Source organism: Papio anubis, chromosome 2, assembly GCF_008728515.1.
Source record: "Papio anubis isolate 15944 chromosome 2, Panubis1.0, whole genome shotgun sequence".
In the NCBI taxonomy this organism is placed as follows: domain Eukaryota; kingdom Metazoa; phylum Chordata; class Mammalia; order Primates; family Cercopithecidae; genus Papio; species Papio anubis.
Genome location: NC_044977.1, coordinates 11669140 through 11741228, shown reverse-complemented (window position 1 = coordinate 11741228; position 72089 = coordinate 11669140). Strand labels below are relative to the sequence as shown.

General features: G+C 37.5%; 1 pseudogene; it reads right to left on the bottom strand.

Annotated features, from left to right (window-relative positions):
- Positions 1 to 18641: 18641 nt before the first annotated feature.
- LOC101001591 lies at positions 18642 to 56993 on the bottom strand (annotated as a pseudogene).
- Positions 56994 to 72089: the final 15096 nt, after the last annotated feature.

Genomic DNA, 72089 nt, shown 5'->3' with positions numbered 1-72089 from the left:
TCCGTCTCGGCCTCCCAAAGTGCTGGGATTACAGGTGTGAGCCACCATGCCCGGCCGATAAAGACTAAGTTATAATCAAAGTTGAAGTCAGGAATGACAAACATTTTAGTCAGGAAAACCCTGGGACTGAGTCAGAGAAATAGGAGGAATGGGAGCTTGAAGGCTGATGACAATGAAGTTTATTCCATTTGATTCTAATTCCCAGCTCACTTGGTTGTTCAGTTTGCCTTGTTTGGCCATTGGCAAAAAAAGCAAATATTATAAAAAGGAAAGACCAGGAGCTAGTCCCAAGATACATCTTTTGACTGAACCTCCTCATTGCTTTCAAGGCTATTCTGGCCCAACCAGAAACAGTACCTGAGAACTTTTTCTATGTGCTTTTTCTTTGAGATGTATTCTCACACAGGCTGGAATGCAGTGGCTCGATTTTGGCTCACAGCAACCTCCGCCTCCCAGGTTGAAGCAATTCTCTTGCCTCAGCCTCCCTTGTAGCTGGGATCACAGGCATGCGTCACCACACCAGGCTAAGTTTTGTATTTTTAGTAGAGATGGGGTTTTGCCATGTTGGCCAAGGTGGTCTTGAACTCCTGACCTCAGGTGATCCTGCCTTTTTGGCTTCCCAAAGTGCCCAGCCTTTTTCTATGTACTTTTGATGAGGTCAGGATCAGCTAGCTATCATCTTGATGTCTGAGAGAATTACACACTTCAGGAGAAATTTTTCATCATGTACATTTTTGACTTTTGATACAGACAGAAACTCATCACAGACCATAGAATCAACATAAATTGTTTGCTTGCTTAAAAAAAATGTGGTTTACTAAAGGATTGAAGAGAAAGGGTTAAAAGCTGTTTTCATTGTCTTGGGTGAGATAACCTATAGTTAGGAGTTCCCTAATTAGATAGTGCAGTAGAATCTGAGCAGAAAGGATTTAGATGAGTCATTGAATAATTTTTAGGATGGAATTACAAGTTAACTAAGGTCATAGCATGTGTGGTATAATTTTTTCGTTGTTTAGATGAAATACCTAAAATTCTTAAACTCAGGAATTTTATAAAACTTATAAATTAACATCTTGCAATCAGGAAAGCTGAATTTTGGTATCATAAAATATGAAGCCAAATTTCACTCAGCATGCATTTTACATGCCGCTATGATGTCATGTAATGAATCAGTGGTTCAGTACAACATACGAGATTATAAAAGTGTTTTTCTCTAAATGAAGAGCAACATCTGTGCCAGTAAAACGATTTATTATGCTCATTTTATAGACAGTGTTACTAAGCATACGACTGATAAGACTACAGTTATTCTAGCTTCAGATTCAAAAATGCCAAGAGCATGTTGGATGAATGTATTTCACCGTAAATTCTATTTCCACATTTAATTAGAAAATGTTATCTAGAAGGCCACTCTCCAAGTTTTCTCTGATACTTTTTAAAGTGAATATATGTCATGTATAAATAAAGGTATAATGAGGAGAAAAGAGAGGTAAGCTCATTGGTAAGCAGGAAGAAATCTTGAAATGTCTAAACTCAAAAGAAAAAAAAAATACACACAATTTTACAAGGCCATGGTGGTCTATCTAAGGCAGAAATGGAGGCTTAAAATTCAGATATATAGTTCCCCCAAAAAACTAAATATAAAGAAGTTATCAAAGGAGAGGCTACTTGACCATCTTGCCTTTTCCTGCGTCCCAGTGATGATTTTGTGTTTTATTTAAATTGCTTCAAGGCCGTCTCGAATGAGGCTCCAGTATTTCTGTTAGAAATCTCTTAGTTTTAGTACAGATCATGAGAGTGTCCACCAATTATTTATTCTCGTGGCATTTAGGGGGAAAGTTTTTGTACATTTTCAAATTCCTCTCTTTTCTTATTTATAAACACTGAACAGAGAAAATAAACAATTAAATGTAAAAAAAAAGTAGCAAATTCAGTGGCTAATGCCTTTTGGTTTTTCTTTTGCTTTTGTGAACTCTCTGATCTCAGTCCAGCAATTATAATTGCAAGGGGATCTCATAGCTATGTTTACAACTGAGTCTAGTTAATCTCTTCTCTATAGACCCCAAGAAACCTGTGCAGTTCTGGTTTTGTATTTACAATTTGTTAGTACATTCTCCTATGAGACTAAAGTAATAATAGCTCAGGAATATTTTCTGCTTCATGAGGTGATGTTTCTCAAAGTTACTGGTTGCATAAGGTAGTATAAATATTTATAATTTTCTCCATTCCAGCGAGCAACTCTATAGATCCCAAAGTATGTAATATGAATATGTAAATTAAGTTATATAAATTAATCATTAGTGTAGCATCAAAAGGAAAAGTAATTAATTTTTTTCATGAAGCATTTTTTTGAGCAACTGATATATGCCAGGCACTCATTGTTGTAGGCACGGGAGATAAAGTAGTAAACAAAGTAGATAAAAAATATAATGTACTCATGAAGCTTACAATCATTGTTACCTGTAGTTTGGGGTGCACACATTCACAGTGGGACTTGTTCAACCTTACCTGCCTCAATATACATACACTGGAGTGCGGACACTTTTCCTTGCTTTCAAGACATCTTGAATTCTCCTATTCACTGCACTTATCAAATTGGACTCAAATTGTTGTCCTCCACACTAGACTATTAGACTTATGTATTAAAAATCACTTGTATTCATCTCTGTGTTCCCAGTGCTTAGGGTAGCACCTGGAAGAGAGTGGAGGGTTCCTGGAACAGAGTAGAGGAGGGTTCCATAATTTTTTAATTGAAGGCACAATTCCACTTGTTTCAACTGCTCATGATCATTGTTCAATTATGTAACCTTCTAAAATAACTAAAATTCCATTTCCTCCTCAAGAAACTTTATCATCCTCAATCGTTGCTGCCAGCCTCGCTTAATATTCCTTCTTTTAACTTAGGGAAAATTCTTGTTGTGAAATTAATAGGAGATTTAATCTCTGTGATTTTCCAGAGAATCATATTGATATATATTGAGACAGCCAGGTGGGAGGGATCCCTGGAGAAAATCCAAACAGCCTGCCCACTGAAGTAGAGACTCAGGAAGTTCACGGGGTTTGCAGCAGGGCAGAGCCTGGCCCCTCCTCTTCCTGTGCGGAAGTTGGGATTCAAGCTGCAAGTGACAAGCATCTAGCAGGGACTCTGGCCTAGTGAGAGTCCTTGTTTTCCCCTTTTCTTCCTTTTCATCCAATAAAACCCTGCTTCACTCACCCTTCACGGGTCTGCAAGCCTAAATTTTAGTGGTGTGGGATGGACAAGGACCCCACCTTCAGCTGAACTAAGAAAAAGTTCTGCAACAATACCATTACCCAGAAACACATACTTATGAGCTATTAGGGGCAACTAATCTTTATGTAAACCAGATGTTTATTTGAATACCAAAACAGTTCAAATCTACCTTATTATATGTTTGATGTTGAAAATATAAGAAAATTAGGCCGGGTGCGGTGGCTCACGCCTGTAATCCCAGCACTTTGGGAGGCTGAGGCGGGCGGATCACGAGGTCAGGAGATCGAGACCATCCTGGCTAACACGGTGAAACCCCGTCTCTACTAAAAATGCAAAAAATTAGCCAGGCGTGGTGGCGGGCGCCTGTAGTCCCAGCTACTCGGGAGGCTGAGGCAGGAGAATGGTGTGAACCTGGGAGGCGGAGCTTGCAGTGAGCCGAGATCGCGCCACTGCACTCCAGCCTGGGCGACTAAGCGAGACTCTGTCTCAAAAAAAAAAAAAAAAAAAAAGAAAATATAAGAAAATTAAATATGCTAAATAAAACTCAGGTAACATCAACTTGAAATGGCTTTTGTAGTGTTTACCTGTTATTGTCAAATAGGAAAATCAATAAGTGATAGTATTTTTTTTGCTACGGTTCACATTTTCATGGGAAAAGGGCCTCTAGTGCTCTTATAATTTTACACTAGCCAGAAAAGATAAAAAACAAATTAGTAAAATACCCTCAGACATTAAGGTAAAGAATATAAAACTGAACAAACAGGATAATCTTCCAAACATTAAGACTGAGAAGAATAAAGCTCATTTGAACTTCCTTTTAAAGAGCCTCTGCTATCTTCAGATCAAACCAGATAATTACATTCTGACCATGACTCAGGGATCAACAAATGGAAGCATAGAATTAATTGTAGGTATCATTGACTGGACCAGCACTAAGCCAAAATTTGAAGTGTATTTTTTGTTAGTAATCTCCTTTCTTCTTCTATTAAGCCCTTATTTTTATTCTTTTTTTTTTTTATTGACATCCACCTCATCCCAACATCTTGTGTTCTTTAATTGATCTTTATGCCTTTAATGTTTTCTACCTTTAACTCTCTTATTGTCTCATTTTAAAGACATTAGCAAACAAACGCACATCAGAAGCAGACTTCCTAAAGAGTGAAAGAGTAAGAAACCACATTCTATGAAAATAATGGGGATGACTAGTCCCAACAAGAGGGAGGACTTGAAAACTGCCTACAAATAAACAAGTTTTCACATAGAAGAAAAGTCAGTGTGTTCAAGAGGTCCCTATAAGACTGAACCAGAACCACAGTCAACAGTGGAGGAGAAAAACCTACAGCTGATTATATCATATGTTCACACCAGGTGTGACTTTAGACTAAACATCTGATTATTTCTTGGGATTTTATTTTTGAACATTTGAATCAAAAGTACTATGCTGAAGATACCACTATAACCTTACCTTTGACTCTTAGAGTTATTGTCTGGGTCTTTGCAAAGGGACTTTGGGTAATTTTAAATTAAAATCTCATTTTCCCTATTTGTAAATTGGTGTGATAATAGTGGCTATATTATAAGATTGTTTTGAGGAGTAAATGAGACATATATACATTTCATTGCACAGAGTCAGTTATAGAGTGCTTACTCTGTAAGTATTTTATTTATGATGAAGGAGTTCAGGAAATGCCACCTCAAACTATGACCCTTTGGTTTGCTGATTACTTTGAACTGAGGATGACACTTGGGGAGCAGTGGATGCAGGCAGAGGCTTTCTCTCAGTCCCCACATCTGCCTAAGGAGGTGTCAGATACAGTGAGTTCCTCTTCAAAGGTGTAATTTCTGACTTCCTTGTTCTTTGTTCTCAAGATCAACTTTCTGTCCCTTCTCCTAAGCTACCTGCTCTGTGGACAACTTCTCCCGTCAGTCCCAATCTGTAACTCACATCTCTTCCTTAATTGAAAAGAGTCCTCTTTACTCCTGGTTACCCACTCTGTAAACTGACCCTCCCGCCAAAACAGCTCTGCCTGCCGAAACTACCCTTCCCACCTTTGCCATGCCCTGACATGCCCAAACATGCTTTGTACCATAACAGACAGCCTCTCTCTTCTCACTTAGTTAACCATATTCAGTTTTAAACAGTAGCCAATTTGGTCAGTTTAGGTTGTGCAGTCCAACTCCAGCCAATGGGGATGGAACACAGAAGCAGGGATTAACCACGTTAGGGATAAAAACTCCTTCCCTCCTTTGTTCGGTGTGCTCTCACAGTGTCCAGAAGTGCAAACAGCACCCTTCTGCAGAAGTAAATTTGCCTTGCTGAGAAATCCTTCATCTGAGTGCTTGTTTTCCTTGCAACTCTGAGCTCTTGTTTCTAACAATGTAGGGACTTGTCCAGGATTGCCTTTCTCCTCTGGGGAGAGGTTCCCAACCATCTCTCGTGAAGAGATGTGTCCCACTGCCTTGCTGCGGTGGTCTCAGGGATGAAGGATTGAGACCTCCCCCAACATGATGAATAAACTCAGACTCTCAGCAACATGGGTGAAAAGGATCCTCACATACTGCAGTGACCAGGTAACTCTGTGCGCAGACCAATGTAAGGAAAGTTGCCGGGGTGACAAAGTATTTCCTTAGTGGTCGGGACATCTTGAAGGTTGAATGTGCATGAATGAGATGCACAATTATACATGAAGCAAGTGCAGAGTCTGGGTCTGCAGTTCCGTGGTCACCTCATATGGCTTATGGCAGATTCCTGCTGTGGGGCTTATACCAACATGCCAATGGTAAGAGGGACCTGAATTCCTGTGAGGGAAGTGCCCAGAGAATGATGAAGTGAAAGGAAAGGAGTGCAAGAGAACTCCAGTGGAGGGGGTTAAATCTCTAGAGAAGGGAAGGCAAGAAATCTCTAACACTAGGGATTGAGCCTCACACCAAACCTCCAGAGTGGGAAGCACCCCAACTAAGACAGGAAATAAAAGAGATAAAACTAGTGATAATAGTAACATTCCCTCTGATATTCCCTTAGGTCTCATGTTAAAATATTGGAGGGATAATGAAAGGACTAAACATAAGAAAAAACAACAAATGATAAAATATTGTTGTTTCATTTGGACCGAAGAGCCCATCCTCAATGCTCAGTTTTCTGGCCAACGTTTGGGTCAAATGAGGATTGGATTTGTCAACTTCTAATAGAGTATGTCAATGACAAGAGTCCCTTCTCCCAGGAGGAAATACATTATGCCCTGTGTTGGTGCCAGGGACGTGTCCTTCTTTACCCCCTAAAAGCTAAAGGAAGTAAGCCAGAAGCTAGCTCCTCTGAGGAAAGTAAGACCTCTACCCCCAAACAACCCACCAATGTATGGACCCACTAGACCACCTACCTCCACCAAATTCCCCACCCCAAGTGGAAACACAGGACCCTCCTCACTCAATTCCTCCTCCATAAAACCCCAAGTCAATGCCTGCCCCAATGCCCCCTGCCTTCCCTAACCACACACCTGTGTCTATATCTTCTCCAGGAAGGCTCCAGTGTGAGATAGAACAGTGTAAAAAGGATATTCGGAACTTCCCTTTCCCCTCCACCTCTAAGAAATCAGCCCCAACTCTCTTCCCATTAAGGGAAGTGCCCCTTGGAGGAGGAGGCATCAGCTTTGTAAATGCTCCCTTAACTATCTCAGATGTTTAAAATTTAAAAAAGGAACTCAAGCCATTGTTAGATGACACTTGTGGGGTAGCAGATCAAATTGATCAATTCTTAGGATCACAGCTGTATACTTGGGCCAAGTTAATGTCTATCCTGGGCATCCTCTTTTCAGGGGAAGAAAGAAGCGTGATCCGTAGGGCTGCTATGATAGTCTGGGAACGTGAACATCCTCCTGGCCAATACATTCCTGCAGCAGACCAAAAATTCCCAGCCCAAGACCCTCAATGGGACAATAACAATGCAGATCACTGAGAGAATATGAGAGATCTCAGGGAAATTGAGTGTTCGATATACAACGAAGAAAGGATGAAGGACCTATGGAATTCCTAGATAGACTGAAAGAGCAAATGAGAAAATATGCAGGCCTAGATTTAGAAGACCCTCTTCAGCAGGGAATGCTGAAGTTACATTTTGTTACAAGCAGTTGGCCAGATACTGTTAAGAGATTACAAAAGGTAGACAATTGGAAAGACTGGATTTCAAAGAGCTTTTAAGAGAAACTCAAAAAGTATATATGAGAAGAGATGAAAAAAGCAGAAACAAAAAGCAAAAATGATGTTATCCACCTTCTAATAGGTGGTTCCAAAAGATAAGGTCCACCGATACTACTCTCTGTTACCTAGGGACCCACACACCCCTAAACAAAGCCTATGGGGGGCAAAACTTACAAAGCGTTTAAGTCCTCACATGCTAGACCATATAAAGGACATAGAGAGATGAGACCAGGGAACAACCACAGAACAGGTAGTGAGGGAGCACAAAATAAAGGCTTCAAATTTGAAGGAGTAGGTCATTTTAAGACAGAATGTCTCAAATGAGAGAAGGATAAAGAAGTCATTCCACTTATGGCTTTTGAAGGAGAATAGGGAGGTCAGGAGCTCTGCTCTTTTGATCTTGAATTCCACCAAGAGCCCTTGATACATTTAGAGATGGGACCCAAACATGAAGTTATAACCTTTTAAATAGATTTAGGAGCAGCTCACTCCTCTGTTTCTCTTTACCTAATGTCCCTTGCTCCTCAGAAGAACTTTTTGTCTTGGGGGTAAAGGGAGAAGGGTTTAAAGGAAGATTCTTAGAAGACACAGAGGTTAAATACAAAAATTGATCAATCCACGTTCAATTTCTGTGAATCCCTGAGGCAGGAACTAACCTATTAGGAAGAGATTTAATGCTAAAACTAGATATAGGCTTACATGTCGGTCCAAATGGATTTCTTACCTCATTAAATCTAGTTACCACTGCAGATGAAAAATATATTCGTCCTGATGTATGGGTGAAAGAAGGAAATTGAGGAAGACTTCAAGTCGCTCCAGTACTTATAAAGTTAAAAACCCCAAGGGAAATAGAAGAAAGCAATATCCCATTCCTCTACAGGGCAGAATAGGCTAAAACCTGTAGTCAAAGATCTCATTCAAGATAAGCTTCTTGAACCCTGTATGTCTCCTTATAACACTCCAATATTGCCTGTAAAGAAATCAGATAGGTCATAGCAACTAGTGCACGACCTCAGAGCTGTTAACCAAAAATAGTCCAGACTACCCACCCTCTTGTTCCCAACCCTTATACCATCCTTAGCAAAATACCATATGACCATCAATGGTTTACAGTGATAGACTTAAAGATGCCTTCTGGGCATGCCCCTTGGCTGAGGACAGCAGGGACATATTTTCTTTTGAATGGGAAGATCCTCATTCTGGACGAAAGCAACAATACCAATGGGCAGTCTTGCCCCCAAGTGTTTGCAGATTCACCTAACCTCTGTGGTCAAATCCTAGAACAAGTTCTAGAACAAATTTGTACCCTGAAACACATATGCTTGCTCCAATACGTGGAAGACTTGCTTATATCTGGTGAGGCTATAGAACAGATGGCTACTTTCTCCACACACCTTCTTAACTATTTACAAGAGAAGGGATTATGAGTTTCAAAAGGAAAGCTCCAATTTGTGGAACCAGAGGTTGAATATTTAGGACACTTAATAAGTAAAGACAAGCAAAGGATAGTGCTCGAATGGATCAAAGAAATCATGTCTTTCCCTTTGCCTAAAACCAAGCAAGAGCTCAGAAAATTTGGGGGATTAGTTGGATATTGCCAACTATGGATTCATTCATATGCCCCAGAGACAAAACCCTTATACCTGAAGGTCACCTAGAAAAAGCCTGATCCTCGCCTATGGGCTTCTGATGAAACCCACCAGGCTGAGGAGTTAAAACACCTACTCATCACTGCTCCCGTCTTAGCCCTGCCTTCCCTAGAAAAACCACTTCACCTTAGGGGTGCTTCTCAAGAGCATGGGGGCCACAGACAAACTGCAGCCTTTCTATCAAAAGTTTTAGACCCAGTAACCTGTGGGTGGCTTGAATATATACAATCTATCATGGCTACCACCTTGTTAACTGAAGAAAGCAGGAAGTTAATCTTTGGGGGAAACTTGGTGGTGAGCACACCCCATCAGGTTAGGACAATCTTAAATCAAAAGGCAGGAAGATGGCTCAAGCCGAATCAAGGATTTTAAAGTATGAAACTATCTTATTAGAAAGAGATGACTTAACATTAACCACTGATAATTCACTTAACCCAGCACATTTCCTGACAGGGAACCCAAATCTAAAAGGACTGGAGCATAAACGTTTAGATTTAATTGATTATCACACAAAAGTCAGGCCCGATTTAAGAAAGAGCCATTTCGAAACAGGTCATCTATTCATAGATGGCTCCTCCCGGGTAATTGGGGGAAAAAGGCATCGTGGGTATTCAGTGGTCTATGGGGAAGCTCTTGCAGAAGTAGACACAGGAAGATTGCCCAATAATTGGTCGGCCCAAACATGTGAATTGTTTGTGTTAAATCAGGCTTTAAAACATTTACAAAACCAAGAAGAGACTATAAATACTGATTATAAGTATACCATCAGGGTAGCCCATACCTTCGGGAAAATTTGGACTGAACGAGGTCTCATTAATAGCAAAAACCAAGACTTTGTCCACAAATAATTAATCACCCAGGTATTAGATAATCTTCAGTTGCCAGAAGAAATAACTATTGTCTATGTTCCGGGACACAAGAAAAATCTTTCTTTCAAAAGCTGAGGGAATAACCAAATAGCCAAACCAGCCACCATTTTCTCTGAAATGCCTGTTTTTCAACTCACTGTTGCCATTCTCCCCCAACTGCCATTCCCATCTTCTCACCTGCTGAAAAGGAGAAATTAATAAGAAGAGGAGTCAAGGAAAACTCAGAAGGGAAATTGGTGTTACCAGATCGAAGAGAAATGCTATCCAAATATCTCATGAGGGCGGTTTTATCTCAGCTGCATCAAGGAACCTATTGGGAACCTCAAGCTATGTGTGATGCAGTTCTTAAAGTCTATGGATCTATAGGAATTTATACTATAGCAACTATAGCAGAGCAAGTTACAGATAGTTGTTTAACATCCAAAAAACTAATAAGCAAACCCTAAGAAAGTCACCCCTCAGAGGAAGAAACCCAGGATTAAGGCCATTCCAAAACATCCAAATAGATTACACCGAAATGCCCCCAGTAGGTCGCCTAAAGTATCTACTAGTAATAGTGGATCACCTTACTCACTGGGTAGAAGCTATTCTCTTTTCAAATGCAGTCACCAGTAATGTAGTTAAGGCATTCATCGAAAATATTATACCTAGATTTGAATTAATAGAAAATAATGATTCAGATAATGGAACCCACTTCACTGCACCTATCATTAAAAAGCTAGCCCAAGTATTAGAAGTAAGGTAGGATACCATGCCCTCTGGCACCCACCTTCATCAGGAAGAGTAGAAAGAATGAACCAAACCCTAAAACACCACCTAAGCAAATTAATTTTACAGACTTGACTATCATGAACCTAATGCCTTCCTACTGTCTTATTGAGGGTCTGAACTGCCCCTCGGAATGATATTGGCTTATCTTCTTATGAAATGCTATATGGGTTTCCATATTTACACTCCACTGCTGACATTCTTATGATTGAAACTAAAGAACAATTTCTCAGGAGCTGTATACTTGGTCTGTCTGCCAGTTTCTCTTCCCTCAGAACTAAAGGCCTTTTAGAACAGACACCACCCTTGGAGTTTCCAGCACATCAGCGTCAGCCTGGGGAATCACATTCTCATCAAAAGCTGGAAAGAAGGAAAACTTGAACCAGCTTGGGAAGTACCCTATCTAGTGCTTCTAACTGCAGAAACCACGGTCTGCATGGCCAAAAGGGGATAGACACAACACACGCGGGTGAAAGGAGAGGCTTCTCCAGCCAGAGAAAAATAGGCCGTCACCCCAGGGCCCATCCCCACCAAATTAACTCTAAAAAGGGCTTAATAATCACTTGTTTATTTTCTCTTTCTTTCCCATAGAAGGTCACCTCGTCATCAATGTGACTTAAAGTAACCATCCCTTAACTCTTCAGTTCAGTGCTTGTTCAATCATCTGATGTGAAGGTGAACGATCTCAAAGGCAGTTATCAAATGTAGATAAATATCTATGTCCATACCACAGTGAGTCAACCAAGTATAAGTATGGAGCCTTAAAAAGTCCCTGTGGTGACTGGACAGATGTTTGGTGGACCACCCAACATGGAGGGTGGACAACCAGGCCCCCTTCTTCAAATAAGTTGCGAGGACTGAAACAGAAACTCCAACTTACTCATGGTCCCATCCCATCAAACTGTAAGTCATTTCAGTGTAACCCCTTATTGCTAATTATAGATAGTCCCTGAACAATGGCCCAAGAATCCTCCATATTCGAATGGTATGGGTTCAGAGCACATGATACAGGGCAGGACCCCATAGGAATCTTCTCTTTGAGGTTGGCTAGACTATCGGTTAAAAACAATAAAGAAATCCAGACCCAGAGTCAGGGGAAACATATGGGACCCAACACTCTCCCCAAACAATGGAAGGCCCGTTGTTCTCCTCTCATCTCCAGAATGACCCAACTAAGGTAATGGTTGTGGAGGTAAAAGATTTAAGGCAGACTATAGCTTTAGAGATGGGGTACAAAGATGCAAGTGCCTGGCTGGAATGGATTAAATATTCCATCTGCACTCTAAAGAAAAGTGAGTGTTACGCTTGTCTCCACAGCAGGCCAGAGGCCCAGATTGTCCCCTTTCCACTCGGATGGTCCTCCAGCCAAACAGGCATGAACTGTGTGGTAGGTCTCACCCACAGCCTGGGGTAATGAATTATGCTGAGCTCTCTCTCCGCTATTCCCTGAAGACCAGCACCCTGCGGGTCAGCCCCCAAGGGCCATCCAGCTTCTGTCTCCTGACCAATTTTACTCGTGTCTTTCAGAACAAAGGGAAAACTTACCATTTCTTGGAGATCTAAAGGGATGCAGTGAACTTAAGCCATTCTGAGAGCTGACCAATCAGTCTGCCCTGATCCATTCCCAGGCAGATGTATGGTGGTATTGTGGCGGACCATTAGTGGACACACTGCCAAGTAACTGGAGTGGCACTTATACTCTCATCCAATTGGCCATTTCTTTCACCCTAGCATTTCATCAACCAAAAAGGTTAAAGAGAAAGCATCATGAAACAAGAGATGCCTCTCATGGGTCCTTTGACCCTCATGTTTACATAGATGCCACTGGAGTCCCGAGAAGAGTGCCAGATGAATTTAAGGCCCAAAATCAGATAGTTGTAGGATTTGAGTTCATACTATTCTGGTGGTTAACTGTAAATAAAAATGTAGATTGGATAAATTACATCCATTGAAATTAACAATGATTTGTTAACTATACTAGAGATGCTATAAAGGGATAACTAAACAATTAGGACCCACCAGTCAAATGACTTGAGAAAACAGAATAGCATTAGACATGATACTAGCAGAGAAAGATGGAGTTTGTGTCATGATTGGAACTCAGTCTTGTACTTTTTTACCTAGTAATACTGCTTCTGACGGAACTATAACAAAAGCATTGCAAGGTCTTACTGCTTTATCCAATGAACTAGCTAAAACTTCAGGAATAAACAATCCCTTCACTAATTTAATGGAAAAATGGTTCGGCAAATGGAAAGGACTTATGTCCTCAATCCTTACTTATCATTGTAATAGGTGTGCTTATCCTTATATGATGTTGTTTCATCCCGAAGCCTAGTACAAAGGCTATTGAAACAGCTCTTGCTAAAACCTTTTTCAACCCCCCTGGCCTTATGCACATAAACTCCTACTTTTAGAAAACCAAGCAGAACAACAGAGTCAAGATATGCTGAAAAGGTTTGAAGAGGAAGAATTATAAAAATCAAAAGAGGGGAATTGTCAGATACAATAAGTTCCTCTTCAAAGGTGTAATTTCTGACTTCCTTGTTCTTTGTTCTCAAGATCAACTTCCTTGTCCCTTCTCCTAAGCTACCTGCTCTATAAACAACTTCTCCTGCCAGTCCCAATCTGTAACTCAAACCTCTTCCTTATTTGAAAAGAGTCCTCTTTACTCCTGGCTACCCACTCTGTAAACTGACCCTCCCACTGAAACAGCTCCTCCCGCCGAAACTACCCTTCCTGCCTTTGCCACACCCTGACATGCCCAAACATGCCTTATACCATAATGGACAGCCTCTGCCTTCCCATCTAATTAGCCATATTCAATTTTAAACAGTAGCCAATTGGGTCAGTTTAGATTGTGCAGTCTGACTCCAGCCAGTGGGGACAGGACACAGAAGCAGGTATTAACCACATTAGGGATAAAAAACCTTTCCCTCCTTTGTTCGGTGTGCTCTCACAGTGGGCAGAAGTGTGAGCAGCACCCTTTTGCAGAAGTAATTTTGCCTTGCTGAGAAATCCTTCATCTGAGTGCTCATTTTCCTTGCGACTCTGAGCTCTTGTTTCTAACAGAGGGATCCTAAAAAAGGAAGTCAAATGTCCTGAATCTTCTCCCCAGGAACCTTACCAACCAGCAAAGATTAACTCAGATCATAGGAGAGGAGACTGAAGGTGGACACCACCTCCAGACAGACCTATTTTTTGAGAGCTGCTCAGAGACAACTTTTCTTATGTGAGAGACTTTTATCTGCATAACAAGACAAACTTTATTCACCATGGATGTTCTCCCCTCACCCTCCCATAACTTGTGTCACCATCACCCTCCAGAAGTCCTAATCCCCTATTTAGTTCTGTAGCCCAGGATGCTATATAAGCTTCCTTCATCTGGTCCTCCTGTGGGTCTCATATTTTGTGAGACTCTCCTGCATACATATGGAGTAAATATGGTTTTTTTTCTTTTAATTTATACCAATTTAATACATAGTTAGTCCAAAGAACTTAGAAGGGTGAAAGGAAGACATTTTTTTGCTCCCTACAATGATTATTATTACATAGTTTCTAAGGAAAAATCCTTTTATATACATCTAACAGCTACATCTGACAACTGAGATTCCTTAAGGCACCACATTACACAATGCCTATTAAGCTAACCCTTCAAATGTACTGATCCAGGAGACGAGAGCTTACAAGCTTACAAAGCTCTCACAAAGCTTACAAAGATTTCAGTTAAAATCTTTGTTTTCTGGATCTTAGTCTGGAAGTTTCAAGACATCTTTGCACATGATATAAATTGTTTAACATCTCATCCTGACTAAACCCAGAAACCTATATGCATACAATTCACTATTTTAAAGTCTTTTATTAAAATCAAATGTTAATTTAAATATTGAAACTATTACACATATGGAATTTAAAAAAATTTAAATAACATTTAAAAAAATGTTATTTTTTCATTAATTATATTATGTGTGTATCCACAACAGAAATTAGAAAATTGAAAATTACAATTAATTAAATATATGTGAGTATGCGAAAGTTTACACATAAGAGTGGTGAAAATATAGAAAAGATTTCTAATGTAGTATGTATACAAGAAAACCAAAATTGAAGTAGTAAGTTGTCCCAGTAGGTACTGGTTCCTTTAAATAAGGTCATAGTATTGAAGAAAGACTTTCACTGAAACGTGAGCTACTGGACACGTACTCTCAGGTGGGTTTTTGCCTTATCTTGGATGGGTCACCATCATCAGTAGGCAACTCAGTTAAAGGAAGAAACACAATATTCCAAAAAAGTTGTATATTTGGAAAGGGCTCTTTCATATGAACACATATTTTGTTCTATAATTTCTCTAAAACTGATTTAGGTTTTAATAACATATGGTAAACTAAAAATATTGAGGACAACAAAAACATATTGAGAACATGTAATGTGAACCGTTTCTCTTAAATGTGGTATCCATCTTTCAAACAGACCTAATTTAGAATTAGAATTTTATAAATGAAAATAACATAATAAACAAAATTGAGTTTGTATTTAGCCAAAATCTTCATGGCACAGATGGAACTTGGGCAACTCTTTGAGAAAATGTTTATAATTAGTATCCCTGACTCTGTGTGGGAATTGTTAATTTTTCTGAATGTTTTAGATATTTAATTTTAAATTATCTGATAGACCTATGGCATTATTTTTTAAAAATACGTAGTTTCAAATAGCTAGAGGGGAATATTGAATGTTCCCAAGACAAAGAAATAACTGTCTGAGACGATGGATGTACTAATTACCCTGATCTGATCACTACACATGATATGTATCAAAACATCACTATGTACCCCATAAATATGTACAAATATTATTTGTCAGTGAAAAATAAAATTAAATTAAAAAATAAAATAAAACTTAACTCTCAAGTTTTAAATTAATAGCTTTTCTATTGTTAAATAAATACCATTCTTAATTGCTGGTTACAGAATGCATTAATCAATACTTGCTGCAGTAACAATTCCAAAATTGCAGTGGATTACAATAATAAACATTTATTTATTGCTCATGGCACATGATGGTTATGGGCCAAGTATAGCTCTACTTAATATGCTTTCTCATTCCTGAGCCCAGTTTAACATACCAACCTCTGTACTGGACATGCTAGTCCTTCTGCAGAGGGTAAAAAATTCGAGAGGATGAACCAACTGTGTATTTAAGCTACTTGATTGGACATATATCCGATCTGCTCACTTATATTGGCCAAAGCTAAGCGAGAATAAAGAAAATTGATTAAGCAGGAAAATTAGGTGAGTGGGAAGAGTGAACAAAATTTATACTCTTATTAAGCATGTATTCACTTCCTTCCTGCGCGCGCACACACACACACACACACACACACACACACTAATACTCCAGGATGTCTACTTCAAATGTGGATACAGCTTCCCAAGTAATTAAGAAGACAAGTTACCTGGATCCATACTACCAATAAATGCAACCAACATACAATGAGGGCACAAAGACAGAACAATGGTAATAAATCCATCCATTCACAAAGCGGGAGAATGGCAATGCCACTGGATAAATAATATAAGAACTTTTAATCCTGACAATGGCACATGTTCTTTCATTAGGCCATATTTTCACTCTGAGCATTCTTCTCTAGTTCATTGTTTTTTATAGCTATTGGATCCACTCTGAAAATGACTTATTTTTCATTTTCTGTCTTGACCACAGCTGATCCAGTCGTTGGAAAATAGACCTTCATTGGAAAAAAAAATAAGCATCTTTACCAGTCCGCTTTCTTTCTTATAAACTAGGGTGCCCAAAGATCATTTTACAATTCTACTAGTAAGTTCGTTTTCACCAAGGTTAATGGTACATTTCACAATACGAATCTCTTTAAAAAACTAAAAAAAAAAAAAAAAAAATCATTTTGATTCCTTCAAAGTCTGTGTGCCAATAGCCATAATTATTATTTTTGAGAATTGCCTCACTCTCAAGGCATAATTAAACATACTTTGAATTTATCCAGTTCCTAACTTTTGAATTATCTGGGACCGGGTCCGGAACTACTTTATGCAACTGACTTTCACTTGGGGCCACCTTAAAACAATCACAGTTTTTGGCAAAATACCTTTCTCCTGAGCCTACGTCATATTTAGGATGAGTCTTAATCACCTTTAATAGCCCAAAGCATTTCTTTTTAAAACATTTTTCTGTGATGCTAGATGAGAAATAGTCTCTATTTTTAAATTATACTACTCTCAGAATGTCTAGACTTGTTATTTTCTCTTACACACCTATTGTAAATAAGGTGATTCTTTTCTCAGTTCATCAAATGCAGAAAGCATCCAATCAGTGCTAGTAACATTCTGTCTCCATTTTTTTCCCCAAAATTGAAAGTGCATTAAGTTATTTTTTGTGTTTCAAACTATAGTCAGGAGTTATACAGCACTGCATGAAAATGGTTGCCATTTTTCTTTTAGGCTCTGAATATAATTCACAGCCCAACACCAGTTTGTTTGTTTTGTTTATTCAGTAGCAAAAGTCCAGCGGTGAGTACCAATGATATTCTATGGTTTCTGTTGTGGTAATAAAAAACCTCCAATATCTTAACAGCTTATAAGAACAAACATTTATTTCTTGCTCTTCTTATACGTTATTTCTGGCTGACTGCACTCAGCTCCCCATGTCTTATCCATCAAAAACCCGTGCTGGAGCAACAGCTTCTATTTGCTTCAACTTGTTTTCATAGAAGAGGGTAGAAGCTAAAGAGGCTGATTCTAAACTGTGAAGTTATTTCTAAAGATTATCTTTGGAAGTGTGTAATAATATGTATTATTCACTCACATTTCATTGGTCAAAGCAATTTATGTGGCCAAGCCTGACAGTGGGTAGGGGAAGTTTACCCAAAGGCAAGAAGGGGTGTGAATATTTGGGATCAGGAGTACAATTTTATTTCATTGTGTTAACCTCCTGCATGATAAGAAATGTTTTTGTAGACCTCCAGACAGGAATACAAAAGTGGCACAACCAGATCTATAGTATCTGGATTGAAACATTTTTTACTGATAATTGTCAACAGAGTATATTAGGTAGTTTAAGCATGACAAAGACCTCCGTGCTTTTTTTTTTTTTTTTTTTTTTTTCCACTTTGCTAAGATTGAGAATAGGAAGACATCTTTCTTTATAAGTAATTTCGCTGCCTTCCAAAAACCTTGGTGATTAAAAGAGTATGACTAGAGAATATTTTTTCTTTCTCAAAAGTTAAAACATATTAAGGAAAAAAGGGAAAAAAACAAGCAGTGAAGCAGCCTAATCGTAGTCTTTTCAGAACAACAACAAAAAAGGAGATAGAGAATAAAATATTCTAATAATAACTCCAAATGATCTGTTAAACGGACCAAAATAATTACTGCTACTGTATCAATAGCCATATGCGTGTTATAATGTGCAATACTTTGTAACATGAAAATCTGTTCTCTTGGATGACTTAAAGATAATTTTCTGAGATTTTGCTAATACCTACAGGAAGAAAATACAATACACTTGAACTTGCTTCCCAGGGATATTGAGAAAGCTAAAAAAATCTACAATTCTTTTTGTTCCTTCCAATTCCTAGTTAGTAGCATTTTCTTTTTTTTTTTTTTTTTGAGACGGAGTCTCGCTCTGTCGCCCAGGCTGGAGTGCAGTGGCCGGATCTCAGCTCACTGCAAGCTCCGCCTCTTGGGTTCCCGCCATTCTCCTGCCTCAGCCTCCCGAGTAGCTGGGACTACAGGCGCCGCCACCACGCCCGGCTAGTTTTTTGTATTTTTTAGCAGAGACGGGGTTTCACCGTGTTAGCCAGGATGGTCTCGATCTCCTGACCTCGTGATCCGCCCGTCTCGGCCTCCCATTTTCATTTCATTAGAAGAATGGCATTTTTCCTTCTTGATTTGGGAGTAGTTAACGATCAATACTTCCTATGTAAACATCATCTTTATTCTGAAAGTAGATTAAGAAGCTAAATGAAATGTATGCATACAATAAATTCAGTGATATTAAATGCCTTTTCCCAGGAAAATGAATAAATGTGCTGCCTGCTTAATAATATTTTGATTGAAAAACATTCTGATCAACAGTTATCTCTTTTGAGCTAGATGGACTGATTTTATGTTAGTAATTAAGATACTTAATACACTTTATACTTCTTTATGGTTTCTATACTATGTTCTTCCTTTCTGTTTTAATAATTATTTGTGGAGGAATATGTAAAAAACTTCCAAAATAAATGGCAGATTTTTCACAAACTTGTTTGAGATCAGTTATTTCTTTTTAAAATCTTATTGCTTTCCTCTCTTTTATTGATATTGAGTCAGTATCTTCAGTAATAGCTGAATAACCTTTTTTCTTAAAATATAATAATATATAACAGCTGGAACAAATGAGAAATACTATTGTTAAAAGACATATTATTTCCAGTATGTGTATAATTCCTGGTTGAAGGCATTTATATCTTAGGAAGAAATGAAAAGAAATGCCAAACTATGATGCACGTTTCACTTCACAGCCAATATGGTTGGAGGATTTATTAAATGAAGGTCAAGGAAAAAATTAAAATCAAATATAGACATGAGCTAGAATTCAAATTAGATCACAGAAAATGTAATTATTTCTTAATTAGCCAGATTCTGTCTCCTTAGTAGAAAATAGGAAAATGTGGGCCAACTGCAATAATTCTCTGAGACTTCTGAGGGCTCATTTCAAAACTCATGACTTGAGTTCAATTCAGAGAACAGCAACATTGAGAATCTGGAACACCTGTTATTCAGAGTGAGACTGCCCTTTGCAGTTTCACTTCCTATAATGCTAGTGGGAACGCCAAATGTAATTTTATCTCTATGACTGACCCACTCCATAATTTATTTGGAACCAAACTGGAGTACTATATTTAACTTGCACCGACTTGACAGAAAAATTCTTTGAAAACACTGTCTTCAGAATGTCACAATAGTAGCCTTTTGACATCATACAGATGACTTATAATTATCCCACGCTTATTGTATCTCTTCATATGTAATGCCTCACAGAAAGCTATGTGGAGTGAAGAAAATGTTTAGTGTTAATTGGGCTTCTGTACAAGCATTGCTTTTTACCAATATTGCATCAGATATTCAGATAACTAAAAGGCAGGAGCCCAGTTGAAATACTCTTTATTGAGGCCTATGCAAAAAATAGACTGTAAAACTTTGGCATAGTGAGACATGATCTAGTTACAACAATGAGCTCAGTGCGTTAATTTGAGTCATTTTGGTCAGACATGGGACACAGTGAAGACATTGAATTTGAATTTAACTGTGTGATTTCCTTAATTAACTTAAAGGTAGTATTCTAATTTTGTGATTTTGTCCTGAACCTAAAGTTGTGACTATTAATATAATTCTGATAAAATAATTTATTTTATGGAATATATTTGGTTAATTCTTATGGTCACCTTATGAGATATTTGAAGAAACAAGAGATTCAGAGGGTTCAGATATTTGAGGTTCCACTGATGGTAAGTGAGCAAGCCAAGATTCAAGCCAAATGTAGTGTAGTTGCGAAGCAGTCTTCCCTTATTGTTTTGTTACCTGTTTTTATCTTATTTACCCAAATCTGAATCCCAATTTGTTACTCATGATGTTAAGAAAAACACTACATAATTGTTAGTACCCCAAATTTACTCATGCTATTCTGTCATGAATACATGCAAACATTTCATGCCCACGCAAGCACATCCACTCTCCTCCACTCCAGGGAAAAGTTTCAGCTCCGCTTGGACACATTGATAAACTGCCTCGTTACTCAGTTTTTAATCTGTAAGTTGTCAATAAAATAAAAAATACTTATTCCATGCTAAGGATATGATGACAATTAATTGAGTTAATATAAAATTTTCATAGGAGGGCTTAGTGTGTAGTAAATACTCATATTATAGTAATATAAGCTATTCTTATTATCACCAATAGATAAATCTTAGCTTCTGTGCCCCTGTATTTGAAAGTACCTGCTAAACATATAAGTATTAGTTATTCCTACTGTCATTCTGTTCATGTAGCAATAAATGATTTCTCTTCTGAACTTGAACTGTTTATTATTCTTATAATTTATTGTCTACTTGGAGCCTTCTTTTTTGTTATTGTTGTTTTTTTATAGTACTAGACATTTTTCACTGTCTCAATTTTAACATAATTGTCATAGGATTAAATGTAGAGTTCTTAATTCTTAATTCAAGTATAAACTTCTCTGTATATTTCAATATTGTTTTAAAATGATGTCTCATTTTAGCACCCAAAGCCCAGCATGATATATTGCTCATTTTAAGTTCTCAGGATGCATTTTCTTAACCTTGAACTAAACATAGTTAAAATGTAAACTTTCAAAACTGACTACTTTTTACAATATTAAAGTGAAAGTTGAAGCTAATCCATCAATTCATTCATTCATTTTTTGAGCAAATGCTACTGAGTTTCCACTAGGTGTTAATATCTGAGGTAAAAATATTGAATAGCTAAAAATATTTTTCTCCTGAAATTTAGAATAAGGCTTCTTGAATGTAATTACGTACGACCAGGGAAGCTTGTCAAGATGCAGGCTCTGATTCACTTCCTCTGGGATGGAGCCTGAGCATCTGCATTCCTACCAGCTCCCAGGTGGTCCTCATGCCCCTGGCCCTAAGAACACATAATGAGTAGCAAGCACACAATACCTTCTAGAATACTCCATATTGCATATTTATCTCTCTTTCCATTTCTCCTTGGAGCAAGGGGGAGCTTCATTTGCAACACCCTTACACATCCTCCCCAATCCAGAATAAGTAAATACATGAAATTGAACAGTGGCCACGTAAGCCCTGAATGAGAAAGAGGCTTGTAACATGACTTCAACTACTAATAAGCTTGCTGTGTCATATGTAAAACTCCTCTCTTATACACTGTTATCAATTATGTTTGCCCAAAAGATTTTACCTAGAAGCTTAGTTAGAGAATGCCACAATGTGGTCTCTGAACCAAAAGAGTATTTTCCATTGGTAAGTTGTATTTTTAGTTCTAGAATTTATTAAATTTTGGTTGTGTGGTAAAAACCTGTTCTACAGTCATGCCAGCTTCTGAGATTTCTAGGTCTCGGGGCCTGACAAAGTAAAGATAGTAATACTTTACAATTCTAGCCCAGCTTTCATTTTCTCTTACCATTCAAGAAATGCAAGAATGTGAGTCATGAATAGAATTACAATAAGTGATTTTTAATTATGTCAAACTTTATAAAATTCTACTAATCTCTAATTTATAATGGTCATAGAAGCCCAATAATTTTATTGAATAATTTACATTAATCATGCACAAAACTATATTCAACATATACGGTGTTTATGTCTAACCTCTTATTAGGAAAAGCCTATCTTCTCTCAAGTTTTTGCTTTGAAATTTGATATGAAGTCAAAGCCAAATGAAGTCAAATACAACCTCTTAAAACTTGCCCATGTGATATGGTTTGGCTGTGTCCCCACCCAAATCTCAGCTTGAATTGCATCTCCCAGAATTCTCATGTGTTGTGGGAGGGACCCAGGGAGAGAGAATTGAGTCATGGGGACTGATGTTTCCTATGATATTCTTATAATAGTGACTAAGTCTCACGAGATTTGATGGGTTTATCAGGGGTTCCTTCTTTTGTTTCTTACTCATTTTCCCTTACCACTGTCAGGAAGAAGTGCCTTTCACCTCCTGCCATGATTCTGAGACTTCCCAAGCCATATGAAACTATAAGGTCAATTAAACCTCTTTATTTTGTAAATTGCCTAGTCTTGGGTATGTCTTTATCAGCAGTGCCAAAAATTGACTAATACAGTAAATTGGTACCAGTAGAGTGGGGCATTACTGAAAAGATACCCAAAAATGTGAACGCAATTTTGGAACTGGGTAACAGGCAGAGATTGGACAGTTTGAAGGGCTCAGAAGAAGAAAGGAAAATGTGGGAAAGTTTGGAAATTCCTTGAGACTTGTTGAATGGTGTTGCCCAAAATGCTGATAGTGATATGGACAATAAGGTCCAAGCTGAGGTGGTCTTAGAAGGAGATGAGGAACTTGTTGAGAACTGGAGAAAAGGTGACTCTTGTTATGTTTTAGCAAAGAGATTGGTGGCATTTTGTCTCTGCCCTAGGGATTTATGAAATTTGAACTGGAGACAGATAATTTAGATTATCTGGTGGAAGAAATTTCTAAGCAGCAAAGCATTCAAGAGGTGACTTGGGTGCTGTTAAAGGCATTCCATTTTATAAGGGAAGCAGAGCAAAAAAGTTTGGAAAATTTGCAGCCTGACAATGTGATAGAAATGAAAAACCCATTTTCTGGAAAGAAATTCTAGCTGGCTGAAGAAATTTTCATAAATAAGGAGGAGCCAAATGTTAATTCCCAAGACCCTGAGGAAAATGTCCCCAGGCCATGTCAGAGACCTTCATGGTAGCCCCTCCCATCATAGGCCAGGAGGCCCAGGAGGAAAAAGTAATTTTGTGGGCCAGGCCCAGAGCCCCTGCGCTACGTGCAGTTGAAGGACTTGGTTCCCTGTGTCCCAGCCACACAAGCCATGGCTGAAAAGGGTCAACATACACCTCAGGCTGTGGCTTCAGAGGGTGAAAGCCCCAAAGCCTTGGCAACTTCCATGTAGCGTTGAAGCTGCGGGCACACAGAAGTCAAGAATTGAGGTTTGGGAACCTCCACCTAGATTTCAGAAGATGTGTGGAAGCACTTGGATGCCCAGGCAAAAGTTTGCTGCAGGGGCAGGGCCCTCATGGTGAGCCAGTGCAGAATGGAAATGTGGGGTTGGAGCCCCCAAACAGAGTTCCTACTGGGGCACTGCCTAGTGGAGCTGTGAGAAGAGGACTACTGTCTCCAGACCCCCAGAATGGTAGATCTACCGACAGCTTGCATGCACCATGCCACAGACACTCAATGCCAGCCCATGAAAACAGCCAGGAGGGAGGCTGTACCCCACAAAGCCACAGGGGTGGTGATGCCCAAGATCAGGGGAACCCACCTCTTGCATCAGCATGACCTGAAAGTGAGACCTGGAGTCCAAGGAGATCATTCTGGAGGTTTAAAATTTGACTGCCCCACTGGATTATGGATTTGCATGGGTATAGTAACCCCTTTGTTTTTGCCAATTTCTCCCATTTGGAATGGCTGTATTACCCAATACCTGTACCCACATTGTATCTAGGAAGGAAGTAACTTGGTTTTGATTTTACAGGCTCATAGGTGGAAGGGACTTGCCTTTTCTCAGATGAGACTTTGGACTCTGGACTTTAGGGTTAATGCTGAAATGAGTTAAGACTTTGGAGGACTGTTGGGAAGGCATGATTGGTTTTGAAATGTGAGGACATGAGATTTTGAGGGGCCAGGGGCAGAATGATATGGCTTAGTTGTATCTCCACCCAAATCTCAACTTGAATTGTATCTCCCATAATTCCCATATGTTGTGGTAGGGACCCCGGGGGAGGTAATTGAATCATGGCGTCTGGTGTTTCCTGTGCTATTCTTGTGATAGTGAATAAGTCTCATGAGATCTGATGGGTTTATCAGGAGTTTCTGCTTTGGCTTATTCCTCATTTTCTCTTGCCACCACCATGTAAGAAGTCCCTTTCACCTCCCGTCATGATTCTGAGGCCTCCCCAGTCATATAGAACTATAAGTCTAATTAAATCTCTTTCTTTTGTAGATTACCCAGTCTGGGGTATATCTTTATCAGCAGTGTGAAAATGGACTAATACACCATGTTACTAGCTTTGGAATATTCCTCAAATTCTTTTCTGTCTCTCATTTATTAAATGGGAACATCTCAGTAAGATTTTCAAAGCAATATCTGATTATCTTGACCAATGTCAAGATTATTGCACCTGCCCTAATTCTGCCCTTGAGAATTTTCAGTTTTAGAGCATTTTCCTCTATATGCATGTGTGTATGCACACATGCCAGTTTTACAATATCCTTCATATCAAGATCAAATGAAAAATTATATTGTTGTCATAGTCTTGAGGTAATTTTGTCAGTCAGATCCTAGTGACTCATGCTCAGTAAGTAGCACCATGACCATGAAATATGCAAGGTCCATTGTTATAATGCAGAATAAGATTTCCATTTTTATAATGCATAATAATTTTTCAGTTTTGTGCCATATGAGTGCAAAAAACATATAACAATGGTGATGCTCTGAATGAGATTTTAAATTACCATAGTTGGTCTCCTCATTGGGTTGTAAACCAAAAAAAGAAAGAAGAAGATTGAGGCAAGTCTCAATTGATTTTGAGGTTTATTTTGCCAAGGTTGAGGACGTACCTGAAGAGGTAAAAACAACAACAACAACAACAAAAAACAAACAAACAAACAAAAAAAACAAAAGACAAATAACAGGAGCATCTGTAGTCTGTGCCTTTTCCAAAGAGGGTTTTGATGACTTCAGTATTTAAAGAAGAGAGAGCTAGAGGGAGAGGAAGGAGAAAAAAAATGGTTGGTGAGGGTAGGCAATGAGACAAGCGGTTACATTCTTATGGGGCTTTGATTAGTACTCACAGAATATGCATTTTCCTTGTAAAAGCAGAGAGTAGAGGAACAGTCAATTACATATCACTCTATATTTTACATAAGATAAGTTCTCCTTCTACAAATCTTCTAGGATTGTGTATCTTCATAAACCCCAGCCATGTAAACTCTCCCCATTGCCTTGGGCAAATGCAATGAATTGTTGTAGATAATAGATAGACACAGCTAATCCCATGAAACCAGAAGGATACACTGGCTTCTTTATTTTTCAACCTCTTGCTTAAAGAGTCCAAAAAGGCCAGAAAAACCAATAACACCAAGTCTTGGAAAAAATCCTGGAGGTACATTTGGAGATATTCATAGCTGTCTAACCCCACTGACCTAAACTTTGCATCTTGGGATTAATTTGGGAGTATGTTTTCTGACACCAACTTGTACGTGGCCTACAATGATGTTGGACCTGAGACATGCTTTCTTCAAACTGGGTCCTCGACTCCTCCACATTTTCAGATTCACCATCAGGAACTGAGTAGAGTGAAAGCTCATCAAACTGCATGGGGTTTAGGGGAGGTGAGTCCTTTCTTGGTGCTGCATAGAGTTTGAAGATGAGCAAGCTTGTGTAAGCTTGCCCCGTGGACCTCTGAGTTGCCTTGAATGTGTTACTGGCAGCAGTGGCTCCACCAGGGTTTAGCAGGAATTTAACTCTTGATTTGCACTTCTTGAGTATGTCATGTTTGGAGACATGATGGATGTGGACACCAGTAAAGTGTATATTTGATAACTGAATCTATGTGAATTTTGATTTGGAATTTGTATGTGTTCTTCTCTGTTGCATGTATGGCAAATCTGTCTAATTGGTAACTGCAAGAGCTTCCTCCATTCTCCTGGGATATCTCATGACTGCCTACCATGTTTATATGCCTTCTGTCCCCACAACTTCGTCAAGAGTACTTTATAACTTTGGTTACTCCACTGTAATGGTCAATTGTGTGTGTCATCTTGCCTGGTCTAAGGAATGTCCATATAGCTGGTAAAACAGTATTTCTGGATTCATCTGTGAGAGTGTTTTCAGAAGCAATTAACATTTGAATCAGTAGACTGAGTGAAGAAGATTACATTGATCTTTCCCAATGTGGGTGGGCATCATTCCATCTATTGAGGTCCTGAATAGAACAAAAAGGCAGAAAAAGGGCAAATTCTCTTTATTTGAGCTGAGACATACATCTTCTCCCGCACTTGGACTTCATTGCTCCTGGTTCTCAAGATTTCAGCCTCAGATGGGGACTTATACTATCAGCTCCCTAATTCCTAGGCCTTTAGAGTTGAACTGAATTATACGATTGCCTTTTCTGGTTCTCCGGCTTGCAGAGAGCAGATCACAGGACATCTCAGCCTCCATTTCCACATATATTCCTTTAAGTATCATATATATATTCTATTGGTTCTGTTTCTTGAAATAACCCTGGGTGAGTCGATATGGTTTGGTTCTGTGTCCCCATCCAAATCTCATCTTTAACTTTAATCCGCATGTGTCTAGGGAGGAACCTGTAATCTCCACATGTCGAGGAAGGAAAGTGATTGGATTATGGGGGCAATTTCCCCCATGCTGTTCCCGTGATAGTGAGTGAATTCCCATGAGATCTGATGGTTTTATAACTGGTAGATTTACCTGCGCTCTCACTGGTTCTCCTGCTGCCTTGTGAATAAGGTGCCAGTTTCCCCTTCCACCATGATTGTAAGTTTCCTGGGTCCTCCCCAGTCATGTGGAAATGAATCAATTAAAACTCTTCTTTGTAAGTTATCCAGTCTCAAGTAGTTCTTTATAGGAGTGTGAAAATGCACTAATACACTAATATAACCACAAAACCCTTATTTAAGTCAGACTAAGCCAAACCAATTATAGAAATGTTTGTGCATAGCCTTTTTTTGTATGTAATGTATACAAAGTTTTATACTTGCGTTCAAAAGTGAGTTTCATCTTCTTTCCTGTGTTCTTCTTTTCTATTTGGGGGATCAATATAATAAGGTTTTCCAACTTTTTCCATGCCATTTGGGAATCAAAATTACAATAAAATTGTCAGGTAAACAGGAATGTTTTCTGCCATTTTACAATACTCTGAAAAATATTTAGAAAACATTGTTTCTGTTAGATATTTGGTAAAATAATTGATAAACCAACGATGTGCCTATTTTCTTGATTAATGTTTATATTTAGTTCATTTTTACTGAGTTCCTCCAGATTTTTGTCACTGCTTGAGTGAATTTTGTCAATTTTTATTTTAATAGAAAAATTATCTTGGCATCAAGACTTTAAAATTTATTGTATGACATTTACATATCTGTAGTTAAGTATCCTTTTTCCTCCTAGTGCTATTGATTAGGCAGAATTTGCAAAGGTTGTGCATATTATTTATCTTTTCAAGGATCCAGATTCTTTAATTTACTTTTTAAATTGCTGTTTTATTAACTTCTACTTTTTATTTAATTCTCTATTATTTCCTTTAAAATACTTTTTGCCTTTTTTTCCCCAGGTAATAAGAGTCTCATACCTTTTCCCCGATCTTTCTAATAAATGCACTAATTAAAAAAATTCTTATTTTCACACGAGTATACTCTAGGCTAATCATTCTCCTTTTAATGCTGTGTTCGCAGCATTCTATTCAGGTTTAACTTACAGCATGCTCATTATTATTAATTTGTAGATAATTGCTGTGTTCATTTGTGAGAGCTGCCATAACAAAGTACCACAAATGAAGTGGGTTAAACAGCAAAAATTATTGTCTCACAGTTCTGGAGGCTGAAGTCTGAAATGAAGGTGTGGATAGGGTTGATTCCTTCTGAGGGCTATGAGAACAGGATGCATTCCAGGCCTCTGCTCTTGGCTTTAGATGGCAATCTTCTCCTTATGTTTTCAGATTGTCTTTTCTCTGTACATGTCTTTATCAAAATTTGACCTTTTCATACGGACTTCACTTAGATTGTATTAGGGGCATAACTTACTTCAGCATTACCTCATCTTAGTTTAAGTAATTATAGTCATGCTGCACTTAACTATGATGATATATTCTAAGAAATGTGTCCTTAGGTGATTCTGTCATTGTGCAAACATTATGGCCTGTACTTATAAAACCTAGATGGTACAGTTTACTACACACTTTGGCTATATCGTATGTCCTATTGCTCTTAGGCTACAAAACTGTACAGCATATTACTGTACTGAATACTGTAGGCAATTGTAACACAATCAGTATCTGTGTAACTAGATATATCTTAACTTAGAAAAGGTGCAGTAAAACTGTGATATTATGATCTTATGGGACCATTATCATATTTGTAGTCTGTCATTGACTAAAACTTTATTTGCAGTATGTGACTACATCTGCAAAGACCCTGATTTCAATGTGTGCATTTTGTGAGGTCACAATTAGACCCATAACAATAAGAAATGGAAGCTTTTTTCATTGTTTCATGATAAACAAATGTAGTACGAATATTTATTCTTTTTGGAATTGATTAAAATTATTTATTTGGAATTTCTTTTTAAAAGTCTAATTGGTTTTTTACTTAAATACCTTAAATCTCTATTGTTTCATTCAGAAGAGCTCATGATGATGAAATCTTTTTGATAAATTGTTCTCAGGAAGTGAATACTTTTATATTTCCATACAGTTAGGACTTTCTGAGGAAAGGGAACTAGAACCTAGGTTTAAAGACTAGCCTTGGAAGCTAAAAATCAATTAAAGAGTCAAAAAATCGATGGAGAGATTATTTCAAATGTGTTTACATTTCAAAGGAATATGAAAGCCCTGAGCCATGGAGACATTTACATTCTGAAGGATTATACACCATTACAGAACAAGAGTTTCTCTCTGTCTCTGTCAGGAGGGGAGAGGGACAGCAAGTAAAGAGACTCTAAGATTAATAACTTCAAGTTTCCTCCTCCGAAATGCAAGAAACCATCTAATATGGTTTGACTGTGTCCCTACTTAAATCTCATCTTGCACTGTAGTTCCCATAATGCCCATGTGTTGTGGGAGGGACCTGGTGGGAGATAACTGAATCATGGAGACAGTTACTTCATTCTATTCTCATGAAAGTGAGTGAATTCCACAAGAATTTATGGTTTTATAAGGGGCTTTCCCCTCTTTTGCTCATTCTTCTCCTTGCTGCCACCATGGGAAGAAGAACATGTTTGCTTCTCCTTCTACCATGATTGTAAGTTCCCTGAGACCTCCCCAGTCATACTGAGCTGTGAATCAACTAAACCTCTTTCCTTTATAAATTACTGAGTCGCTGATATATCTTTATTAGCAGCATGAGAATGGATTAATACAGTAAACTGGTATGGGGTTGTGGGGTGCTGGTGTAAAGACACCCAAAAATGTGGAAGCAACTTTGGAACTGGGTAACAGGCAGAGGTTTTAACAGTTTGGGGGGCTCAGAAGAAGACAGAAAAGTGTGGGAAAGTTTAGAACTTCCTAGAGATATGGAGGGCTCAGAAGACAGGAAGATGTGAGAAAGTTTGGAACTTTCTAGAGACTCGTTGAATGGCTTTGACCAAAATGCTGATAGCGATATGGACAATGAAGTTTAGGCTGAGGTGGTCTCAAATGGAGATGAGAAATTTGTTGGGAACTGGAACAAAAGTGACTCTTGCTATGTTTTAGCAAAGAGACTGGCAGCATTTTACCCCAGACCTAAAGATACGTGGAACTTCAAACACGAGAGAAATGATTTAGGGTAGCTGGCAAAAGAAATTTCTAAGCAGCAAAGTGTACAAGAACTGACATGGGTGCTCTTAAAAGTGTTCAGTTTTATTCATTCACAAAGATATGGTTTGGAATTGGAACTTACATTTAAAAAGGAAGCAGAGCATAAAAATTTGGGAAAGTTGCAGCCTGATGATACAATAGAAAAGAAAATCCCATTTTCTGAAGAGAAATTCAAACTGGCTGCAGAAATTCACATAAGTAATGAGGAGCCAAATGTTAATTGACAAGATAATGGGGAAAATTTCTCAAGGGAATGTCAGAGATCTTCATGGCAGCTCCTCACATCACAGGGCCAGAGGCCTAGGAGGAAAAAAATGTTTCATGGGCTGGGCCCAGAGCCCTCCTGCAGTGTGCAGCCTATTGAATTGCTGACCTGTGTTCCAGCTGCTCCAGCTTGGGCCATGGCTTCAGAGGGTGGAAGCCCCAAACATTTGCAGCTTCCATGTGGTATTGGTCCTGCAGGTGCACAGAATTAAGAATTGAGGTTTGGGAACCTCTGCCTAGATTTCAGAGTATATATAGAAACACCTGAATGTCCAGGCAGAGGTGTGCTATAGGGGCAGAACCTTCATGGAGACCATCTGCTAGGGCAGTGTGTAAGGGAAATGTAGGATTGGAGACCCCACACAGAGTCCTCACTGGATCACTGCCTAGCGGAACTGTGAGAAGAGGACCATGGTCACCCAGGCCCCAGGCCCCTAGACCCACTGACAGCTTGCACTGTGTGCCTGTAAAAGCTGCAGACACTCAATGCCAGCCTGTGGAAACAGCCAGGATGGGGACTGTACCCTGCAAAGCTATAGGGGTGGAGCTTCCCAAGGATGTGGTAGTCTACTTCTTGCATCAGCATTACCTGGATGTGAGACATGGAGTCAAAGGAGATCATTTTGGAGCATTAACATTTAAGGACTGCCCTATTGGATTTTGGACTTTCATGGGGCCTGTAGCCCCTTTGTTTTGGCCAATTTCTCCCACTTGGAATGGGTGTATTTACCCAATGCCTGTACCCTCATTGTATCTAGAAAGTAACTGACTTGCCTTCAATTTTACAGACTGGTAAGTAGAAGGGATTTCAGATAAGACTTTGGACTTAGACTTTTGCATTAATGCTGGGATGAGTTAAGACTTGGGGGACTGTTCAGAAGGTGTGATTGTTTTGAAATGTGAGGACGTGAGATGTGGGAGAGGACAGGGATGGAATGATATGGTTTGGTTTTGTCCTCACACAAATATCATCTTGAATTATAGTTCCCATAATCTCTATGTGTGGTGGGATGAACCCAGTGGTAGGTAATTGAATCATGGGGGTGGTTTTCCCTATCCTGTTGTTCTCATGATATTGAGTGAGTTCTCATGAGATCTAATGGTTTTATAAGGCAATTTTACCCCTTTTTTATTGTTCTCTTTGCTGCTGCCATGTGAAGAAGAACATGTTTCCTTACCCTTTCACCACGATTGTAAGTTTCCTGAGGCCTCCCCATTCATGCTGAACTGTGAGTCAATTAAACCTCTTTCCTTTACAGATTCCTGAGTCTTGGGTATGTCTTTATTAGCAGCATGAAAATGGACTAATATACCAACTTTTGCAGGGTCCATTTGACTTAAATGTCATATCTACTAAAAAGGGAAGAAATAGAGCATCAGAAATTTGATGTTTTTCGTGCTGTGAATAAATCTGTCTTGGCTTAGACACTTTATGTTGGCATTCATGCTAATATAAGTAAATATTAATATCAAAAATTTAATGATAACATATTTTATAAATTCTACTTTGTATAGATTTCTTAGATGAATATATGATCAACTAGGTTTTTCATATTCAAAATTTTAAGTCCCATTTTCTTGGGAAAATCTAGATGTTCTAAATCTACCTTTTCATAGTTTTGCATACTTTGCTGTGTTGTCCTATTAAGCAGTTCCCTGCTGACATATTTTATCATCTGCTACCAACTCTGCACACATTTCGTCTTAACTCTGTCAAAAGACAAATATGCAAATAGGTAGTTTAGGCTTTGGAATATTGAGTGCTCTCAATTCTGGCTTGACAAGGGGATCTACATCTTTTTTTTTTAATGCTATTTTTTCTATGTTTAAAAAGTTACAGTATTTTAGATGAAGAGCAGATCTTTCATAAATACTTTTCTACATGAGCTCAGGGTCATACCACCATTTCAGGACCCAAAGCACTAATGGGGTATTGGCATCTTCTTTAGGAGAAAAGGGAGAAGGTACTAAATAAGTTATAAGACTGAAATGTGTGGAGAACTGAGAGAATGAGAGACTCCTTCATTTGCTGGATACTTGTCTGACAAAACAAAAGTTACCTACAGAAATGGTCTGGCCGGGGCATGGTGGCTCATCACTATAATTCCAGCACGCAGCTGGAGGCTGAGGCTGGAGGATCACTGGAGACCAAGGGTAGTGGTGCATGCCTGTAGTCCTAGCTACTCAGGGCTCTGAGGTGGGAGGATTACCTGAACCCAGGAGGTCGAGGCTGCAGTGAGCCAAGATCATGTCACTGCACTACATCCTGGACAACATAGTGAGACCTTGTTCCACAAGAAAAAAAAAAGAAAGAAACATATGGATTGAAGGCATTTTGAAAGCTGCTCCTTTGTTTAGAAAAGAGTTCTTTCTGATGTTTCTAATTCTATATTGTCTAGTAATAATCGGACGCATCAAGCCAAAGTGCTACCATGATGTATTATATATAGTAACCTCACTGAGGTACACTCAGAGTTTGAGATCCTGCAGTTTTCAAGACCTACTGATATAAGACTTTCCACACACATGAATACATTATTGTTGAGAATAGGAAATCTTGGATGCTAAAAGACTGAATATGACTTCTGTGTGATTTGTAGTTTTACACTGAAAGTCATCGCATTACTGAGTATAAATAAGAAAACATGAGGAATTAGTAAAATGGAATGTTCCACATGTATTCCAAAGGATTTGGTTGTTTGAAATATTAAACTTTAAAAGCATGGAATTGTGTTTTACTCATTTATTACATGTCACTAGAAATTTGACCTTATATTGGTAAACTTAGAAATTTTAGTTGAGTCAGTAGACTGAGGTGCAAAAGTGTATAGTTCTTTGAAGTGAGATACAGTCCAATCTCAGTTTTTCCAAGTGAGATACAATCCAATACCATTTACTTATTCTGTGACCTTTGACAAATCACTCAGTCTTCCTAAACTTCTCAAGTTCCTCTTCTTTAACATAGAAATAATGTCTATACTCACCTCAGGAAATTGGTTATGTTTAAATGAATTAATATATGAAAATGTTTTACTGCAGTACTTGGCACCTAGTAAGCATTGAATGAATTATTTATTATTGTTACTAATCCTAAACTAGAAAAATAGTCATCCCAAAGATATGAAAAAGTTCTTTAAGTATCCATCAATATTGACTGTGGGCCAGGCATTGTTACAGGTGCTCCAGAAAATGTGGTAAGGAAGACAGAGAGATCCCTGTCTTCAAGGAGTTTATCTATCAGTGGTTGTGAGGACTTTGGGTAAGGGAAAACAAACAACAAACATGTAAATGAATATAGAGAGAAGTAAAATTATTTATATTTGGACAAACATGCAATTTGGTAAAGAAGCAGAAGAGGATGAGGGTGGTGAGGTATGTCTTTAGACGTGACATTTGAGTTGAGGATGACAAGGAGAAGGAACAGTGAGTGCAAAATGACAGGAACAGTGAGTGCAAAATGAAAGGTTACCTTCAAAAATTAGCAAGAAGGCCAGTTACCTGGAGCAGAGTAATGTGAACAGTGGTATGTGCTGACAGGCATGCGTATTACAGAAATTTATATTAGAGGATTTGGGAGACCACATAGTTAAGGAATTTGGAACTTGTTGATTTTGCAATGGGAAATCATTGGCAAATTTGGAGGAGGAAGTGACATGACCTGGTTTTCATTTTAGAAAGATTTTTCTGGCTACTCTGTGGAGGATGGATTTAGAGGAGCAAGAGCTGAAGCAAGCACAGCAATCAGGAGGTTATTGAAATAGTTGTCATGGAGCATGAGGCTGACTTGAACTAGGATTTGCATTGAGGTTACTGAAAAGTTGTTAAATTTGGAATATATTTTTTCAGTTAATACGGGTGAGTTGGATGCGAGGTGTGAGCAAAAGAAAGAAATGATAGACTTTAGAGTTCTGTCTGTCTGCTTAGGCAAGCCAACAGAGAGGCTCATTTTTTGTTGTTTTTGTTTTTTGACTAAATAGAATTAACTACAGGCTATAAAATAAGGATATAATAATGAGACAGAGAAAAATAAATGACAAGAACAAAACTCCAAAACAAAACAAAAACAAATCAACCATGTATTATGAAATCAACATTTTAATTCAAAAGTTCTGCATTTTAAGAAACCATCTAAAAATGTTTGGTTTGACACTTTCTCTCTTACTATTTTGAGTGGCTTCCTCACAAAAAATGTATCTTCATTTATTGGCATTCTAGATAGCATTCCTGTCTCCTCTTGAAAAATGAAGACGATAAAGGATATTTTTGACTGATCCACTCTGCTCAGGAAATGCTTGCCTTAGTTATTCATGTAATATGTGTTAAAAATGGTTTAAATCATAGTGAAAAATTAGAAATGTACAGTAGAAGTAGATCTAAGCCGTCTTTATAGCACTGAATTTCAGAACATTATTATGAAAATCTGTCACCCTACTATTTGGTGTTTATTTATGAGCTTTCTCATAATTAAAAAACAGGCTTTTTATTCACCAAAATTTTAAAAAACATGTTAGGAAAAGTCTTCTAAAGTTAAAAAGAAACTCAGTAAACAAAAAGGGCAAAAACTACAAAGTGCCATATTTCCTTTGGCATCCAGTGAAAATATATTATTACTGATATCGTAGGCAGAATGCTACCATATCCAGAATACTACCATTGTCTGGGTGGGGCCAATCTAATCACATGAGCCTCTAAAAGCAGAGAACTTTTTCTGGCTGAAGTCAAGAGACATGTGGTTAAAGATGAATTGAAGGAGACCTGAACTATCAGAGCAACTCAACTCAGATTTCTGGAGAGGTGGCCATATGGAAAACATGAGAAGAAATGAAGGAAAACCCAGAAGTAAAGATGGTCCGCCTGCTGGAGTCTGAGTGTGTCCCTCAGAATTCATGTGCTGGAAATTTAATGTCCAATGTAACAGTGTTGGGAGGGAGGACTCTGCCCTCATGAATGGATTAATGCCACTGTAAAATGGGCTTGTGGGAGTAAGCTCACTCCCTTTTGTTCTTTTGCCATGTGAGGTCCCAGCAGGAAGGCCCTCACAAAATGCTAGCTTCATGATCTTGGACTTACCAGCCTCTAGAGATATGAAGAAGTAAATTTTTGTTCTTTATAAATTATCCAGTCTGAGATATTCTTTTGTAGCATCATAGATGAACTAAGACCACCCTCTTTTGCACTCCCCATCAGTCATCAAGATTTTTGTTCACAAAAAAGCTGAATCCAGGAAAAAATATAAATAGACTTGGAAGTAGTGTATCTCCAGAGCCCCCAGCAAAGAATGCAGCCCGATTTTGGCTTTGTGAATCTCTAAACTGAGGACAAATCTGCATTATTTTGTACCTGTATTTCTGATAATAAATAGGTGTTATTTTAAGCTGCTAAATTTGTGGTAATTTGCTATCGTAGCAACAGAATATTAACACAAATAATGGAAAACGACCATAAACAGTAAGACACAAGACAGAAAAGACAATCCTTTTCTAAATATTCATTAACATAAAATTATTATTCATAATGTACACTATCAACTGTAAAATGGATTGCCTTCATTTTGATTTTAAAAGATATTCGTTTGAAATTTAAAAAGAGATTAACTTTAGGGAAGAATTATGCTTTACCTTAAGTTGATTCCGTGAGTAATTTTCACTCAAAAAGTTTAATAATTTCTTCTAGCTATATTGTGTCATTCAATAAAGCTGAAAGCTAGCAAAACTAAAAGAATCTTAATAATTAGTAAGACATCAAGGAAACATTGGAAACTTTTTTTTTTTTTAAATCTTTGAAGATTATACAATTTTTACCCAAGTAAATAGGAGAAGTTCTTGGACTACTTCAGCTACATCATTTTGTATGACTTTTGGCACTTAGCTTCCCCGTGACATATTTTCCTTAGCTGCTAGTGTCAGTATTAATAAAACCTACCTCAGAAAGTTGTTACAAGGGTTAAATGAGTAGGGAATTAGGAGTTAGAATTAGAGACTCACAGAACAAAGTTTTGTATTGTTTTGTTTTGTTTATCTGAAGGTATTTCTGCATGAAAGGTGGGATATTAGATATAAGTGTAGAGCTAGAGATGCAAATCCCTACAGCCTAACTGCGTGAGAGAAACTCACCTTGCTTATATGTAGCCATGATTCAAGATAAGTGGACCTGCCTTTCCTGTTCTCTTCAGATCTATCATTAGCCCAGTATATTTTAGACATTCTTATTATCTCTATCTCCCATTGTTGTATTTAATTATTAACCTTCACAAATAAAGCTGTGGTATTTCAAGACGACCAACAAAACCTATAAATAAAAAATATTGTATTCCACAGTTTGATTATATTATAGAAGAAATGCCTGCATTGAAATAAAATACCCTGCTAGCTGGGGTGCAAATGTTGTAGGACTTTTTCCTTGGTTCAGCTAAAGATGGGGTTCTTGTTACACAGCCATGAAACATTAGGCTGGCAGACAATCTGAAAGGTAAGGAGGCCTAGGTTTATTGGGTGAAAGGGAAAAAAAAACCTCAGCAAAGCAAGAGAGGTTTCTGTTAACAAGTCCCCATCTCACAGATTGAATCCCCAGGTTACCACACTGGATTTGGAGAGGCCAGGCGCCTACTCCGCTGCAAATGGTGCAAACTTCCTGAGGCTCCACCCCAGTGTGCACTCCTCCCAGAGCGCAGGCTGGTTGCAGTTTCCCTGGGGACCCCTTTACACTTGGCTGTCTCACAAAGACTGCATGGTATTCTATTTAATGAGATACTGACAGCAGTTCCTAGCTTGTCATAGCTACTTAATGAATGCTAGAGAAATACTTAATGGTAGGCCTCCTTGACTTTAAAATTCATTATTATCAATTGCATTTAACTTATCCCTTTCTCACATTGTTAGGTTTTTCCAGTTCCTCTCCCTGGCTCTAGGTATCTGAATATAGGTACTCTTTATTGGCTCTTTAACGACTTTCTCTTAATTCTGAGTACCTTCTTTAGCTAGCTGTGTACTAAAACATCCAAACTGTTTACATTGTAGCCTTAAAAATATATTTTCTTAAATATTTCTTTTGTAGCCTTAAAATATTCCCTGTTTTGCATTATTTTGCTAAGATGACACAGCTTCTAAGATGGAAGCTTCCTAATCATGAACCAAGGAGTTCATGATCTGCTTGGACCTCTTGTTTCTGCTTTAGCATCTAATGTCAGCAAATATGTTTGCCTTGTAATGATCTTTCATCTATTAGAGGAGACAGATTTGACTAATTCCTTTCCTTTATCTAGGAGTGAATTTAAGAGAGGAGAAAATGAGGAGCTAAGTAGAGAAATATGATGTCATCAACATCATTGTCTAGCTGAAGAGGTATTTCTGCAATCAAATGTCTTCTTACATGTGATTCAAAGATGAAGAGCTGGTCAGGAAGTTCTTTATAACACTAAGAATTGTCTGCTCAAAGTACTAAATGCACTGCCTTTTGACAAACGAGGAAAGTTGAAACGGTTGACCCCAGTCGCCTAGACAATTACCACCCTCATCTCTGTTATTCAGCAATTTTGTTGAAATTGCTAAGGAAGGGAGTGCTAAATTACCAGCTTCAGGCAGCTGCCCTCCCTACTGGCTTCATAGCGAGGTAATATGTATCCTCAGTTATGGCAAATCATATTCTGGGTCTATAAAGTGAGTTAAAATGCTGCACAGAACAGCCAGTTTAAATTACAGTTATGGTTCATTAAAGTGGGCTCTATTACTCACCTAAATCAATTTGGCTGCACAAACAGATGCCATCTATGATGTATACGTTTTCTTTTCACTATTTTTTAAAAAAGACTTTTCTTGGGGAATAAAGCAAAGGTATACTTACTATTGAGTTTCTTAGGCAGTAGAAACTGGGCCACCGCTCAATGAAATAATGTCACCAGGTTCTTTACATTGAATGCTTCATTGCTTTTGATAACTTTGTCCTTTCAATAACAGGTCTGACCTCAGTATTTACCTATACTCCTGGTCTCTTTTCTAAGATCAAGCCAAGGTAAATAATAGCCCTAGTGAGGCAGAGATGACTAACTGTCTCCTTCTCTGGTATCATAATTCCTTTCTTTCTGAATTGTTAGAACTATCCCACACTCAACCAGAGTTCAAACTGGGTAGGTGGCTATCCAGCTAGAAATTATGTTTTCCAGCATCCCTTGGAGCCAAGGATCTTTTATTGGATTTAGTGAATGTGACATAAACAAAAATAATTTTGCCACTTCCAGTTCTTAGCCTGAAAACATTGAACATGTAGACTTCCGTCTCTCTTTCTACTCTCTGCAGGCCAGAATGAAGACGTGGCAACCTCTAGGCATCAACTAAGGTCACACTATACTTGGCAGTGTGACGAGATAAAGGAACTTAAGTTTCTGAACAGCAGAATATAGGCAGAGCCTCCCCAGCACCATGAGCTCTTTGTGAGAAATAACTTTCTATGTTAATTAAACCACCATATTTGGGGAATATTTTTGTTGTAGCCACTTAAAATTTACCTTTAAATATATAGCCTGCTGCTCAATTGCTACCTCAAATGATAATTTCAGTTTAGTTCGTAAAAAACTATAGTTTTTATAGGGACAGAATGTAATTATTAGTGAACACAACATTGGATTGAGACATATGGGACCAGAACTAAGACACAGGAGACCATGGCTTAGTTCTGCAACCTGTGTGAACTTGAGTTAATTCTATATAGCATGATAAATATTTTAGAAACCATCATTCTTAGCAAACTATCACAAGAACAGAAAACCAAACACCGCATGTTCTCACTCATAGGTGGGAACTGAACAATGAGATCACTTGGACTCGGGAAGAGGAACATCACACACCGGGGCCTATCATGGGGAGGGGGGAGTGGGGAGGGATTGCATTGGGAGTTATACCTGATGTAAATGACGAGTTGATGGGTGCTGACGAGTTGATGGGTGCAGCACAGCAACATGGCACAAGTATACATATGTAACAAACCTGCACGTTATGCACATGTACCCTAGAACTTGAAGTATAATAATAATAAAAAATAAATAAAAATAAATAAATAAAGAAAGAAAGAAAGAAAATATTCTATAGCATGATAGCATGATATAGCATGATAAATATTTTAGAAAAAATTACTGTGGCAGTAAGTAGGAAAGGGGAGGCGGGAAGAATAACACAGACTTGGGGTATGAAGAGGATCCTGTAGGGAATTAGGCATTGCTGGTCATTGAAATGCAAATTATTACATGTATAAAAATGGTCATAAATTGATCACATTCTTGAAAATAGTTTACAGAACTGTCACACTCTAAAAGGCTGAGTCATAAAATATCTAACTTACATATATATATAAAACTTCCATATATATATATATAACTTCCATATATATATATAACTTCCATATATATATTCCATATATATATAGCTTCCATATATATACGTAGCTTCCATATATATATATATATATCTTCCATATATATGTGTGTGTGTGTGTATATATATATATATATATGGCAGGTCTTGCTCTGTCACCCAGGCTGGAGTACGGTGGCATGATCTAGGCTCACTGAAACCTCCACCTTCTGGGTTCAATTGATCCTCCTACCTCAGCCTCACCCAGCTAAGTTTTGTATTTTTTTTTTTTTTTTTGTAGAGATGTGGTTTCATCATGTTGCCCAGGCTTGTCTCAAAATCTGGGCTCAAGTGATCCACCCACCTCACCCTCCCAAAGTGCTGAGACTGACTACAGGCATGAGCCACCATGTCCAGCCTCTAACTTCCAAATGTTAGACATTCAGATGCAGTTTATGTTGATATTGCTATGTGACCTTAAGTAAATAGCCTCAGTTTCATCAGCTATACATATAAGGGGTTTCTATTAAATGAATTCCATTTTCATTTCTAAACTACATGATGCATAGTATTGGATTGGTTCTCTTCCTCCTTGAGATCCCATAATAGTAAATATAATTCCCAAGTTTAATGAAGTGATTTTTTCCAACATTTCTCTAGATCTATATATTTGAAATTTGCTATGCAGGACTGAATAAATGTGCTCCATGTAGTAAAATATTCATGCATAGTAAAATATTTTTAATTAAAATCTCTAAAAAGTCATTTAAATGTATTAGCCATGAAGTGCATGGAAATAAGGAAAGGAGACACAGTATTTTATTTAGATCTTTTCTCTTTTGTTTCTTCATCTTCCCCCAGTCTACCTAGGCTTTAATCAAGAAAGGAAATTTGTCCTAACAACTTATTTTTTCAATTCAATGTGTCTAGACATGTCAAGAAATCCCAGAGAAAAATTGATTATTTGAGGAAGACAAAATGAGAACATGCTGTTTTAATTTCTTCTAATATTTTCCTCCAGATGCTTAGATTGGCCCGGGAAGATTACAGAATTCTTCCCCAGAGATCACTGCAGTGAAATATCTTCCCATAGAGGAAAGAATAATATACAGTAACTACTCTTGGTACATGAGAAACCAGAAACCATTAGCAAGGTCATGATTTTTCCAAATTAAAAGACAATAACATAGCTTAGAACTGATTCTTCCTTTATGAAACTGAATTATTTTCATTTTTGAGTCTGGGTGTTTGGAGAAAATAGGAAGGGATTCTAATCGTTTGCAATTTAGGTCCTTAAAGGTAATGAAACCTATCTAATGGATTGGTAAAGGAAAAGTCAATATTTCCACATTTTCTGTTTTATGAAACATGTCACAGTAAACAACATTTTTTTCTCCTTCTCGATACAGCTCCCTGAATATTAGGAGGAGAAAAACATTGCCTTTGAAATGAGGTGATTTTTAAAATTTTTAAATTTAATTTAATTTTTTTTTTTTATTTTTGCAGCTAAGAACCAATTATTTTGGCAACACTCTATGGTTAGGTTACTAACAAAAAGGTTTGTATTAAAACAATACCCTTCTCAAAAAAAATCACGTGGTCAGTAACAATCTTCAAAGTCTTTAGTTAAAAAAAGATCAAGAGCAGCTGATTTAATGTTATAAAGAAAAGATAAGCTTTAATACTTTTATCATTTAGTATTCTGACACATCATACTTGAATAGTAGGACAGTAGATGATATTTTTATCCAATAGTTTCAAAACACAACTGCTACTTTGTCAGATCACAGAGTTGCAAAAGTGTTATAATGTCTGTGTATCTTCTTAACATCCTAACCTTATCTGTTGGTTTCCTTATGAGGTGTTTTCAACCTATGCATAAACGGCTTTCAGTATTCATGGCCTCATCGAATCCCCAAATGCAGGCTCTTAGAAACTTTCCTTTATTTTAGTTCACAGTATGCTTTCTGATAATCACATCCAAGTCTATTTATGGCATTTTGATCATGCGGTGTAATTATCTTTCCACTTTTCTTTCAACTTTTCACATGTGGTATGGTTGGTTACTTCCTGCTGGATTCATTGTTTGATTACTATTATCGAAAACGATGACATGTGTTTACTGATACAATGAAGTATTTTTTAGAACTTAACATAACACTAAAATTTGATTTGGTAAGCAAAGTATGGCGCAGAGTGATTATCTCCTCCTTTCTGTAGGGACTAAAATTAAATTCACTTTAATAGAGGTTACATATTTATATATTTTCTATTCAACCAAAAACTGATGCATTTTCTTGTTAGTGATTATAAACCAGTCCCTACCCCATCCTTCACCTAATTTCTTTCTGATAATTTTGTAGCTGTTTAAGGAACCTAAAAGGAGGATGTTAGTGCACTGTTGTATTTTACTTTGTCATATTATATCTTCTAATCTTTTGGAATTTATGTAAACTGAAATATAAAACTTCAAAGTTCAAAATGCACTTACATCATGCTGCTAGTTATAGTCATTTTTAAGCTTTAAGTAGATTAAACTAAAGGTCTTTTGAAAATAATTCTGGCTTAGATATAAATCAGAAGAAACAGCAAGTGATTTAGAGGCCCTCTTAAAAAAATCAGCAATCATGCTTCTGGGAACTTCACTAAGTTGTAAAGATCATCCACTGTGCTAATAATAGTGGTAAATACAGTGTGTGGGCGGTTAATGTTAGATCACTCAAATACCCTTTAGAAAGCTTCAAATATAAGAAAAGCTTGAAAGAAATGGATGAAAGAGAAAACTATGTAATTGTTGTTAGACTAATGGGAGATGCTGGTTTGAATCTTTACTCTTGGAAGCTAAATTACTATCATAGAAGCAATTATGATTTGTGCATGTGTTCCTTCCTGAAATAATTGCATCCATCATACAGCTGGGACTGGGATGGTAACCCAATTTCACACATAGCCTCTCCTCTCTTTCTGCCTTAGGCACACTCAGAAACACTCAAAAACACTTGAAAGGTGTTTAACTCACAAAACGGAAAGTTCCTGCTCTGTAATTAGTTATGCGACTATGGGGAAGTAAACTTGTTTCTATCTGTGTGGGGTTTGAAATGTCTAATAGGTGTATAGTATCTCACAAAAAGTTAAAAAAAATTGCAAAATGTTAGAGCTGGGAGGAGCATTATTTTACTTTTCCGTCATATGGTTGTGCATGGTCATAACCTGGGGAATTAGTGTGCACTGGAATCACCTGGGGAATTAAAAAATACCAACGCCCAGGTTCTTCCTTACACCAATTAACTCATACTGTCCAGGGCAAAGGGGTGTCATCCTTGAATGCAAGGAGCTTTAAAAAATTACAATGCCAAGGCCACATTTGAAACCAGTGAAATCAATTAAGTCAGAATCTCTAGAGAATGAGGTCTAGAGAGCATTATTTTTAAATCTGACAGCTGATTCTAACGTCCAAGCAAGTTGAAAACCAAGTGGAGTAGGTCGCAGACGCTTGTCTGTTTAAAAACTCCCTAGGATATTTTAATTGATTTCATGCTTGTGAATGAATCAGCTACGGATGAAGAATTACTTCCCCAGAGGAGCAGATGGTTCAACTTCAGGCGACTAGATCGCCTTAAGCAGGACCACTAATTTAGTCTGATTTCTGGGTCCAGGGTTCTTTCCGCTCCACTATCTTGTCTCACACAGTTTCTACATTCTACCAATATTCCAAAATATCTGGTGCCAATGTTTTAGATTATTAGAGTGGAAGACTCAGATTCAGGAGATTTACTGAGCTTCTGGCAAAACAAAAATAAAAACAAAAACACACACACTAACAAAAAAAAAAAAAAAAACCACCCAGACACCTGAGGGTGATTGAAATGCTTGCTGCATGAGCAGAATTAAATATGCTAGTGGAAAGAGGAGGCCTCAGGGGTCTTGCCTTTGACATTGCAGTGTGGAATGTCATCTGCTGACTTAGTCATCTATTTCACATTCCAGTCAATTGGTGTGGGTTATCCCAAGTTACACAATATATGAAAAGATAGATTTACAGAAGAAAAAAAATAGGAGACAGCAATTTACTTCCAAAGGTATTATTTTGTAATGAGGCACTGTATGAGTTTTGCAAGGTGGCCATAGCAAAGGACCACACACTGGGGAGCTTAAACAACAAACATTCATGTTCTCGCAGTCCAGGAGGCTGGAAGTCTGAGGTTGAAGTGATCGTCACACACGTCCGTGTGAAGAGACCACCAAATAGGCTTTGTGTGAGCAATAAAGCTTTTTAATCAACGGGGTGCAGGTAGGCTGAGTCCCAAAAGAGAGTCAGCAAAGGGAGATGGGGTGGGGCCATTTTGTAGGATTTGGGTAGGTAGTGGAAAATTACAGTCAAAGCAAAAGGGGTTGTTCTCTGGCAGGCAGGGGTGGGGGTCACAAGGTACTCAGTGGGGGAGCTTCTGAAAACCAGGAGAAGGAATTTCACAAGGTAATGTCATCAGTTAAGGCAGGAACTGGCCATTGTCACTTCTTTCATGATTCTTCACTTGCTTCAGTCCATCTGGATGTATACACGCAGGCCTGGGCTCAGAGGCCTGACATTCCTGTCCTCTTATATTAATAAGAAAAATAAAACAAAATAGTGTTGAAGGGTTGGGGCGGCGACAATTTTTGGCAGTGGTATGGAGAGAGAATGGGCGATGTTTCTCAGGGCTGCTTCAAGTGGGATAAGGGGTGGTGTGGGAACCTAGAGTGGCAGAGACTAAGCTGAAGGAAGATTTTGTGGTAAGGGGTGATATTGTGGGGTTGTTAGAAGAAACATTTGTTGTATAGAATGATTGGTGATGGCCTGGATACGGTTTTGTATGAATTGAGAAACTAAATGGAAGACACAAGTTCCAAATAAGATAAGGAGAAAACAGGTATTAAAGGACTAAGAATTGGGAGGATCCAGGACATCCATTAGAGAGTGCCCAAGGGGGTTCAGCGTAATTACTTGCTTGGCTGGTGAGTTTTTTGGCCTCTATCCTTGAGTTTTTTATGTTGTTATACACTGGGCCAGATTGATTTAGGTAAAAACAACACTCTTTATTTAAAAATATACAGAGTTCCCTTTTTTTAGCAGTGAGTAAGTCGAGGCCTCGGTGATTTTGGAGGAAAGAGAAATGCAAAGCCAGCAATTGTTTGTTTAAGAAGGATTAGAAATGGCTAGGAGAGAGTGAGTGAGATTGATAGTGTGGTGGAGATAGCTGGGGAGAGGTAGAGGGTGGCATAAGAAGGGGACCGAGAATAAGAGTGAGTATAAAATAGGACTTCATCAGGGTGAAAGTATTGGAGTGTGCCCTGTCAGCAAAGATCATCTATCCATTTTAAGAAAGACTTAAGGGTGGTGGTTTGAGGTAATACCAGGAGAAATCAGTTATGATGGTTTGAAGGAAAAGTGTAAACCGGCAGTGTAAACAAGGGCAGGCCTTTTATGAGTAGTTGAGAACAGTGAATAGGAGTATGACTAGACAGAAGATAGTCGGAATGACAAGTTTTTTGGGTGCAGTTCAAGTTGCGCTGGTGTCTTGAATGAGACTGGGGCCTAATAAAAAGAGTGTCAATACAGGAGCTCAAATGGGCTGTACCGTGTAGCATCCGCAGGACAGGCCTGAATTCTGAGAAGGTTAAGTGGTAAAAGTCCTTTTTAAGTTGGAGGCTGAGTTTGGTGAGGTGGGTTTTTAAAAGACCATTAGTCCATTCTACCTTTCCTGAAGACTGAGGATGGTACAAGGTATGAAGTTTCCACTGAATACCAAGAGCCTGAGAAACTGCTTGGGTGATTTGACTAACAAAGGCCAGTCCATTATCATACTATATAGAGGTGGGAAGGCCAAACTGAGGAATTTTGTCTGACAGAAGGGAAGAAATGACCGCGGTGGCCTTCTCAGACCCTGTGGGAAAGGCTTCTACCCATCCAGTGAAAGGGTCTACCCAGACCAAGAGGTATTTTAGTTTCCTGACTCGGGGCATGTGAGTAAAGTCAATTTGCCAGTCCTGGGCAGGGGCAAATCCCTGAGTTTGATGTGTAGGGAAGGTAGGGGGCCTGATAAATTCCTGAGGAATAGTAGAATAGCAGATGGAACACTGAGAAATGATTTTCTTGAGGATAGATTTCCACAATGGAAAGGAAATGAGAGGTTCTAAGAGGTGGGCTAGAGGCTTGTAACCTACATGGAAGAGGTTATGAAATGATATGGAAGATACTATAGCATAGCCTGCCTTTGCTGGTGAGTGGCAATTAGGCCTGGTGGAACTGCCATCAATAAACCAAGTGTAATCAGGGTGAGGAACAGGAAAGAAGGAAATATGGGGAAATGGAGTTAATGTCAGGTGGATCAGAGAGATATAGTCATGGAGGTCAGGTGTGGTATCCAGAATATTGTGGGAGGCTGGATTGAAGTCCAGGCCAGGAACAATGTTAATGGTGGGAGACTCAACAAAGACTGAGTATAGCTGAAGGAGCTGGGGAGCAGAAAGTCTATGTGTCGGGTGTGAGGAAGAAAATAGATTTTGGAAGTTATGACAACTGTAGAGAGTGAGTTGAGCATGGTTTGTGGTTTTTAGGGCCTCTAAAAGTATTAGGGTGGCAGCAGCCGCTGCATGGAGACACGATGGCCAGCCTAAAACAGTAAGGTCAAGTTGTTTGGATAAAAATGGCTACAGGGCGCAGTCCCGGTCCTTGTGTAAGAATTCCAACCACATAGCCCTGCACTTTGGCTCTGCATAATGAAGAAAGAGTTGGGATGAGTTAGGGAGAGCTAGTGTGGGAGCAGCTTCTAGGGCTGTTTTTTAAGGAATTGAAAGGGGATTGGGGAGAATTTAGGATTTATGGGGTCAGCTAGGTTTTGTGTGTGTGTGTATGTGTGTGTGTGTGTGTGTGTCTGTATGTGTGTGAGTTTATATAATGATTTATTCAGAATGATAAAACTAGGCATCTAAAGGTAGAAGTACCTAACCATGCCTAGGAAGGAAAGGAGTTGTTGCTTTGTAGAAGGGGGTGGGGTTTGGGAGATTAGCGGGACACGATCAGCAGGGAGAGCACATGTGTTTTTAGGAATAATTATGCCAAGATAGGTAACAGATGAGGAAGAAATTTGGCCTTTCAGGGGGGATACGAGATATCCTTTTGAGAATAGCTGTTGAAGGAGCAGGAGGGTGTCATGCTGGGAAGATTTGTAGGAGAGACTATAAAATAGAAGGTTGTTAAAATATTTAATAAGGTGAGAAGCAAATGGATGGAAAGAAAGTAAATTATGAGAAAGGGCTTCACTGAAGTAATGGGAGCTGTCCATGAAGGCTTGCAGCAATACAGTCCAAGTAAGTTGCTGAAACTGATGGGTGTCAGGGTCAGTCCAAGCGAAAGTGAAGAGAGGCTGGGATGAAGGGTGCAAAGGAACAGAAAAGAAAGCATGTTTGAGATCCAGAACAGAATAATGGGTTGTGGAGGGGTTGTGGATGGAGGCATTGAAGATAGGAGAGTATATGAGTTTGGCACCACAGGGTGGATAAGCAAAATAATTTGGTTCATAAGGCACAGATCCTGAACTAACTTGTAAGACTTGTCCAGTTTTTGGACAGGTAATGTTGGGGAATTGTAAGGAGAGTTTATAGGCTTTAAGAGGCCATGCTGTAACAGGCGAGTGAATATTGGAATGTGATATTGGCACTGAGTGGGGGTAAGGGTAATTAGGTTTTAATGGGCTAGCAATGGGCATGTGATTGGTTGCCAGGGAGGGAGTAGAGGTGTCCCATATCTGTGTATTAAAGTGGGGAGATACAAGGGGAGGATGTGAAGGAGGCCTTGAACTGGGGAAAAGGGTGGCAATGAGGTGTAGCTGTAGTCCAGGAATAGTCAGGGAAGCAGATAATTTAGTTAAAATGTCTTGACGTAATAAGGGAGCTGGGCAGGTGGGGATAACTAAAAAGGAGTGCAGAAAAAAATATTGTCCAAGTTGGCATCAGAGTTGGAGAGTTTTAAGAGGTTTAGAAGCCTGGCCATCAATACCCACAACAGTTATGGAGGCAAGGGAAACAGGCCCTTGAAAAGAAGGTAATGTGGAGTGGGAGTGGGTAGCCTCCCTATTGATTAAGAAGGGGACGGACTTACCCTCCACTGTAAGAGTTACCCAAAGCATCTGTGATGGTCCTGTAGGCTTCCGAGGCGATCAGGCAGCATCAGTCTTCAGCCACTAAGCCAAGAAGATCTAGGAAGGAGTCAGTCAGAGAACCTTGGGCCAGAGTTCCAGGGGCTCTGGGAGTGGCTGGCTGCCAGGCGAGTTGGACAGTCTGATTTCCAGTGGTGTCCCGCACAGATGGGACACGGCTTAGGAGGAATCCCAGGCTGCAGGCATTCCTTGACCCAGTGACCAGATTTCTGGCACTTGAAGCAAGATCCTGGGGAAGGAGGTCCTGAAGGAATGCCTGACCACTGTGGCTTAGGCGTTTTGAAGTTCTTGTGTGCTGGGGATGTGGCTGGGGTTTTTCTCACAGCAGAGGCAAATAATTACAACTCTTCTCTATTATTGTACACCTTGAAGGAAAGGTTAATTAAGTCCTGTTGTGGGGTTTGAGGGCTGGAATTTAATTTTTGGAGTTTTATTTAATGTCAGGAGCAGATTGGGTAATAAAATGCATATTGAGAATAAGACGGCCTTCTGACCTTTCAGGATCTAGGGCTGTAAAGCGTCTCAGGGTTGCTGCCAAACGAGCCATGAACTGGGTTGGGTTTTTATATTTGGTGAAAAAGAATCTAAATGCTAACTGATTTGGGAGAGATCGGATAAAGAAAAAGGAGCATTAACCTTGACTATGCCTTTAGCTCCAGCCACCTCTTTAAGAGGAAATTGCTGGGCAGGTAGGGGGAGGGCTAGTCACAGAATGAAACTGTAAGATGGACCAACTGTGGGCAGAGGAGGTGATAGAAGGATCATAGGGTGGGGGAGCGGAGGCTGAGGAAGAATTGGAACCTGATTTAGCCTGGTAGGGAGTGACATGAGGAGGAGCAGTCTGGGGAGGAGGGGAGAGGTCAGATGGGTCAGCAGAAAAGGAAGATTCAAAAGACTCAACGATGCTTGGGGTTGGGACTGAGGGACAGGTGGGAGGGAAAGAAGAAAGATTTGAGATGAGTCACATTGGGAACAGAGACTAGAGAGGGACTCATGTGTAAAAGAATGCCTGGACATCAGGCACCTCTGACCATCTGCCCATTGTACAACAAGAATTATCTAGATCTTGTAGGATGGAAAAATTGAAAGTGCCATTTTCTGGCTATTTGGAACCATTGTTGAGTTTGTATTGGGGTCAAGCGGCATTGCAGAAGACAATAAGTATTTAGGTTTTAGGTCAGGTGTGAGTTGAAGAGGTTTTAAGTGCTTAGAACACAGGCTAAGGGAGAAGAGGGAGGAACGGAGGGTGGAAGGTTGCCCATAGGGAAGGAGGCAAGTGCAGAGAAAAGAGAGTGTAGAGACACGGAGAGAAGGGGTTGGGGGTACTTGCCCCCCAGGAAAGTGGTGTTTGCCACTAAGCTGAAGGATCAAGGCAGGCGTCCCTGTGGTGATCAGACACCTCTGAAACATAAGTGAATAATCAGGCAGGCATCCCTGCAGTGATTAAACACCAAGAGAAGACTGTCTTCCTGAGTCTGTGACCGGCGCCGGAGTTTTGGGTCCATGGATAAAACACATCTCCTCTGTCTCTAACAGAAAAGGAAAGGAACTGAAATTAAGAGAAGGGAGAGATTGAAGGGTGACGCCAAGATTGAAAGGAGAAAGAGGTTGAGGGATATTGATAGAGGTTAGAGAAGAGAGTAAAGAGAGACCACTTACCCAATTTAAAATTGGTGAGATGTTCCTTGGGCTGTTTTTTCTGAGGACCCAAGGTCATAGGTGTATCTTTCTCATGGAACAAAGAGCAGAAGGACAGGTGATTGATCTCCCAGGGGAGGTCCCCTGATCCGAGTCACAGCAACAAATGTCATGCGCGTCAGTGTGAAGAGACCACTAAACAGGCTTTGTGTGAGGAATAAAACTTTTTAATCACTTGGGTGCTGGCGGTCTGAGTCCAAAAAGAGAGTCAGTGAAGGGAGATAGGGGTGGGGCTGTTTTATAGGATTTGGGCAGGTAGTGGAAAGGGGGTTATTCTCTGGCAGGCAGGGGTGGGGGTCACAAGGTGCTCAGTGGGGGAGCTTCTGAGCCAGGAGAAGGAATTTCACAAGGTAATGTCATCGGTTAAGGTAGGAACCGGATATTTTCACTACTTTCGTGATTCTTCACTTGCTTCAGGCCATCTGGATGTATACGTGCAGGGTTGGGCTCAGAGACCTGACGGTGGTGACAGGTTTGGTTTCTCTGGGGCCTCTCTCCTTGGTTTGTAGATAGCCGTCTTCTTGTGTCTTCCTAAGGTCTTTACATATACAAGCCGGTGTCCTAATTTCCTCTTCTTCTAAGGGCAGCAATCACAGTGAATTACAGACGTATTTATTCTCCCATTTCGACTTAATTATGCCTTAAAGACCCTATTTCCAAATACCGTTCACATTCTGAGGTACTAGGTGTTAAGACTTCAACATATGAATTTGCAGGTGCGAGACACAACTCAGCCCATAATAGGTGGAAAGAACTATCTTCAGAATGCTCAGATGTATATTGTATAAAAATATATAGGGAAGGCCTGGTGTGGTGACTGATGCCTGTAATCCCAGCACTTTGGGAGACGAAGGTGGGTGGATCACGTGAGTCTAGGAGTTCAAGACCAGCCTGGGAAACATGAAAAAATCTTGTCTCTACAAAAAATACAAAAATTAGCTGGGCATGGTGTCACATGCCTGTAGTCCCAGCTACTTGAGAGGCTGAGGTAGAAGGATCACTTGAGCCCACAGAGGTCAAGGCTGCAGTAAGCTGAGAGCTAAGATCATACTACTGCACTGCAGCCTGGGCAACAGAGTGAGACCCCATCTCAAAAAAAAAAAAGGAGAGAGAGAGAGGAAATATAGGGAATACTGTTATTAGCTACATCTGGGCTGTATATTTTGATCACAGAATGATTATAAAAAAATAAAAAACCATACAAGTTTAGGTGTCTTATTAATGGAAGGACATTTGTGCCATCTTTCTACATGAAAAACTGCACATGTACATGTGCATCACAATGTATGTTTCAAAGTCTAATGTGATGTTTTCCAATTACCTTAACTTCCTCGCCTAGATGATTATCTATCAATCCACTACACCCTGACCCTTGAAGTCTTTTTTGATGTCTTTGATTGCATCAGCCTTTTTAATGTGATGTAAAATCTTGACGTTTTACATAAAAAGCTCAAACTTAAAATAACGGCAACAAATTTTGACTAAGAAGTTATTTATGATTGTTTTTATTGACATGATTCACCTACGTTTGTTGCAGACACAAGCTTTCTTAGTATTCTAATATTTAAAAAATATAGGGAACATGGATAATTCAAGGAGTTGATGGCACGACACTGAGATAAATGAAAAATCCCAATGTAATTTTTATAAACTAGACCTGTTGTGGGTCTCATGTTATTTGAAAACCATAACAACTGGGTGTAGTGGGTCATTCCTGTAATCCCAACACTTTGGGAAGCAAAGACAGGAGGATTGCTTGAGCCCAGGAGTTTGAGACCAGCCTGGGCAACATAGTGAGACCTCGTTTCTACAAAAGAATTAAATCAATTAGCTGGACATGTTGGTGCTCACCTGTAGTCCCAGCTACTCAAGAGGCTGAGGTCGGGGGATTGCTTGACCCCAGGATTTTGAGACTATGGTGAGCTGTGATCGCACCACTGCACTCTAGCCTGAGTGACAGGGCAAGACCCTGTCTCAAAAAAAAAGAAAAAAAAAAGAAAAGAAAAGAAAAGAAAAAGAAAACAATAACATATGGCAAAAATTGTAAATGCTTTGTTTTTACACAACTTTTAAACTATAACACGTACCAGTAGTATGTATTAAAAATAATCTTGTCTTTTTAATACATTTTTATCTTGTTAATTGAGGTATAAATGATCTGTAACAGCAAGTGCTGATCATCAATGTAATTGTAATAAATGTTTACACCAAGGTAACCATACCTCTATAAAAAATATTTTAAGAAAACCATACCTCTATATTAAAAAAAACCTCTTAAAAATACTAAAAAAACATACCTCTAAAAACATAAAAATATAAATCAAATTGTGTTTTCTCTCATTTCCAATAAAATTGTCTTCATTCTCTTTCCAGCCATCACTAACAATTTCTTCAAGACTCTTTTTCCTTCTGTCTGCTGCCCAGTACCAAGACCAGTGATGCCACATGCTTTGGTTTTCTTATACATCAGCATCCTATTGCAGTAATGATTTTGACTTCGATCACCAAGGAGAGTTTTGCTTGCTTTTTTTTTCTTTTTTTTTTAACTTTCTCTAAATAGAATCACACAGTATGGGTGCTTTTGTGGCTGGCTTCTTTTATCCAAGATAATTTCTGTGAGCTTCATCCACATTTTTACATGTATCAGTATTTTGTTCTTCCTTGATTGCAGTGTAGTATTCCATTTTAGAACCTCAGTTGTCTATTTTTATGATGAACATTTAGTCTGTTTCTAGTTTTGAGCAATCATGAATATTGTTTCTATGAATACATTTCTTGACGTGTCTTTTGGTGAACATGTGCCCTCCTTTCTCTTGGATATATACTTAGGAGTGGAATTGCTGGCTCATAAGGAAGACATATGTTTAATTTTGGTAGATACTTGCAGACAGTTTTCCAAAGCGGCTGAACCAATTTCTTTTCGCTCCAGCAATGTACAAGAGTTACAGTTGATTTCTTATCTAAATGTTCATGGAGATGCAGAAGCAGCCCAGCCGTTGGGTTTTAAACTACCAAATGTGTGGTGTTTGAAGAAAATGCAAGATTTGGTGAGTAAAGCATGAGTCAAATCATTTTAGATAAAGTTAATAGTAAACAGACTTCAAGTATTCTTTTATATTTCAATTAAGGTATTTTCTGTTTTTACGTCCATAAGTATAATCACTAAACTTCAATTTATGAAAACATACGGCAGGAGTTTTTCAATAATATGGTAATATAACAATTTAAGACTCTCTGTTATATGTGCTTAACTGGACTTTTTGACTAAAAGAGTCTTAAAAGCTACATTAATTTAAACCTTTCTTTTCTTTCTTTTTTTTTTTTACATGAAGTTTTGCTCTTGTTGCCCAGACTGGAGTACAGTGGCACCATCTTGGCTCACTGTAACCTCCGCCTCCCGGGTTCAAGCGATTCTCCTGCCTCAGTCTCCCGAGTAGCTGGGATTACAGACACCCACCACTATGCCCGGCTAATTTTTGTATTTTTGGTAGAGATGGAGTTTCACCATATTGGCCAGGCTGGTCTCCAACTCCTGACCTCAGGTGATCCACCCTCCTTGGCCTCCCAAAGTGCTGGGATGACAGGCGTGATAAGCCCTTCTTTTTATACATAACATAAACTAATAATTTGTATTGAAAAAGAATAGAGACTTAAACCTGTTGTATTATTTTTCAACAAACTTTTATGAGCAACTTTTATTTGAAGTTTACAATGCCCCTGAAGATATTGTCTCCTTTTTGCAGAAGAGAAAACCAAGAAAGCAAATTTTACAGAGATTTAAGTTGCTAAATTTCATAGAAGTTAAATGACATGTGGAATTTAGATCTGGCTTTTAGGGCTACAGACAAAGCTTTCAGGTCCAAAACCGTTTTCAAGTCCAAAGACTTCTCATCTATCTCTCTGTAAAAAATAAGCACATATTTAAAGTGTGAGGTCAATTATTTTCAAAGCACAGTCTAATAATTTCAGAATTTAAATTAATCATATTCATGATAGTACATTAAATATTTAAAAATAATATAGAATATAGTTTTACTCTTAAAGTAAGATTCTTGTATAAATTTAATATTATGTTCTGAAAGATTAAAGTACAATGAATTTGTCTATAGTTACTCTAGTGTCTTCCAATACAAATAATTTTTTAAAATTTGTTTGACATTCCTAAAGTGATTTTTCAGATATATTTTTATTTTACTTTTTCTGCCAATAAAATATATTGTAGACATCAGGCTAAGTTTTCTGTGGGTGTCTGTGGGTTTTAGGAATATCGTTTAGCACCTTTGAAAGAACAATGAAGCATTTAGAGGTAATTTCTTTCTGTTATTATACTAAATTGCTTTGTCTTGCTAGAATGCTCACTTGGTCTGCAGACAAGATTCTAGATTAGAAAATTTACTGTTTCTTTATGCTTGGATACACCGAACTGACGGTATATGTTATTTAGATTTTTTCATAAATATCTGTGAAAATATATAAGCATCACATCATTGAAGTGAGAACAAATGTTTTTATTTAATTTATTTGATGTATTTTAAGTTTTGAAAGGGATCTTGTCAAAGTAAACTGGCAGTCAAAAAAACTGGGTTTCAGGTTTGTATCTGAAACTGATTAATAGTCAGCAAATCTCATTTTCTCAACTATAAAGTAAGAGGTTGGACTAAATGAAGCTCAAAAACCCATAAAACTTTAAAAATACACGTAATTATTTTAAGTGTAATTTCTTTGGCTTTTTAAGTCATCCTTCCTCTTCTTTCTATTACAGCTCTTGTTTTGAAACAGAGATTTTATTTTTCTTTTTTTTAAATGAGGGAAAAATACCTCTTGCTAGATTATGATTATAAAGGTGATTCTGGGGCTGTATATTATTATATTAATATTGGAGTGTTTGTTTCAGGTCTTTCTGGGCCAAAAACATTATATTGCTTTTGAATAGAATGCCATTCCTACAGAAAACTTGCTATAACCCTTATCCGTTTGAAGGACAGACTCTTTATAGATCTCAAGTGTTTTTCATTTCCTCCAAATACATTCAATGAAATTTTATTTTGTACCTCAATTGACTTGCATATTTGAATAAAGCACCTTGTTAAGGCGATTTCACAAAAATGGGCTTTATTGAGGGTTTTTCATTCTGTATCTTTCAGAATTTATTAAAATTTCCAGTCACACTTGCACCTTATAAGCAATTTCTGGCATTTAGTAGGAGTTCAAAAATGTGTCTTTTAGTTGAATTGGCCTTAGTGGAATTACCAAGAAATAAGGTCTTCCAAGTAAATGGAACCTAATCATTCTTTTCAAACTTACAAAATTAATCATTATACAAAAATACAATTCTTTCTAATATATAATTCTTATTTCTCTGAGTTTGTAATGATTGTATTGAATAGAATTGATTACTTTGCTCCTCATCCCCAAGTACAATTTCACCATTTGTTCACCAAATGTTGCAAGGCTTCCTAAATAATGTATTCTACCAAATGTCCTCGGGAGCTCTATATTTTATAATTTTCCAGACTTTCTCTTGTGTCCATTTTTTACATTTGATCCTTTACATATTACATGAATATGATAGCTGTGTAGCAAAACTTACTAGAATAATGCATTAAGGATTTGTTTTTTATTGTTGTTGTTTTTAATCTTGTAAACCAGTATTTTCTGTTTCACAAAACTTTTAAAACCTCTTTTACTTGGTTTAGAGGTCTTTTTATGCTGGTTCCTAACTCTGTTCTTTGTAGTTGATGTCATATGTTATCTCTATATTAGTGATAGGTTGCTACGTTGTTTTTAAAAAAATAGTTATTAAGGGTGAGTGCAGTGGTTCCTGCCTGTTATCCCATCCCAGCACTTTGGGAGGCGAAGTGGGTGGATCACCTGAGGTCAGGAGTTTGAGACCAGCCTGGGCAACATGGTGAAACCCCTTCTCTACTAAAAACACAACAAATTAGCTGATCATGGTGGCATTCGTCTATAGTCCCAGCTACTCGGGAGGCTGAGACATGAGAATCGCTTGAACCCAGGAGGTGGAGGTTGCAGTGAGCCGAGATTACACCACTGCACTCCAGCCTGGGCAACAGAGCAAGACTCCATCTCATTCATATATATATATATGCATATATGTGTGTATACATATAAATATATGTATGCATATGTAAATATATATTATATATAAATATCTATATTTATTTTATTTATTTTTTTTTGAGACGGAGTCTCGCTCTGTCGCCCAGGCTGGAGTGCAGTGGCCAGATCTCAGCTCACTGCAAGCTCCGCCTCCCGGGTTCATGCCATTCTCCTGCCTCAGCCTCCTGAGTAGCTGGGACTACAGGTGCCTCCACCTCGCCCAGCTAGTTTTTTTGTATTTTTTTAGTAGAGACGGGGCTTCACTGTGTTAGCCAGGATGGTCTCGATCTCCTGACCTCGTGATCCGCCCATCTCGGCCTCCCAAAGTGCTGGGATTACAGGCTTGAGCCACCGCGCCCGGCCAAATATCTACATTTAATATATATATTTATTAAGGTAAATAACACAATCTAGGTAGTGTGCTATTCTGCATATATTGAAATACTAGCATTGCCTTGAGTCCCAGAGATTTTTAAATTATGACATATTTTGAATATACAGAGAAAAGAAGAGCATAGCATTATAAATCCCTTTTATTCATCATGCGGCCATATGAAATCTTACCAATCTTACATACTGTCTCCATAGTTTTTTCATACATACTGTCTTGATAGGTTTTTAAAGAAATAACACAGATATAATGAAGGTATAATGTTCATTTCTAGTCTAATCATTTTTAAAAGATGTGTTACTATTGGGATTGATTTTCATCCTTTGTTTTATTTCAATCAGAACATTTATTTACTCACCTACTTGTTTAAGCAAGAAACACTTAATAGTATTGAGTAGGTACTATACTGCACTGTGAAAGATTTAAGGAAGAGTAATGATAATTCTCGTCCTTAAGGATCAAACAAGATAACTAGGGATGGGATAAGGTCAGATAACAAAAATTCACAAATCACTATAGTACAACGATAACGACAAATATCATAAAAATGTCCAGATGAACTATGGGTTTGACACAAGAGAGAGAATATCTGATTGAAAACGTCAGTTAATGCTTTATGAAAGAAGTGTAACTCGAACTGAAAATTAAGGTTTGAATTTTGTTTTCTAGAGATAATTTTATGATTCTCATCTATCACTTGATAAAAGATGAGTTACATCAAATGGCTGTAGCTGTTGATTTCAGCTAGTGTTTATCTCATTGCAAGTGTTATAAAGTGGAGTAATTGGTTATCTGTAAATGCTAGCCTTCAAGTGGTCTTTTCATGAGCTAAGCAGGAGTGCCACTGACATGTTGAAGCTGCCGCTTCTGAAAGCAGAGACTCAGAACTTTCTGATCAGAATGAATCGGCGAAGTCATATCGAGGAGATAACAGCAGTTTAGGTTTAAGGCTACCAGAATTCTCATTTCGTCTTTGTGACTATCTATAACATTTTGAGGAACTTGCTGTGCTTTTTTTATTCCCTTTTTTCTCACTTATCTCGTCCCAGAAAGTTGTACACAATTTCATATCTTAAATGCCATAATCTGTTAGATCCTGACCTATAGCTGCCTTTGACAATTTCTTTGTGGGTACTCATCTTTCTTAATGTTCATTTTATAGATAGAGTTGATAAAATATTAATGTTTGTACTGCATTGAAATGAAATTTGAAAGAGTTGCATAATTTTTTGGAAAATATTTCAGGATGGGTGTTTAGGTATGCAGCTACAGTTTAGAAATGAAAAAATACTCATGCTTATTCCTAAAATAACAAGTTATGTTTTAGATTCAAAATTTATAAATATGAACAGTTTTACTGTCTGGCATGATTCCTGTCTTGGTGTCTTGCTTTGCTACTTTTTTCGTATGTGGCAATTTATCTTTTCATCATAAAAAGTGAGTGTTTCATACATAAAAATTTTCTCAGGCAGTGTAGCCATGTTTAAATCAGTTTTACTATTTTACCTAACTTTAACTGTCTGCACCAATATTTACTGAAGCGAGGGAATATCTTACATAAAATCCACCGCTCTTACGTTTACAAATGAGCCAAGTGACATACGGGAATTTAAACGGCTCATCCAAGTTCACCCGGAAACACAGATCACACTAGAACTCTGGTCTCCTAACTCAGAATACATTAAGTTTTCTGTTTGTTTATTTTTTTTATTACATTAAGGCAAATAACAATATTTAGCAATTTTGAAAAGAATAACAAGTTACAAATAACTAAATCAAAAGTAGTTTGATTTGGGGAATTTTTTTTTTTTTCTCTAAGAACCAAACTGGTTTCAGGTTGAGACCTGTATAGCTAGACTGTAGCTGATCAGTAAAATTTGGTCATATAAAACTGTAAAAAATAGTGGCTTTTATAGTAAAAGTGATCATCCCTGAAAAAATATGACCATCTAGAGCACCGAATTAGCTTATTTGAAACCTATTCAGGTATATTAATTAATTTAAAAATTATATACCTCATTAAAATATAATTTAATGTAAAGCATATGACACTTAAAGAAAACTAGAGTTCTTGAAGGTTCATCACACTATTCTTTACTACACTTAAAAATAGATGAATGTTATGGTATGTTTCCAGATAATTTCGCTCAATATTATATACTTGTATTTATAGCTATTTATATTTAATTAAAAGCAAAATTTATTACCCTTCAAAAGAGGAAAGAAGAAGCAAAAAGTGACATATTTCTAAATTAGATTTTGTTAATTAGCAATTTTTAAAAATGCACTTTTTAATTGGAATATAATAAACTTACCTTTTAATTTGAAATAAAAATATGTATATAAAATATAAAATATATATACAAAATAAACTTTTAAGTAGAAAAGTGAAAAGATCACTGTGTCCAAAATATTTTTATGAATTGAATACAACCGTGTAGACACCAGATATACATTACATCATTAATACCCCAGAAGACTTCTAGTTATTATCCTGACTTCTAAAATTAACCACTATTTTGACTTCTATCACGTACACTCTTTCTACCTGTTTAAAGCTTTAAACAAATGGAATTTTATGGATATACTCTTTTGAGTCTGACTTTTACTCAATATTATACCTCCAGGGTCTATCTATATTGTTGAATGTGAAACGGGAGAGTTCCCTGACCCCTGTGGCAGGACGTCTGACAAGGGTGTGGCTTATCTGTTTTGCCGCCATGCGCTCAAGCCCCTTATGGGAGGAGGAGCACCCAGACCGGCAGCTGCAGGAGCTAGGGTGAGTATTTTTGGGCTCCGGCCTTATGGTAGCATCTAGGGGTGGGTGCCGGGAACTCCCAAAGCCCCAGTGGGTGTGTTACAGTGCTCTTTAGACGGCTTAAGTGTTAACAAGCTCAGTGCCTTCTTGGTACCCAGGTCTTTGTCCAGCATTCGGGAAGAATCAGGTCACAAACGGACTTGAAGGACTTGAAGGATGGTGGATGCCGGGATTTTATTGTCTAATGGAGGTGATTGTCAGCAGGATGGATGGGGAGCTGGAAAGGGGATGGAGTGGGAACATGATCTTTCCCTGGAGTGTGGCCATCCAGCAGCCCATCTCCTCTCTGACTGTCTGCAGATGAACTGTCAACATTCAGATGCTCCTTCCCTTCTCTCCGTCTCTGATGCACCACTTTTCTGCTCCTCTGCTCTTCTTATCTTCTGCTCATGGAGCCTGGGGTTTGGAATTTGTATGGCTATTGAACAGGGTGGCATGGTAGGCTGAAAGGCAACATTTGGGCATGAAACAGGAATGTCTGTTCTGATTTAGGGGCCATGGATTTCCAGGCTTGAGGGTGGGGCCTTTATCAGGGAACTGCCCTCTTCTACCTAGTATCTCCCTGCCTCCTGCCTGCATCAAATGCAGCCTGTAGTTCTTTCCTTTTATTGCTGTGTCACATTCCATGTTTCAATATAACAACATTTGTTTATTCGTGGTACTGCTGATGGACTTTTAAGGCTTTTAGTTATTTGAAATTTCTCGCTATTAAAATAGTGCTAAGATGAAAATTCTTATATATGTGTGTATATATATATGCACATACAGATATATACACACATATATGTCTATATATATACACATATATGTGTATATATAGAGAGTATATATATAGACATATATACATATATAGTGTATATATATAGACATATATATGTGTGTGTGTATATATGTGTTTATATATTTATATGTCTATGTCTCCTAGGAGTGAAATTGATAAATTATGTAGTATACATATGTTCAGTTTTTGTACATACTGGAAAGTGTTTTCCAACTGGATTTTACCAGGGTACAATTCTGCCAGCAGTGGTTAAATGCTACTTGTTCTAGAAGGTTAGTATTGGTGTTTTATTTAACATTTCCCTAACGATTTTGATGTTGCAAAACTTTTCATATGCTTATTTGTCATCCATGTATCTTCTTTTGTCACACATTTTGCCCATATTTTTAAATTAAGTTTGTCTTTTTATTATTGGCATATAAAAGTTCTTTATATGTCCTGGATAGAGATATATGTCTTATAAATACTTTATCCTGCTTTGTGGCTTGTCTTTACATTTTTATAAGTGTTTTTCAAAGAGAAGTTTTACATTTTTATGGAATCTAATTTATGAAATTTATCTTTTATAACTTATGTTTTGAGAGATTTATCTAAGAAAGTTTTGCTGAATCCAAGGTTAGAAATGTTAGATGTTTTTTCAAAAAATCTAATAATTAGGTTTTAATTAAGTCATTAACATTTGAAGTTAATTTTCTTTATATCATATATGACAAAATTTGATTTTTTTTTGCATATAGATGTTCACTTGTTTTAGCACCATTTATCGAAGAGACTATCCTTTCTCTAGTCAATTATTCAGGTTATTTTCTCAAAAGTTCTCTGATCATATATATACATATAAGTATGTTATTTTTTTGAAGTGTTTCTTCCATTTGTATTTAACTACTTAATCTCTTCTTAGTGTTTTATAGAAATTCTTTATATATTATGCATAGAAATCCTTCATTAGAAATGTAAGATGAAATCATTTTCTCTCATTTTGTGGCTTAATTTTTTAATATCTTAATAGTGCCTTCTGATGAAAAAGTCCTTATTTCTAATAAAGTGCAACTTTTCATTTGTGTTAAAAGAAAACCTTTAGACAAACTTAACAGAGTTTATTTGAGCAAAAACCCATTAGCAAATCAGGCAGCTCCCAGAGCCAGAATAGGTTCAGAGAGACTCTGGGCTGCCACATGGTCAGAGTTTTTGTTTGTTTGTTTGTTTGTTTGTTTTGAGATTGAGTCTTGCTCTGTCATCCAGGCTAGAGTGCAGTGGCACAATCTTGGCTTACTGTAACCTCCACCTTGCATGTTCAAGCAATTCTCCTGCTTCAGCCTCCCATGTAGCTGGGACCCAGGTGCACACCATCAGGCCTGGCTAATTTTTGTATTTTTTTCAGTAGAGACAGGGTTTCACTATATTGGCCAGGCTGGTCTTGAACTAGTGACCTCATGATCCACCCACCTTGGCCTCCCAAAATGCTGGGATTACAGGCGTGAGCCACCATGCCCGGCCAGAAAATATTTGTAAAGAGAAAAAGGAAAGTGATATACAGAACACGTAAGTTAGGTACAGACAGTTGGATTGGTTATGGCTGGGTGTTTGCCTTATTTGAACACAGTTTGAGCAATTGGCTGCTGTGATTGGTTGAAACTGTAATTGGTACTACAGCAGGTGACAGTCGATCCTGCACATGGACTCCTGAGCTTAAAAGTTGAGAAAACAAAAAGAGTAGGTGACAGTCAATTTACACATCCAGTTAGGTTATAGTTCACTATGCATGGGGCAACCTTTAGCCTGAACTTTAAATATGTAAGGAGGCAGCTTTAGGCTAAACTTAACATTTGTATTATTTGCGTTTAATGTTTATGTTACCTATTTAAGATATCTCTGCTCATCCCAAACTTAAGAGATGTCCTTCCATGCTATTTTCCAAAAGCTTTATTGTTTTACTTTCACAAAGCTAAATATATATATATACCATTTATAATCCATATGGAATTGCTTTCTGTGTCATCTAGGCATTAATATCTATTTTCCCCCACATGAATATCTGATAGTTCAAATAGAATTTGTTACTAAGACCATCGCTTTCTCACTTTTGTGCTCTGACACATTTGTGATGAATTAGGTAAACATATCTCTGTGGATCATTTTGGACTCTCAATTCTGCTCCATAATTGACACTTGATAGGATAAACACTCCAATTTTGTTCTTCAAAATTATCTGGACAAATTTTTGGTCCTTTGAATTTCTATGTGAATTCTGAAATCAGATAGTCTGTTTTGCATATCATACATTTTGATACTAATTTTCACAATCAGTCATCTGATTTTTAAAAAGTCTTTAGATAGGTTAAAAAGTTTATTTGTGAGCCAAATTGTTTGTAAATATTAACATGAAATATTCCAATAATTTGAATCCAGAGTCCTTTAAAAATATAATTGATCAAAGTGAATTTTATGTTTTTTAGTCACTTGCAAATGGTACTACATTTGCCAAACTCTCCTGACATAAAATTTGTAAAAATTAATCATCAGCAACAATCTGTGGAGCAAAAAAAAAAAAAAAAAAAAAGGCAAGAAAACACAGTTTCAGTGAAAATAAATCATCTCAATGATTCCAATAGGTATAGTTCGAGCACCTTTCCTGCTTAAGACAGCCCCTCAGTGGATGGGGCATATAGGAAAAATTGTTTTCCAGAGCAGAAGGCTGCTATTGCCCATTTGTGAGGGAGACAGAGTGGAGTGGATGGCCCTCTGCAAATTATTATTAACAGGTTAACAAGCCGGAACCTCTTTGATAATTTTATGTATGTTTGTGATTCTTCTTGGGGACAGAGGATTTTCATCTTACCTATCACCATTTAAGCTTTAGGTAATTGCTTTCAATTTTTTGCAATTAGTACTTCTTTTTTTTTCTTTTTTTTTTAATCTTGTAAGTGCATGAGAAACATTTTTCGAAGGAATCTGTCCTAAACCTTCTCCTTAATGTAGGCTTCGTTCTGGAAGACAAACATACGTTTTTATCAATCTTGAAAGAGGTGAGACTTTTAAAAATATGACCAAAAATGCAGATTCTGCAAATAATACTCAAGAGGTTGTTAATAAAGAGAAATAGTCTGATGAAATTTCATATTCGACTGCTACTTTATTACAGAAGAAAGAAACTGTTGGCACCCAAGAGTTTTGTAAATTCTGTTGAAGGAAACCAAAATATTTTATCCCAAAATATACATCTTTGACATATTTTGAGATGGCTGTTCACAGGGATTGCAGACAGAGTAGTCCTACAAAGTTGCCTTTTGTGGAGGAGATTTCCATCTGTAGAGAAAATCTGTGTTGACACACAACCGGCCTTTCTCTGAGGTTCTCTCTTGTCTGGATCTAGAAAAGATGCACTGAGAGGCCGAGAGTCTGACACCTTTAAAAGTCTGAAAGAAACATTTACCATCTATTCTTTCTAAGGGCTGCTACCTGTGAGAAACCTTCCAAGAGCAAAGAAGAAGTTTTCCCTTGGCCAAACAATGCATCTGACAAGTCTAATATTCGGAATCTATAACTTAAACAAATTTACAAGAAACTAACAAACAGACCCATTAAAAAGTGAGCGAAGAACATGAGCAGACATTTCCAAAAGAAGACATACATGTGGCCAACAAACATATGAAAAAATGCTCAACATCACTGATCATTAGAGGAATGCAAGTCAAAACCACAGTGTGGTACCATCTCATACCAGTCAGTATGGCTACAATGTCAGTATGGCTATTATTAAAAAGTCAAAAAATTAACATGCTGGTGAGGTTGTGGAGAAAAGGGAATGCTTATATGCTGCTGGCAGGCATGTAAATTAATTCAGTCATTGTGGAAAGCAGTTTGGTGATTTCTCAAAGAACTTGAAAGAGAATTACCATTTGACCCAGCAATCCCATTATTGGGTATATAACCAAAGGAATATAAATCGTTCTCCCATAAGGACGCATGCATGCATATATTCACAATAGCAAAAACATGGAATCAACCTAAATGTCCGCCAATGGTAAACTGGATTTAAAAAATGTGGTAAATATAAGTAATAAAATGGTATGCAGCCACAAAAAAGAACAAGATCATGTCCTTTGCAGCAGCATGGATGCATTATCTTAAGCAAACTAACACAAGGAGAGAAAACCAAATACTGCATGCCCTCACTTATAAGTGGGAGCTAAATATCAACTACATATAAACCCAAAGAAGGGAATGGCAGACACTGGGGCCTATTTGATGGTAAGGATTGTAAAATTACCAGTAGAGTACTATACTTATTACTTGGGTACAAAATAACCTGCACACCAAACCCCTACAACATTTAATTGACTTATATAACAAACCTTCACATACATGTATCCCTGAATCTAAAATAAAAGTTAAAAATAAAATGAAATAAAAGTAAATCTTGCAACCATGCAAATCTAAGTGAAAAAAAAATTCTAAAGTTATTTTTTACAATTAAAAAAAAAAAAAAAAAACAAAGCCTGAAAGAAATATTTACCATTTATTCTGTCTGTGTCCTGCTGCCTGGGAGGAACCTTCAGAGGACAAAGAGGTTTTCCCTTGGCACCTACACTATCAATTTCAGAATGCCCGGATTATTTCAAATTTGAAAACATTGCATTTTCCACATCAGATATTAGCTAATGTTTTTAACACTGTGTTTGAAATCCATTTAATGTGGGTTTTTTCCTTTACATTTCTCTTCACCTTTATTTGTTGATCTTTATTCTCCCTCTGTGGCTGCACTGGCTGGTGTGGGTTTGTGCTTCATTTCAAGTTCTCAGCTTGATGATTCCTGAATCTGACCATGACGGACTCCAGATCAGATTGTCAAGAGGCTGCTTGAATTGTGAAAGCGGTAGTTTCCCCCTGGCAATTAGATGTTTCTCTTATAAAGAACTGGGTGAATTTATTCTTTATCTTCTTTGGGGTTATCACAATGAGTTGGTCTATTAGGCTGTCAACTAAAAATATCTATAAAAAGAACAAAATAAAAGAATGTCACAGTTTTATTTCTGCTGTAATGTCACCTTTGTTGGTGAGGGGAGATATATCAGAGCTGTAATCACGCTGTAATCACATCTGCCTTAGCTTTAGAAGCTCTAAAGGTATCCAGTTGGCAATTTCAGGTGCTGTCCCCACATATACCTTTGGATTGACTAGTTGCAATTTCATTTTTTTTTTTTTTTTTGCCACTTTCAAGCATTCACATTTTTTTCCAAAAAAGATTTATTGTGGTTTTGAGTCACTGCCAGCTATTCATTGTGGGTGTATTTTTTTAAATAAAAAAATTTGCTTTTGTCATTATCTGGTGAGTCATAAAGAATATCATACAAATTTGATTTCTATTGAGGTTGATAATTTGTTACTTAACATTTTTAAAAATTTCCAATTTTTTTCCATTCAGAATTTTTTTTTGTCATTTTTGTTTTGTTATTATAAGTGGTAAACAGTACAATATTTTAAATTATATTTGCGGAAGAGTTCAGCCTCTGTCTTTCCCCTGTTGCTAGCTACTCAAATCCCAGCAGAGATAGCCATCACCTTCTGCAATTTCTAGAGATATTATATGCACTTATACATAAATAAATGGATGTTGTAAAATTAAATAATTCAAACAAAATAATTCAAACTTAACACTGTTGGAACTTTACATTCTTTTGAGCCTTGAGGGGAATATGTCTATGTAGCCTGAGTCGTGTGACATTTAGCTGCAACTTCTGCCTTTTTCTTCTTGTAAATAATTAAGAGTAAGTGGCACCAGAGATACGATGCCTCCTCAAATCACTACCCCTCCTCATGAAGTCATAACATAATCCAATCTGTAATCAATAGAATCGTGGTAACATATACACTGGTCTCATATGAAAAATGTAATCCTGCTAAAATTTCTCTGTATCTGCCTATGTAAGTGAAACCTTAACTTTTCCACTTTGGAACATTGACCCCATTCATTTGGAGTTGATGTTTCCCAAATGGCTATCCTAGAGCTTTGCACTCAAACCGTATGCTTAATCATATTTTCTGAATCTCATTTTGTAAGGTTGACAATGTATATTTTTCTCACCAGTGGTTACATGGTATACACGCTGCTCTTCACCTTGCCTTATTTCATCTAATGATCTATCTTGAATTATATACCTATAGAGTTTCTTTTTGAATATTTTTGATGATGGCATAATGTTCTCTTGTATAAAAGTATGTTAAATATTTTTACTCAGTTCTTTAGAGTCGGGCATTAAGGTGATTCCCCATATTTGCATAACAAATTGAGTTGCAATGAAAATATTTCTATAATAGCTTATACATGTGCCAGTTTATATGCAGAAAACATTACTGAAAGCAGTTTTGTTGGTAAATGAAGATGTGCATTTAAATTTTACATAAATATTTGTACTCTATAGCTCCAATTTACCCACCCATCATTAATATGTAACTGTTCCCGTTTTCATGTGTCCTCTCCAGCACAGTGTCATCAATGTTTTGTCTTTGCCAATTTAATAAGTAAAAACTGAAATTCTACTCTGGTCTTAATTTGCATTAGGGTTAATCTGAATAAGACTAGCTTTCTTTTTCTACATTTAGGAGTTACTAATATTGCTTTTTTTTGTAAATATGCTAGTTATTCTTACATTATGCTAGAAATTCAATGTAATATCAATTTTTTTTCTGCAGAATTTGAGCATTCCACTTAGAGATTATTTAGACGATAACAGACAATGAAAAATAATGCTACCCTTGTTCTTAATATAATTTCAGATCCTTGAATATTTTTAAAATATGGGTTTATACAGATATAATCATAAAGCATAACTGTGATGCAAAATGATTGCAGAGTGAAACTGAAAATCTTGTGAAAGGTAAAGAATTTGATGAAGTCAAGTATAATGATATTTTAGAGTTGTTTGAATCATATTCAAAATCATGGATAAATGACAGGAAGAAATTTATGTTTTATCAAAAAAAACTAAGCTTCACATTGTGCTCAGATTAGATCTGTGGAAGGTAACATTAATCTCCACCGATAAAGAAAAGGCACAGGTAAAATTATTTCAAAAATATTAAACAATATTGGTGGGTTAAGAACAATAAACAAGTCTGTTTAATTCCTGCTCCTTAATAACTTAAAATACATTTTCCTATAATAAATATGTTTTACAACCGTGTGGTTAAACTATCACAAGTTTGTGGTTAAAAAAACACATGAACAAGTGTTGGTGGCAAACATTTATATTTTTGCTTCTCACTAACTATGAGTAAACATGGGGCGATGCCGTGTAAACTTGATAAACGGCAGGGGAGGAGCACATATGTCTCTAACCTTCACTGAGGCCTTTGAGCCAACTGGTTAAACTCCAATAGGATCATTGGTTTGTAGTCCATTTATCTATGTACAAATGTAAATATCTTACAAGCATTTTTTTCCCTTCACATATTAAGAAAGGCCATTTCACAAAGCATTTAAATTTTCCATCTACTCATATCCACTATGCTTCTTAAAAAATATGTTTGCAATTTATATTTTATGATAAAGGTCAACCACACAAAAGTCTATAATTGATGATTCCAATAACTGAAGACAAGAAACTTGGCAATAATGTTGAAATAATAGGTGCTTTAAATCAGACTTATTTGAATATCAAATGATTCAAAAAGGAGAAAATACGTGAAGAAATTAAAAATTTTTTGCAAAATGTCTCGCTTTAAATTTGTGCTATAATGCAAGTTAAAAGCAATTAAATCTCAGTATAATACAATTTTCCAGAATTATGCTAAACAGTCAACACTTGCTTTATCCTTTGTTCTTTCTAAGAATTAGTATAGTTGAAAAATTCTAAATTATTTTAGCTAAATGCTATACATGTATTTGTATGAAGTAGAAAAGTACACAAAAGCTATGTACAACAAAATAATAACTGAGTTATCTACTTAAAAAACTAAAAGAAGAAATGTAAAAAAAATAAATAGATAGATGACTGGGTAGAAAAGTTTTGTTAAATCTAGCCAGGAAATACCATTCAGCCACAAATAGTAAATAGAGAACTATTTTTATTGAGAAATCATATCACTATTGTATGTTGTTTATTGGGGCAGTTATCCTGATAATATAACAGACTGGAGTATTCATACTTTCACGCCTGTTGAAAAAAACTGAAAACGCTGGCTAAAAGTTTGAAAAGTAGATACTTAAATGCATCAACCACAGACAAGATGGTGAGAAATTACCAGGCCAAAATGAAGTGAAAGCAAGAGGATGAACAAAGTGCAAAGACCATGTTTTCCCCAAGACACTTACACACTAGGTAAGCACTAACTCTGCCTCTGAAAACCTGGTTGGGAGCAGAACAAAAAGTCCAAAGTTCAAAATTTGCCACAGGTGGGTACTGAGAGTTAATCCTCCCATAAAAATCCTATAAAAATGGGGCTACAAAGGGCTACATAATCAAGTTAATGGTGAAGCAAAAACAAACAAACAAAATACATCAAACCACCTGCTTGGTAAAAAGATCTATGAATAAAGTAGCTTTGTTACTTAGCAGAAGATAACAAGCAAAACAACAAAAGATTTACTGAGGCCCGTTTTTTGACTGAGCAAAGGGTCTGTCTTGGTGATTGTTACATGTGTATTTGGAAAGACTGAAGTACAACGGTCCATATATGTCAATTAAGCCCAGGTGATTTACAGTGTTGTTTAATAATTCTGTATCTTTACTAATTCACTCTCTGTTTTAGCAATTACTGAGACAAGGGCTTTAACATCTCCAAATTTAATTGTGGGTTTGTCAGTTTCTTTTATCAGTTCTGTCAGATTTCATTTATGTATTTTGAAGCTCTGTCATTGGGTGCATCCATATTTACGATTTTTATGACTTTTGGATGAATTATTCTTTTATCATTATAAAATGTCCTTTTAACCCTGGCAATGGTTATTTTTCTTAAGACTTCTTTGTCTGATAGTACTCTAGACATTCCAGTTTTCTTTGATTAGAATTTGCGTAAGTAAATCTTTATGCATTTTCTTACTCTTAGCCTATTTGAATTGTTATTTTAAAGTGGGTTTCCTATAAGCAACAAATAGTTAAACCTTTCTTTTTTACCCAGTTTAACAATCTCTTCATTGGGTTGTATAGATAATAATGATCGATGTGGCCAGGCTTAAGCTAGAGTCTTGCTATTTGTACTGTATTTTTTGAAAAGACTAATAAAGTTAATAGTTCTGTAATGAGAATAATCCACACAGAGAAGTCAATAATAACCAATATCAGTAAAAGAAAACATTATAATCACAAGTATTATAGGCTCTTAAATGGTAATATTTTTAAAACAACTTTAGGCCACAGTTTGACCTAAGTCATTTTTATATAATACTTAAGCCAAAAATGGTTTTTACATTATTAAAAGATTATAAAAACAAAGATAAAAACAAAGAAACAAAAAATATTTGGCAGAGGCCATTTGTGTTCTACAAAGCCTAAAATATTTACTGTCTGTCCCGTTTCAAAAAAAGTTTTCTGACCCCTGCTTTAGACCAATAAATATAAAAATTTAGGCATAAAGGAAAACAATTGTAGGAAAACATTTCCTACTCAACTAAGAAGAAAGAGAATATCTAGATGTCCTAAAATTAAGAAAATTTAGTTAGATTAGGCCAGGCACGGTGGCTCACACGTGTAATCCCAGCACTTTGGGAGGCCGAGGTGGGTGGATCGCGAGGTCAGGAAATCAAGACCATCCTACCCTGGCTAACATGGTGAAACCCCGTCTCCACTAAAAATGCAAAACAATTAGCCGGGCGTGGTAGTCCCAGCTACTCGGGAGGCTGAAGCAGGAGAATGGCGGGAACCCGGGGGGCGGAGCTTGCAGTGAGCCGAGATCGCGCCACTGCACTCCAGCCTGGGCCACACAGCGAGAACGAGACTCCGTCTCAAAAAAAATAAAATAAATAAATAAATTAAAAAAAAAAAAAAAAGGAAATTTAGTTAGATTTTGTGATATCGTGAAATGTACATATGTACATTTGATCTTCCTCTAGTTTCCTGATCTACATGTCCTGAAATCCTTGGAATCTCCAGAGCGATGAGTGTCTTTTGTACCATGATGAAATGACTGTGGCCGAGGCCCCTGGATTGTTTCAGGATGGGGACTCTTCACTGAAAGACCAAGGCAGAATTGGAGGAGTGAGACTTTTAGTTTCACCCGCAGCCTCTGAGCAGGAGAGAGGGACTGAAGGTTAAGTTGATCATCAGTACTTACCAATGATTTAATCAATCATGCCTAAGTAATAAAGCCTCAATAAAGACCCAGAAGAACTGGATTTGGAGAGCTTCTGGACACTGAATACATGGAAGTTTCTGGAGGGAGGCTTTCACCTGGCAAGGCAGGGAAGCTCTGCTCTCCTTCTCACATAACCTCACCCTATGCGTCTTGTGATCTGACGTGGTCTCTTAACAACTAAGGTGGATCGGAAGGTTAAGGAAACAAAAGTTACAGATAGGTTGAGGGTCCAGGTCCCAGCTGGCATAGCAAATATCCAACTGTAAACACAAAAGTATCTAAATACAACTGCAAGAAAAACCACACTCTTGCAAAACTCTCTAACAATAGAAGATATCAGGGAAATTGTCAGACCCCTCCTAACTCTGATTTACAACCCAGGCTATTACAACGGTGGTTGAATAGAGGACTGGCCTTACAATCATTCTCTTCTGATGAGTAACTGTAGACTTTAAGCCAGTTTCAGCCACCTTATATAGGCTGTGCACAATCTTTGTGTCCTATAATTCACCTTTTGGTATAAAGAGCCAATTTTCATTTGACTTTAATGCTAAAACCCCACCCCAACGTGAACATGGGATGTATGTTACACATATGTTTACCCATGATGCGTGTGCTTTACCCCTCTCATAAATATGTGCAGCTTTTCCTCCAAACTTTCTGAATATGTATAACCTTATTGAGTCGTACAGGCCCTGTGAGGTGTAAAACCCAATCTGCTCTTCCTCTCTTTGAAGAGAGAACATCTTTGGTCCTTGATGGAGACTTTCCATTCTTGGTTTGCAAACTGATATCACCAGTAAAGTTCTCCTTTCTACTATTTAGCCATCTTGATGGTCTTTTGGATGACAATCCCTGTATCCGTATTCTTTGTAATACCTTCATAATAAAACAGGAAATGGAAGTAACTGTTTCCCTGAGTTCAGTGAGGCATTCTAGCAACAAATTAATCAAACTCAAGAAGGGATTTGGGAGGGATCCCCAATTAATAGTTCACGGGTCAGAAGTATAGGTAACACTCCACTATTTGCAACTAGTGCACGCGGCAGTCCTGTGGGCCTGAGCTGTCAACCTGTGAGGTCTGATGCTACCTCCAGGTAGATAGTGGCAAAACTTAACTGAAATAGAGGACACCCAGGTGGTGTCAACTGCAAACATTGCTTCCTTGATGTGTTGGGAAACTGTCCCCCACCTCCTATAATAACTGGGGTCACAGAAGTATTCTGTGTTGTGTTGTGACAGTGCAGTGAAAAATACTGTTTGTTTTTTCCCATATCTTCCCCGAAAGAAAATCTTCCCCAAAAGAAAATTCCTAGCCCAGATTGCCTTACCAAAAACGTTATTGAAAAACTTTTTCAGAAAACAGAAACAATAAAGAAAATATTCTTCATTTCATTTTATGAGGCTAGCATATCCTTGATACCCAAACTGATATACACAATAAAAGAAAGAAACAAACGTTATTGGCTAGTCTCATTTAAAAATGTAGAAACAAAATTAGAAACAAAAGACTAAATCTAACGATGTATTAAAAATGCATCATAAACAAGTTAAATGTATCCTAGGGAAACATGGAAAGTTTATCATCAAAACTATACATTTAACAATAATACAATTTAATGAATTTAAAAGATTCATATAATCTCAATAAATGCACTAAAAATATTGGATTAAATTCACTAAGATTCATGATTTAAGAAAACAACTTTGAAAATTATAAAGAGAAAGAGTTTCTTTGATACTTACAACAAAACTTATACTAAAGGTCAGAGACCTTTCCTTTAAAATAGAAATGATGGGATCTGTACTAATAGTGCTTCTATTCAACACTTTGAGAATCTAGCCAGCACAGTAAGACCAAAATAAGTAAAACAGAATTGCAAACAATGGCACAAATGAACCTTATTAACTGCTAATGATAGTCTGTTCAAAAGTTAAAGAATTTACATGTACATATTCAGGGACTTCTCCTTTAAATATGGCACGATAGTTTATTCGGATCAACCTCAAGGCTTAGGGGGAAAAAAAAAAGTCTTTGTAAAGACTGACTGATGAACTGACAATATTGGAAAAAATATCAGGCCAAAACTTAAATGAAAAAGTAAACCTAGGGTGACTATACAGTTAATAGATGCAGTAAAACTAACATGTAAAACTGTGCTATCAGTTT